The following is a 72,089-nucleotide window of genomic DNA, read 5'->3' as shown; positions in this document are numbered from 1 at the left end:
CTAAGATACAAAGTACAATGAGAAAGAGATACACTAATCACATTAGACCTCCTAGGGCCAACCTAAGTGAGTTCACAAATACGTTTGCGAACTAAACAATATGATCTCCCATAATCCAATAGGTCCAAGAGAGTTGCTATCATATCGTTGTTTGCAATAAGTGTCATCAATATCATCATTGTCAAGTGGCATCATCATGCCATGTATATTAATGTCATATGAGTTGTCATACATCCCTGTCCATATATTGATTGAGATCATTTAGGTTACTTCTGCACCAAGGGTCACTGCCATACTAAGTTCATTGTTACTGACCTTCATGTAACATAAGCAAGGTTACTGACACCAATGTCATGCATTAAGATCATTGTTATTTCAAGGTCACTCTTAAACAAGAGTATAAAAGAAACACTCCACAAAGAACATGTAAGCAATGCCACACATAGAAATGATGCCATGCATAGAGTGTATTTTTCATGCACTGCCATTATGTATATTTGCCAAGTGAAGCCACTTTGTATTTTCCATGTGAGCCAACATGTGCATTTACCAAGAGAAACCATTGTGTATATTTACCATGTGAATCCATTATGTATTTTCCACAGGTAGTGATGTGATGCCACTGTGCGAGCTAGAAAGCGATCCATTGTATAATGTTGAGCGATGCCAATGCCACTGTGTAATGATGTCAATGCCATTGAAGAATATGAGCCAATAGAAGAGCAGTGTCATATGAGCCAATAGAAAGCGAGCCTCTGAGATTTCATATGAGCCAATAGAAAGCGAGCCTCTAAGATTTCATACGAGCCAATAGAAACAAAGAGCCACTATAGTTATAAATGCAAGCAACAAAGCATTGCGTGAGCCACTGTAATAATTTATAGGCACAACAAGAAACATAGGAATATAAATGAACCACAAAGTATGTAAATCAAGCCACACTACCTATGTATCAAGCCACAAAGATTTGTGAGGGCCGCAAGTAATCGACAAGCCACCAAACAAATGTGAGCTACTCAAAACTTAGTGAATGTGAGGATCGATGAGCCTCGAATGAGATCCAATATTTTCCTTTTACACAATTTGATGAGGATCCAAGGGGGCGTGGTGACCTTTCATATTGAAGAAGTTGACTTGATATATTTGGAGGGAAAACTACAAGTTTAAACTTTCCCATGATATATAATTTTCTCAATTATTGCTTGCCCATATTTTTTGCCATATTAATAATGAGAAGAGTGACCCAAACACATTAACACCAATATTTTCATTTAACCAATTCAAATTCTTCCTCGGTGCAAGATGGAGTTTCCTTGGAGTAGGAGGGTTTACTATGGGGAAATTTGTCCCATAGTTGTCCCGATTTTCAACACTTTGTATATAGGCCATATATACAAGTAATAATATCTTGGTAATCAAACCCAATTACATCATAACCTTCATTTTATTCTAATATCTATATTTAAAAGCACAACACAACATTATTCATATAATAATGCCAAATAGCAAGTTATTAAATAATATAGGAATATGTGTACACTTATCTAAATTGTTATTAATATTTTCCAAAACTTGAATAAGGGAGAGCCATTCTCCACCCAAATTTATGCATAACTACACTACAATATTTCTTGTAGTTGGCCACTCCCAAGCCATATATGACGCCTAAGGGAAAGCTTCACTCAATTTTCAACTTAATTTAAGTTAGGGAAAAGTACATGAAGGCCACTATCCTTCATATGTAAAAACTCAATGATCAACCTTAGAGTTGTTGAGCCTACGCCTATTCACATTCACAATATGGCCACACTAGGCCTGCACTACACAAAGGGAGTCCTTTTCGAAATTAATTGTACCTTGTTGCTTCCCTCTTTGTGCCTTATGTGTTAATTCAAGACCAATTAACTAGACAATATTCTAGCCCCTAGCTAAACCAAATGGCCTCCCCACCGACTTCCTTATTGAATTCTAATTTGATTGAATTAAAATCCCAATTTATTGTTGTGTCTTAGAGAATTCATACTTTGTCTCTCTCTCTCTCTCTCTCTCTCTCTCTCTCTCTCTCTCTCTCACACACACACACACACACACACACATCTCTTCTCTAGCTTGCTACCCTCTCCCATTATGTTTTCTTTGTTTTTCCTTATTCCACCCATGCACTACCCAGCACAAGAACTCTAGGTTCCTCGTTAAAACCTCCAAAGTGGGTATGTATCCATTCTCTAGGGTAGGTTTGTTGATTTAGTTGCTAGATCATAAATCTTGCTAACTAATTTAGGTAGATAGGAAACCTCCCAAGTTCCCCCTTATAGCTTTACCCTCAAGCATCAAGATCTGTGTTTGGTGCTCTCTTCTTTAGCGTTGGCATAGATTAAAATTGAAATGAGTATTTATATCAAATAAAGTTTGTCAAATTATCTAGGTTATTCAAACCAACATTATCAATCTTAATTACATATTACAAAATTTGGGGTATTAAAAAGGGGTGTTACAATACCCTCTCCCATAAAGGAACACCATCCTAATGTTTTACTATCCATAGAACAGGTTTTATACAATAAAGAAAATGGATATGTGATTTTCATGGAATCTTATAGTTCCCATATTGCCTCATCTACTCTAAAGTGTGTCTATTTCACCTTGACATGCATAATGACTTGGTTCGAAAGAACGTTCTATTAGTTTTTGTAGCATAAGATGGTGTTCTAGTCTCGACAATTATGAGAGAAGCTAAGGAACACTAGGACTCCATAACCTAGAAAAGGTTTTAGGAAAATCCACCTAGAGATGCCTTAATTAAGTTAACTAATTAAGAATTAAATTTTTCCCAGTCTAACTTAGGGAAAATGATTATTTAACAATAATTAATTGAGGAAGGTGAGATTTCTCAAGAAACTCACACAGATCGACTAAGAAATAATCTCATCCATTGATTAAGTTTTAGTATTGATCGTTGGAGTCCCATAGTGATATTATAAGAATAATTTGATGGGTAGATGGAGGAACACACTTGCGATTGATTTCCTTGGGCAACTCGATATTTCCAAAGAGATTTTTTTTTTGGAAGAGTTCGAGCTAGAGAAGGGAAGTAGAGACAGAGAGGGGTTGAGACAATGAGTCTGGAAGAAGTCTTTCAGTTTTGGACAGTCAACAACAAAAGGGTCATATCTCCCAGAGAAGCTGCATAGAGCCAATGTAGATAGCTTCAAAGGGATATAGATTTTGCTGAAGCGAAAGGCCATTCAAGTGTAGTTGGTCCATAAATTCTCGAAGAGGCCAAGCAAATTCCTTCTAGAGTTAGAGTCAACTAGGACTTCATTTTTCCAGCAATTTCTGGGCTTAGCGAGATAGAACCTGCAAAAACACTACATAGAGGCTCATGTAGAGATTGTACAACTAACTAGTTTTGCCAGTTCTTAGAGTTAGACCAGGCGTGGTGTTGATGCATTTTCCTCACAAATATTTTGGCTAGTTTATTTTGCTAATTGGATTTTCAGTTGGGAATCCATAGATTGTACTTACAATTTCTCATTGTTGCTTAATAATAAAAATCCTCAGCTACTGCACCATTTTTCCCAAGTTGGGATTTTCTAGGGACTTTTGTTCAAAAATAATGGTGTTATATTTTTGTGTGTGTGCATGTATTTTCTCAGTTTCTAGTTTACCTTCCACAATATTTTTATTGTGAATATTGTAGTGTGATTAATTCATTGTTGTCATAGCAATAAAATGTTAAATTAATTTATAGTTAGAAGAATTAATTCTAGTTGTTGCAATAGAATTTCAGTAGTGAAATTTTTACATGGTATCAAAGCCATTTTGATCAAATGAGAAAGCTCAAAAGAGGAAGAATAAATTCACTATTTAGAGGGAGAAACAAGCCAAATTTTCTGAGGGCTACATAGTGCCTATCCAGGTCGTACGAATTGGTGGGTAGTTCTATTTTTCAATGTATGGTTGCAAAAAAATTCGGCTTTCTAGATTGAGTGATTCCAACAGGTAGAGGGGGCAATAGTAGCTTAGATTTTTGCTGAGCAGATTCCTTTTTTGGGTGTTTTGCACCTATTTTTTCAACTTTTCACAAGGAAGCAGGATCCAAAGTCTTGAAGAAGTTTTTTCAAAGTCAGAGTCATCAACCAACTATTTATTATGTCATTGTAAACTAAATTTGCAAATTTGTAATGTAAATGATGATAGTAAGTGTGTATATTTATGTAACAACCTAGGTACGCCTATTATTTTGGTGAAAAATTTCATCTTAGAAGGTTTTTCATCTCACTAATTATTTGTGTTTCTAAACACGGATGATTGATAGAGTTTTTCCCTTCAGTCTCACCCCAAAGCTAGGGTGGAATTTATCGTCGAAGTCTTAGGTGAGTCCTAGCATTTTAGTTGTGTCTATTGTAAAAGTGATTTAGGAATAATTTAAGCTAATTGGCTAAATTATTTTATTACAAATCACTTGGTTTAGTAGATCATATTGTGTTGTAGAATTGGGTATGTTTTATGAGCATCTATAATGAACAGGTATTCCCCCTTTCAGGGTTAAATTTATAAAATATTATGTAACAAATATTTTAGTGCTTGGTCCATCATACTTGGATACCATGGCTAAAATATTTGAGGGTGGAAAAATAATTAATCCCCTCGTGTCAATTAATTAATTTTTTTGGCGAAAATAAAATTAAACCCAAAGCCAGAAAATTAATTAATTAGAGTAAACAATTAAAATGTTAGAGAAATTAAATTCTCCAAGTGGAAAAATTCATTGGTCTAAAGAAGTTAAAATTTTGAAGTCACCCACCAAAGGAATATTGGAAATTTCAACAAAAATTTGGATCCTTGGACCTTGGTGGTTAAGTCAAAGTCAAAATTTTGAGGAAATGAGCTCAAAATAATTATTTTTTAGCTGTTAAATAATGATCCATACAGGTGAGGAAAGTTTTAGAAGAGGAGGAATGACCTGTTATAGAGTTTTGTGAAATCAACATTTCGAACTACCAAGTGAGTCCATCATCAGGGGATGTGTCAATAGATATTCTCTAGATCTTAATGATGTATCCAAGAGTTATATTTAGGTTATATATGTATATAAATGAGTTTAGCTCTGGATAATCTTAATTTCTCGAATTCTGATGCGCTGTCCATCACATCCCTTCCATGGTAGGACTTGATGTTGATAAATAATGAATCCATAAAAAATGGATTTAGTGAGAAATTTGAAAATTCCTCAACAATAAATATTTTTGATGCTAGAGATTAAAAGTTGATCAAGGATTTATCAACAATCGGGATTATTTTGATGGGGATCAAGCCAACTAGTCATTATTTTCCACTTGGAGGAATTTCTCTATAAATAGAAGGAATTTTGCTTCTATTAAACATCTTATGATGATTTGGGTTCTAATGTAATTCTGTAAATGCTAGTGTGAAGCCACTATTTTGTTGGGGATGTTTGAATATCATAATAAAAGACTTTGGGGTACAGTTCATGGTGCCTTTGTCTCATTGATTTGTGGTATGTACTGGGTATGTGCATTCCTATATTGTGGTTTAATATTATCTTAATCATTATTTCATTTGTAGATGATAGGAACATTCTATTGGTGAGATTTGGGCTTATCTTAGGTGATCCAATTCATTGTGTGTTCTAACGATTTTTCTTGAGAAAATATATACAGTTTGTAGGTTCCTCGACCCTTGGGATCCAAGCTCACAAACTGTGGGCAAAGGCTAACCTTGTTTGGAATTCAAATATTTTGTGTGATGTTGTTACTTCGCTAAAGTTGTGGTTAATATTTATTTTTCAAAATACATCTAGCCATCATCAAAAATTTATTTAAAAAATTATTCCTCAAAAAATGTTTTCAAACATTGTACATATGTATAATTTGTAATTTTTTTTTGTAAATAATTTTATTTTCTAACCCTTGTTTTGTAGCTAGGGTTTGGGGTTTTGATCTTTTGAATTTGTGTATATATTTTGGTTTTGGGGATTTGTAAATTTATTTATGCAGGTGAGATCCAAGAATATTTGTTGGATTAGAGCTAGATCTAGGCCCTTGAGGGTAAGACCTAGTCTCTAGAAATTTTGCAAGGCCAACATCAAGGATTTTTGGGCAAATTTTGAAGATATGAAGCAAGTTTAATTAATTGTGGCAAGGGTTTGTATATTGTTTTAGGGCTTCTAGGCCCAGCGTTACCCTCATTAGCTCCAACAATTTCCCTTAGCCCTAACTGTAGACCTGTTGAAGACTCGAAAATCGTTGCCTCAACAAGGGGGATAACCATCCAGTTTGGACCTTGGGACAACTCCTCCGTTTCGAATAGTGGCTCTGACTGGGGATGATGGGACCATTTTCCCAGTCTATTTTTATGCTTGTGCTAACAAGATGATGTTTTGATATTTTTTGAGTAATACTTAGCCTCAAACTAATCTAATTTAACTAATAATCATGTGTAGTTTGTCCTAATCAAAAATATCTATCTAACTATAACTATCCCGAGAGTAACATGATATATTCGATCTAAAATGATGTCTGAAAGCAATTGATAATAAAGATCATTTAATTGTGATAAGAAGTGAATCCATTTAACAATGATCGTTTCGTATAAAAAAGTAGGCCAAAACGATATGAGAGATATATCGCATAAAAATCATTCATGTATTTAGCATAAACTATAAAGCATCATTATACAATAGTGCAATAATGGCAATAAAAAATTCAAACTTTCATACATAAATAACTTGAAGATAATGTATTGCTTGACGCATAAGAAAAAATAATTAAGAGATAAAAGTACCATTTATAATACGTTCTACTCATGTGCTCCAGCAATATTGATCTACTTTCAAATCATCCAACATCATCTAAAAGTACAGAAGTGAAATTTTAGTAGAAGATGTCAAATTCAAGTAGAAAATAAATCTTGTTACATTAATTTCACCAGAACTTCCTCGAATGGATAGAAGTGCATGTTCTGAAGAAGGTTTCTGATAAAATTTCTGGTCCCCTCTCTAAATGCATGAGAGGGGTTTAAATACTAACTTATGAAACTAAAAATAGATTATTACAAAAAAATTTGAGGAGGTTTAAATGACTTGCCTCAATTTAAGCAAAATAAAACAAAAATAGAAATGTGCATAATAACTAATCCTGTATTCGATCTTTCAGATCGCCAATATCTAGCATGGTCTTGAGGAGTGTAGGTTGGCAAACTTCGGCTTTCAGTTGTTCTGTAAACATGACATTGATGAGCACTGGCAGCATTTTCTCATTAGAAACAATTAGGCATTTCAAGGTCATTCACTGGCTGTGCGGTTTTACTAGATGTTACCAATATGCCTCCCAATTTAACCTAGTCACTTGCCTAATTGCTTCTGTTCTTTCTTCTGCTACACGTTTCCATTGTAATTCAAGTTGTTTTGCATTCAGAAGGAAACCAGGGGTGGTTTCTGCCACAAGATTAGCAATATGAAAATTTTCATTTACACTTTCAATGACGTTGTTTATCACTGTTGCCACATCCTGTGTTGCCTATTTTGCCTCTTTGAGCCGAGAACCCCAACTTGCAAATAAGATCTCCTTATGTGATTCATCTAGTTTGGGCATGTCGACTCTTCTCCCATTTTCAGAATTTTGCCAAGTTATGAAATATGAAACCTTTTTAAGAATTTCATCATATTCAAGTCGCATTTCCATAACTTGGCTTGTTAATTTGTCGCTTGTTTCGCAGTGAGAGTTCCATTGCGAAATTTTTTGGCATATCAATTCGTTTTGGTGTGTGAGCTGGGAGTTGAGGCTAAGTGCTTCGGTGACAAACTGATCGATCTTTGGGTCGTCCTTATGCAGATATGTTATTCTTTGTATCTGTGCCTCCTTACCTACCAAGCTACTTTAATGTTCTATTTGCTTTTGTTAGAACTCCTGTTGTAGCTTAGCCAATTGTATTTCTGCTTGTTGGTTGGTTTTGGCCTGCTTTAACTATTGTTCTAGTGATTTTTTTTTTCTTATTTTTCTTTAAGCAACAGTTGTACCTCTGTTGCTTTGTCAATAGTTGTCATGGCATATACACCTGTGAACTGCGAGAGCCTGGTGAAGTTGGCTGATGGGTCGGTGGATGAGTCTTTCCAGAGGACATCCATCAGCTCATTATCTGGACTGGTAGTAGTTGTGGATTCCAATTTTATTTTTTTTCTCTATCTCTTAACAACGGCCTTGTACTGTGGGTTGTAAAATACATCAAGAGGGGGAATTTCTTCTATTCTTAAAACAATCTCAGAGGTGGGGTTAACAGGAATGTGTTCTATTTCTTGAGTATTCATAGTTCCCCCTGTTATAATATCTAGAGTTGTTTCCTGATGTGTTATTTGCATCTCTGATACTTGTTCCTCTGTGTTGAGTTTTTTGTTGAAATTATCCCATTCCCCTTCCAAATTAATTACCAGAGGCTTTATTAGCTATATAGAGGGAGTATGGGTTTCAGTCCACTTGATGGTCGAAGCCTGTTCATCTGTCTTTGCTGCAGACTGGGCTGTATCCTTGATCGATTCCTTGCTCCTGTTTTTCCAATTTTTTGATGACTTCTCGGATCCCTTGGCAAATTTCTCTCATGATTCCTCTTCAGAATTAGTTTTAGATTTTTCCTTAGAGTCACCTTGTATGCTTACACTGGGAGTGGGCACCGTTATTGGTTCAATTAACAATTGGTCCAATGGGGCTGTTGATAATCTCTTTTCTCTATAGCTATAAAATGCTTCAAGACCCTATTAATAAAGAAGTATCTGTGCCATATGCTTCACTTCTTTGAAGGTATTCTTTTGTAAGAAAACATCAACAAATGGGTCCTTCTCATTGCTGAACATGTTTATTTTGACCACAGTAGTAAAATCTTTGACAATACCGAATGGGTCATATATTCTTCCGGGGAACTTAGGTAATCGTAGAGACAACATATTATCTACTTTCCTGAACGCATGTCCAAGGTCATGTAATGAAAACACTCCGCATGACACAGGAAATTGAGGCCAAATGGCCTTCTTTGACTCCTTCAATGTTTTTTTCATCCGTCCTTCACTGCATGTCTAATAGGCTATCTCTCTAGCCATTAATTTATCTGGGACATAGAAAGGGAGAATATGGGGAGAGGCGATGCTGCCAAATAATCTGATATATGTAAATGTCTCTTCCCCGAACCATCAGGCTACTGGGAGGATGTCTATCTCGGCTTCTTGGGAGAATCTGGGGGCATCTCGATTATAAATTTGTTTATGGATAGGAAGCATAACCCCATGACAAATCTTGAAAAAATGTGGTTCAAAATTGGATTCCCACATGTCTTTGTGGTGGATGTAAATAGGAAGTGGATCTTGAATAGTCCACTTCCATCCCATAAGAGGGAATTTAGAACCAAAACAAAGAGCGTCCATTACATTAGCACACATGAAAAATGGAGGGTAAACCCTCGATGTAATACTTATTTTCCTTCTATACTCTATAATTTCTTAAGCTAAATTATCAAACAGGATTTGTGCCCAATCTATTATTGTTGCATTAACAGCTACATTTATTAAGGGCAACCATTCTGAGGAGAATTTGTTATTGTCAGGTTTGCCAAATAGTCTACAGAGCATAGCCACAACAAAATAGAAAGGGGAACAAATAGATGCGGTGGCGTGCATAACGTTTTTGTCATTCTTGATTCTTTCATCATTATTTGACCAATTATTCGTGTAGTCTGCCCGGTCCTCATTCGGTCCTCATTTTCTTTGATGAATTTCTCAACGAATTTCCTGTTGTAGGGAACATGTGGCTCTGGTAGGTGGTACATAAGCCTTAGGTTATCTGGAGTGAAAGATCATATAATTTCTTGGCCTCTTGTTTTGAATTCTCTGTCAGATATATCAGTGTCATCAATGATCCACTTAACCATGTCGGTATAGGGGATTATTTTTAGTTGTGTGGCTATTTGGTGCATAAATGAGCATGCAAGCTTAGTTATGGAAGCATCAGAGGAATCGCGCCCGTCAACTGTAATCGTTGTCTCAAGAATCCTCAGTTGTTCTTCCTCCAGTAACTGATACATAGCCTCCCATGTAGACATCCATGCTTCCCTATTACATGTAGTATCTGTGAATAGAGGAGTCATTTCTGACTTCTCAGAGGCGACTACTTTCCCTTTCTTCACCATTTCTTTCGACGTCCTATTCTGCGGCTTTTTCTTGAAAGTTTCAAGAGGAACAATTTATCGGATAAAAATGATACTGAACATAGGAATGAATCAATGAAGAAAACCAGTAAAGGTGATAAAGTTGTTTTATTTGAAATCACATAAGAAGATGTCAAATCACTCTGAATGGCCTTTCACACATAAATGCAGTTACTTCTTCATAAATTCCCACTAATGAACCGTTATCTTTTAACTTGAATGTCCATAAATATTCACATCGTAAATCAGGAAACAATCTCCTAGGGTGGTGAGCCTTTAAATTGCAATAATAGTGATTTTGCTATTTGCAAAGCAATATCGCAGATCGCTATATCGCATAATTCATTTTTGTTTAACTTACCATTTTTTGAGTTTGTTCGAAATGCGAGATGCGAGAAATGAGCGTCATCACTTGTCGGGATTATTTTTAACGAATAATGGACCTCCGCATGTGTTGGTGGAAATATTAAGAGGTGGGTCCAAGTTGAGATCGCATTTCACAATATTGACATATAATAGGTTGAGGCTTGTGTTGTATGATTGAAATGCGATGCGAGAAGGCTATTATACCCTCGCAATTTCACATATCGAAATCCTTCGGGGTAGCCTCTTAAGAGAAGTCTTTTATAAACAATGATGTTGCAATGCGAGACTTTTAGCTTTTTAAAGAAGCTTTAAGGAATTTCTAACATTATGACCATTTTTTGAATATAGATTTGCTTTTTTGATTGTTTCATCGTAGATCGTGGTGGGTTAGAAAGGTATCATTTGTGATGCATTTCATGCTAAATAAGAAAAAGTATCATTTTAATGGTTTTATAGGTTTTGTTTGATATCTTGACTTATTCTAAAAAATATAAGAAATACCTACATGCTCGGATTGATTTTTTTGTTATATACATTTTTTGAAAGGGTCCCCATTTATTAAAGTAATATTTTACTACTAACGTTAATAAATGGGAGGGTTGTTGATAAGCACAACAATTGGCGATTCACTTGGAAGAACCAGTTATCTCTGAGAGTTTTTTGAAATTTCTAAAACTTATAAAATAAAGATAGTTTTGAAAATAAAACTAAATTGCATGGAATACAAGGTAAGTAGTATTGCTCTTTTATCAACAAACAACATTTTCTCTAACTATCTTTCTTCTGATTTCCCTTTTCTCGCAGATAGTCATTTTACCTACATCAATCATTATTTGGTTATAAAGATAAAAGCAAAAGAATCTCGGTAGACCAGTTTTGGTATACTCATTTGTCGTAGGTAGAGCCTTTGCTGCCAGCGGGCATTCATAGCCTCGATAGGGTTACATGTTACCCAACAATGATTCAATATCCCACTTAAGTAAGAATAAAATTTTAAAGATAAATTCTTTTGTATACTTGATTCTTTCTATATTGTATTGAAGTAATTCTTTCTTCTTTTATTTCTTAAAGGACAATGTCTTGGTTTGGTGGCCAAAATTGACAATGCCATTCACTTGATTTGTAACCGAACTGAACAAGCTGGCTCTTGATGAGACCCCTTGTCTTTTGATTGATTAATCTCAAGCCATTACCCTGTTTTGATATTTAGTATTGGTAATGTCAGTTAGTTATAATCTTATGATCATGGTAAGCCGACTCTTGATGAGACCTCTTATCCTTTAAGTTTAAAGTATTTTTCAGAATTACACTCTAAAATTGAAAGCTACTTAAGTGGGGGGAATCATTGGCTCCTTAAGAGTTTCTGGATGACAATCGTAGAGTTTAAAGATGCTTTTCCATAGATAAACTTTGCTTTGTTAGTGAAACTTTTCTTGACTAATGTGAAGAAAATTTCTTTCTGAAGCTAAGTTTTATCAAATATCAAATAATTTAACAGAAAAACATGCAGTTTTGGAGTTGTAGCATTCAACTGTTTATTTCATGAATGAAGATTAATTTTCATAACCATTTCTACTTATACAAGCGAAAAACAAAATTAAAAAGAGAAACTATCCTTCAGTAAAACCAAATGTAAATGTTTTCAACTTGTATTATTATTTCAAAAGAAAATTAACTAAAGAGTATACTATACAGCGATCAAAAGAGATCATCTTCTATGGAAAATATTTCTTTAGGACCTGCCCATTAACAGGTAAAGGTTCTTTCTTACATGATAAATCTTGTAAAAGAAAAGTTGATGGGCCTATTAGCTCGATAATATGGAATGGGCCAAGCCACATTCGTTGGAGCTTAGTATGCTTGCCTTTCTCTTCGTGGGCTTTATCCCATTTTAACACTAAGTCTCTGAGTTGGAAATTTTTTGAAGATACAGAATTTGAATCAGAGGATGCTTTGACTAACTGTTGATGATGTGCATGGGTAATTGTAGCCTTTTTTCGTTCCTCTTCAAGTTTAAGGATTTGTAATTGTCTAAGTTTCATAGACGAGGAGGGAGTTTCTTCGATGAATTGAACTAAGGCAAATGAGGGAATAGTTATGTTTTTTGGTAAGACAACTTCTTTCCCATAAACGAGATTAAAAGAAGAAGTGCCAATGGAGGTTTTATGAGTTATTCGATCTGCCCACAGAGCAAACACTAAATATTTATGCCAGTTCTTTTGACTTTGATCAAAAGTTCGTTTAATAATCCTGATAAGGTTCTTATTTGTGGATTCAGCAAACCCATTTCCTTGTGGATAATAATTAGCAGAATATTTAAGTTTAAAACCTCTTTTAAGAGCAAAATTTGCTATAGCATTTCTTGAAAAGTAAGATGCATTACCAAAATTAAGGCAGAAGGTAAACCAAACTTGGTGATGATAAATTGATCTATAAATTCAATAATGTTCTCAGATTTGGCTACCTTGAGTGGAATTGCTTCAACCCATTTGGTGAAGTAATCAGTGGCTATAAGGATATATTTATGTTGCTTAGAAGAATGAGGAAAAATCTCACCTATTATGTCCAATCCCCATTGTTCAAATGGTTGATCAATGTTGACTGGTTGTAACAGTAATGTTGATTTCTTCTATCTTCTGGAAACTGTTTGACATATCTTACATTTCCTTACATAACTATGTGCATCTTTGAATAGGGTTGGCCAGTAATAGCCTGCACATAGGATTTATGTGCTGTAGCATCTCCTCCAAAGTGTCCTCCATCCAGTCCATCATGAAGTTCCTGCAATACTTTCTCTGCTTCAGATTTCTCAAGACATCTAAGCAAAACAAAATCATAATTCATTCTAAATAGCACATTGTTGACAATTTGATACTGTTTAAATTTCAACCTCAAGGATCTTTTCTTTGTGTAATTCAAATGTGGAGGTCCATATCCATTTTTTAAATAGAATATTATATCAGCATGTGTTGATTCAGTGTCGTTAAGGCTTACTTCATAGATTTGTACCTTGTCACCTGAATTTTGTGATTTTGACATATTCGATGCTCCTGCCAACATCATGCAAAAACCTTGACCTTTCACAATGTTTGCTAGTTTGATTTCAATGTCATATTCTTACAGAGCCGTAACCCAATTTGCTCTTTTTTCACCCACATCCCTTTGTACTAGAATATTTCTTACTGTTGGGAATGGTACTATCACCTTGGTGTGGGTTTTGAGAAGAAAAGGTTTGAAGTGTTTTATTGATTTGAAAACAACGTAAGCTTGTTTTTCAACATCTGAGTAATTCAATTCAGCTCCCTGTAAATTAGAGCTAAAGAAAGAAATCGGGGCTTTGGCTTTGTCTTGATTTTCTTATGTCAATATGGTTGCATATGATTTCTCAGAATCGAAAGTGTACAAAGTGAAATGATTAGAAAAATTTGACGTTGCTAAAGACGGGGCATTTATGATTGCTTGTTTTATCAAGTTAAAAGCTTCATGTTCCAACTGACCCCATTTAAATAGAGAATTTTTCTTTATCATGGCTTGAAGGGGTAATACAATTCTTGAGAAGTCAGGGACAAATCGTTTGACAAAATTTATTTGACCAAGGAAAGATTGCATCGATTTTTTGTTATGGGGTAAAGGTATTTCAGAAATTTCTTTAATCTTGTTTGGGTCAATATGAATCCCTATTTTGGACACAATAAATCCAAGGAGTTTTCCTTCACTTAACGTGAAAAAAGACTTCTTGGGGTTAAGGGAAATCCCATACTTTTGACAACGTTCAAATATTTGTTTTAGATCTCTCAGATGATTACTATGTTTTTTGGAATATACAGTTATATCATCTAAGTATATTACCACTGACCTGTTTACTAAACCCTTGAAGGCAATGTCCATGGCTCTTTGGAAAGTGGCACCAGCATTAATTAGTCTGAACGACATCTTTTGATAGGCGTAAGTGCCCCATTTTGTTCTGAATGTAGTTTTCAGTTGATCATCTGGATGGACTAAGATTTGATTGTAACCTGAGAAACCATCTAGAAAGGACATTAGTTTTGAGCCTGCAACTGATTGTAATATCTATTCCATAGGAGGTAACGGAAAATTTTCCTTTTGGCAAGATTTATTGAGATTGCAAAAGTCTATACAAATCCAAATATCACCATTTTTCTTTCTGACTGGGATGAGATTGGAGACCCACCTGGAATGCCTGACAGGAAAAATAATTTTGGCTTTTAGTAGTTTATTTAACTCAGATTTAATCTAGCTTTCTAAATTAGGATGAATTTTCCTTAATTTCTGCTGAATAGGTTTTTCATCAAAGATCATAGGAATAGTATGTTGAATAATAGAAGTGTCATATGTTTTAAGATCTTCGTAATTCAAAGAAAAGACATTCTTATATTGTTTCAACAGACGTATAAAAGCTGATTTTTCTTCTGATGTGAGTCTGAGACCTAGATTGATGTTTTGTGGTTTCGTGTCAATTCCAAGATTTATCAATTCATATCTTAGAGTTGAACTCTGAAGTTTTGAATTAGTAGATCGTTTGAACCTATCTTTGAGGTCGTATGAATCTTCCAATTTAACTATAAATTTTGGTATAGCGTTGTTGTTGGTTTCTTGCTTCAGTTGGTTGTCATGCTGGTCTTCATCAACTATCTGGTCATCATAAGAGCCTTCTGAAGTGAGGAAGCTTACGATATTGGGATCGTTGTTAAAGACTCCCCATTTGGTGATATTATCAGGAATAAATGGCTTAAAAGTTAATTCAATGGAGAATCGATCTGGGTTGTAATCTTGTGGTAGAATAAGCTTGGAAGCTACATTAGCTAGGAGATCGGTGCTAGCATTTTGGAGTCTTGGGATAGAGGAAATATTAAACGCTGTAAAATGTGAGGTCGGGTCTTGGAATAACTATTGATAGTGTTTCAAATGTCTTGACAGACAGTGTATAGTATTTCTTACTTGTCTAACGACAATTTCGGAATCTCCAAACACTTGGAGGTATTTGATATTAAGACCAATTGCTTTGTACAAACCTTGAACCAATGCTTCATATTCAACAATATTGTTTGTGCAATCAAATTCAAGTCTACATGCTAGCATAGTCTTTTCCCCTTCTGGGCTAACTAATATGCATCCTGCCCTTGCTCCATCATTGGATCTAGATCCATCAAAAAACAATTTCCAAAATAAATATTTATGTATAGGTTTATCTACAAAATTCACACATTTAGAGGTGTCTGTTTGGGAATAATTTTCGATATGAGATACAACAGAGTTTTCTAAGAAAGGTGAAGTATGAACATTGAAATTCCCTAGGAATGACTCAATAGAAAAGTTTCTGATTATATTATTGCTATATGTTACCAGGCCATTTTATCCTTCTAGTTCTGTCACTATATTGATGTTTCTCTCGATCAACCCTTATCTTATTTGGCTTACCGTTATAGGGAAGCCACATGTGAGACCATTCGATTGCGAAGTAGCCATGGAGCTTTTCTGACCAGTCCCTACTGAGGATTAAGCCATAGAATTCAGGAATATTAGCTACAAGTATATCAATGACTTGACAAACTTTTGGGTTTGATGAAAGTCTAATGGTTACTTGATTAAGTTCTTCGACAACTTTGACTTGAGACCAATCTAATTGTACTATTTGTACTGCAGATTTCTGAGGCTGGACATTTAACTTAGCACAGACTATTCTAGGCAAAATGTTAGATGAAGCACCAAAATCAACTAAACAGTTGTGCAAGTTTTATTAAAGACTTCAAAAGTAAGGAGAAATGGTGGAGTACGAGATTTAGATCTTCCGCCAATTAGAGCGATGCCGGTTGGATCAATTTTGTTTGCAGAAATACTAGGAGGTCTTCCCATTTCTTGAGCAGCCTGTGATATTACTGCGGTAGGAAGTGGGGTAGTGGGAGCTGCTTTTAGTTCTTTAAAAAGTAGCTTCTGTTGTTGTTTTAATTTACTAAGCTCATGAAAGGTGATGTTTACCGTAGTTTTCTTCATATCCTCAATAATATTGTATTCCATTTTGTCGGAAATTATCAGAGTTTTGGATGAAGGTGAAGAATCTAATTGGGTAGGGTTTGTTTGAGTAGATTTTGGTGAAGATTTCTTACCTATGACTTTATCTCTTGGAGGTGGCATTGAAGTTTTCTGTTTTGAACTTGATTGAGGTGGATCAAGCTGATTTCTACTTCTAGTGGCAACAGGTAGTGCTTCCTGATCCTCTTCATTTGGAAGGATAAAATCCCACATTCCTTGTAATTCCACTATTTCTTCATCGTCGGTTTGTTCTTCACTTGAGGCATCTTCCTCATGTCCATTCGATTCCGGGTTCGATATAGAATTTGGAGGTTTAGGATCGGTTGGGGCATTCCTTTTATATGGTCTAAAAGGTTTCTTGGAAGAAGATTCTGCTACTTGTTTTTTTATGTCAACCATTTCGTTAGACATGGTCTTGAGGACTTTTTGTAACCCTTCCAGATCAAAAGGATCCTTTGGTGGTTTTTTCCTAGAATTGTCTCTAAAGGTTACTTTCTTGGATTTTCTTTCCTCTAATGCATTTTTCTTTTCTATTGCCAAGATACGTTTTTCAACAGCTATTGCTTCTTTCATATTTTCTGCTAACGTTGGTTTGGCAACTCTATCAACAAAGATGGCTATGTTTGAAGGTAGAGTAGAAATGTACCATTCATTTTAGACCTCCTCGCTAGGCTTGGACATCATAGGTATTTTATTCAATAACTTATTGAAATGTGAGTTGAAGTCTTAATGGGTTCTTTTGGTTCGGCTTTCAAATTGGAGAGGTCATTGATCAAAGTTGATGTAGACCTATCATCTCCAAATTTAGTTAAAAATTGCTCTTGAAAAGCATCCCAGCTAATAATAGAGCTTGATGGTAACGAAAAGTACCATGATCCTGCTACTCATTGTAGAGTATATGGGAATAATCTTACAACTGTGTCTTCTTCTACTACTCCATTCAAATTAATGGACAACATGAAATTATTTATATGTTCTTCAGCTAACAGGCCATTATCAGGTTTAAATTTAGGTAACCATTTTTCTGGATGTGCTGGAAATTGGGACAAAGGTGCAGCCATTCTAATAACTCCTAGGTTAGTCCATGGCCTTGGTTGAGGTTGATTCTGTGCCATTGCTGGGATATTAGTAGAAGAGGGTGAAGTAGTGGTTGAAGGTGATTGGGTAGAGGATGGTGCAACTCTTGTACCTGTGTGAATCACGATCTGGAGTTGGGAAGTAGGTGTGTGACCTTGCAATGGTATGGATGGAATGGACAATGATGATGAAAGAACCTTGCTGTGAGATTCTTATGTTGTCTTCTTAGCCCTTTTATGACTTGGTAGAGGGAATTCAAATGGTGGGATTCCAATTTTTTCACTCTGTTCTCTAGTTAGCGGTTACAATGGGGTATTTTGAGAAGTGACACTGCCTTGGATAAATCAGATTCATCTTGAGATATTGAAATCCCCTACAATTTGTGGATCAAAGATTGTACTTTAGGGGGTTCAGAAGAAGAATTGCCTAGCTTGTTTAGGATTTCAGCAGTAGGCTCTGTATTTTTCTTTTCAACTTCTCACTTGGGAATAGCAGATTTGGAATGCAAACGAGAAGTTGGAGGTGATGGTGAGGGAGTTTTACTCTTAGGATGGCTTGTAGATTTAGATTTACTTGCCATTCATAGTTATTGCCCTCCTTCTAGCGCAAAATATGTTGAAGGCTCGAAAATCGTTGCCTCAACAAGGGGGATAACTACCCGGTCCAGACCTTGTGACAACTCCTTTTCCATTTGGAATAGTGGCTCCGATTGGGGATGATGGGACCAATTTCCCAATATATTTTTATGCTTGTGCTAATGAGATGATGTTTTGAGATTTTTGGAGTAATTCTTAGCCTCAAAATAATCTAGTTGAACTAATAATCATGTGCAGTTTGTCCTAATCAAAAATATTTATCTAACTATAACTATCCCGGGAGTAACATCATATATGCGATCTAAAATTATGTCTAAAATTAATTGATAATAAAGATAATTCAATTGCGATAAGAAGTGAATCCATTTAATAATGATCGTTTCGTATAAAAAGTTAGCTAAAACGATATGAGAGATATATCACATAAAAATCATTCATGTATTTAGCATAAACTATAAATCATCATTATACAATAGTGCAATAATGGGAATAAAAAATTCAAACTTTCATATATAAATTACTTGAATATAATGTATTGCTTGACGCATAAGTAAAAAGAATTAAGAGATAAAAGTACCATTTATAATATGTTTTACTCATGTGCTCCAGAAATATTGATCTACTTTCAAATCATCCAACATCATCTAAGAGTACAGAAGTGTAATTTCAGTAGAAGATGTCAAATTCAAGTAGAAAATAAATCTAGTTCCATTAATTTCACCAAAACTTCCTCAAAGGGACAGAAGTGAATGTTCTAAAGAATGTTTCTGATAAAATTTTCATACCCCTCTCTCAATGCATGAGAGGGGTTTAAATACTAACTTATGAAACTAAAAATAGATTATTACAAAAAAAGTTGAGGAGGTTTAAACAACCTGCCTCAATTTAAGCAAAAAAAAAAAAAAATAGAAATGTGATATAATGACTAATCCTGCATTCGATCTTTCAGATCACAAATATCTATCACAGTCTTGAGGAGTGTAGGCTGGCTGACTTCGGCTTTTAGTTGTCCTGTAAACATGGCATTGATGAGCGTTGGCACCATTTTCTCGATAGAAACAATTAAGCATTTCAGGGTCATCCAATGGCTATGCGGTTTTACTAGATATTGCCAATATGCCTCCTAGTTTAACTTGGTCACTTGCCTAATTGCTTTTGTTCTTCCTTCTGTTGCCTGTTTCCACTATAATTCAAGTTGTTTTGCATTCGGAAGGAAACCAGGGGTGGTTTCTGCCACAAGATTTGAACTGTGAAAATTTTCATTTACACTTTCAATGACGTTGTTTGATGCTGCTGTCGCATCCTCTATTGCCTGTTTTGCCTCTTTGAGCTGAGAACCCCAACTTGTAAATAAGATCTCCTTATGTGATTCATCCAGTTTAGGCATGTCGGCTCTTCTCCCATTTTCAGAATTTTTCCAAGTTATGAAATCTGAAACCTTTTTAAGAATTTCATCATATTCAAGTCGCATTTCCACAAATTGGCTTGTTAATTTGTTGCTTGTTTCACAGTGAGAGTTCCACTACGAGATTTTTTGGCATAGCAATTCTTTTTGTTGTGTGAGCTGGGAGTTGATGCTGAGTGCTTCAGTGAAAAACTAATCGATATTTGGGTCGTCCTTATGAAGATCTGTTATGCTCTGTATCTGTGACTCCTTACCTGCCAAGTTGCTTTGATGTTATATTTGCATTTGTTGGAACTCCTGTTGTAGCTTAGCCAATTGTATTTCTGCTTGTTGGTTGGTTTTGGTTTACTGTAACTGTTGTTCCAGTGACAAAATTTTGTCTTATTTTTCTTTAAGCAATAGTTGTACCTCTATTGTTTTTTCAATTGTAGCCATAGCGTATGCACCTGCAAAATGCGAGAACCGGGTGAGGTTGCCTATGGGTCGGTGGATGAGTCTTTCCAGAGGAAATCCATCACCTCATTGTCTGGAGTGGTAGCAGTTGTGGATTCCAATTTTCTTTTCTTTCTTTGTCTCTTAACAACAACCTTGTGTTGTGGGCTGTAAAATACATCAAGAGGGGGAATTTCTTCTATTCTTAGAACAATCTCAGAGGTAGGGCTAACATGAATCTTTTCTATTTCTTGAGTATTCACAGTTCCCCCTGTTATAATTTCCGGAGTTGTTTCCCGATGTGTCATTTGTGTCTCTGTTGCTTGTTCCTCTGTGTTGATTTTTTTGTTGAAATTATCCCACTCCTCTTCCAAATTAATTACCATAGGCTTTATTAGATGTATAGAGGGAGTATGGGTTTCAGTTTACTTGATGGTCGAAGTCTGTTCATCTATCATTGCTACAGACTAGGTTGTATCCTTGATTGATTCCTTCTTCCTGCTTTTCCTATTTTACGATGTCTTCTCGGATCCCTTGGTAGATTTCTCTCGAGATTCCTCTTCAAAATTAGTTTTAGATTTTTCTTTAGAGTCACCTTCTATGCTTACACTGGGAGTGAGCTCCCTTATTGGTTCAATTAACAATTGGTCCAATGGGACCTGTGATAATCTCTTTTCTCTATAGCTATAAAATGCTTCAAGACCCTCTTGATAAAAAAGTATCTGTGCCATATGCTTCACTTCTTTGAAGGTATTCTTCTATAAGAAAACATCATCAAATGGGTCCTTCTCATTACTAAATATCTTTATTTTGACCATAGTAGTAAAATCATTGACAATACCAAATGGGTCGTATTTTCTTCCGAGGAACTTAGGTAATCATAGACACAACATATTATCTACTTCCCTCAACGCATGTCCAAGGTCATGTAATGAAAACACTCCACATGACACATGAAATTGAGGCCAAATGGCCTTCTTTGACTCCTTCAATGTTTTTCTCATCCCTCCTTCACTGCATGTCTGATAGGCTATCTCTCTAGCCATTAATTTATCTGGGAAATAGAAAGGGAGAACATGGGGAGAGGTGATGCTGCCAAATACTCTAATATATGTAAATGTCTCTTCCCCGAACCATTGGGCCACTTTGAGGATGTCTATCTCGGCTTCTTGGGAGAATCTGGGGGCATCTCCGTTATAAATTTTTTTATGGATAGGAAGCATAACCCCATGACAAATCTTGAAAAAATGTGGTTCAAAATTGGATTCCCACATGTCTTTGTGGTGGATGTGAATAGGAAGTGGATCTTGAATAGTCCACTTCCATCGCATAAGAGGGAATTTAGAACCAAAACAAATAGTCTCCATTACATAAGCACACATGAAAAAGGGAGGGTAAACCCTCGAAGCAATACTTCTTTTCCTTCTATACTCTATAATTTATTTAGCTAAATTATCAGACATGATTTGTGCCCAATATATTATTGTTGCATTAAAGGTTGCATCTATTAAGGGCAACCATTCTGAGGAGACTTTGTTACTGTCAGGTTTGCCAAATAGTCTACAGAACATAGCCGCAGCAAAATAGAAAGGGGAACAAACAAATGCGGTGGCGTACATACCGTTTTTGTCTTTCTTGATTCTTTCATCATTATTTTACCAATTCTTTCTGTAGTTTGCTGGGTCATCATTTCCTTTGATGAATTTCTTAACAAATTTCCTATTGTAGGTAACCTGTGCCTCCGGTAGGTGGTAAATAAGCCTTAGGTTATCTGGAGTGAAAGATCCTATAACTTCTTGGCCTCTTGTTTTGAATTCTTTGTCAGATATATCAGTGTCATCAATGATCCACTTAACCATGTCGGTATAGGGGAATATTTTTGGTCATGTGGCTATTCGGTGCATAAATGAGCATGCAAGCTCAGTTATGGAAGCATCAGAGGAATCACACCCATCAACTATAATCATTGTCTTAAGAATCCTTGGTTGTTCTTCCTCGAGTAACTGATACATATCCTCCCATGTAGACGTCCCTGCTTCCCTATTACATGTAGTATCCTTGAACAGAGGAGTCCTTTCTGACTTCTCAGAGGCAACTGCTTTCCCTTTCTTCACCAATTCTTTCGGCATCCTGTTCTGTGGATTTTTCCTGAAAGTTTCAAGAGGAACAGTTTATCGGATAAAAATGATACTGAATGTAAGAATGAATCGATGAAAAAAACCAGTAAAGGTGATAAAGGTGTTTTATTTGAAATCATGTAAGAAGATATCAAATCACTCTAAATGGCCTTTCACACATAAATTCAATTCTTCATAAATGCCCACTAATGATCCGTTATCTTTTAACTTGATTGTCCATAAATATTCACATCGTAAATCGGGAAACAATCTCCTAGGGTGGTGAGCCTTTAAACTGCGATAATAGTGATTTTGTGATTTGCAAAGCAATATCGCAGATCGCTATATCTCATAATTCGTTTTTGTTTAACTTACAATTTTTTGAGTTTGTGTGAAATGCAAGATGCGAGAAACGAGTGTCATCACTTGTCGGGATTCTTTTTAACGAATAATGGACCTATGCATGTGTTGGTGGAAATATTAAGAGGTGGGTCCAAGTTGTGATTGCATTCCACAATATCAGCATATAATAGGTTCAGGCTTGTGTTGTATGACTAAAATGTAATGCGAGAAGGCTATTATACCATCACAATTTCACATATCACAATCCTTCAAGGTAGCCTCTTAAGAGAAGTCTTTTAGAAATAGTGATGTTGTGATGTGAGACTTTTAGCTTTTTAAAGATGCTTTAAGGACTTTCTAACATTATGACCGTTTTTCGAATATAGATTTACATTTTTGATTGTTTCGTTGTAGATCGTGGTGGGTTAGAAAGGTATCATTTGTGATGCATTTCATGATAAATAAGAAAAAATATCATTCTAATGGTTTTATAGGTTTTGTTTGATATCTTGATTTATTCTAAAAATGAAAGAAATACTTACATGCTAGGATTCATTTTTTGGGTATATACATATTTTGAAAGGGTCCCCATTTATTAAAGTAATATTTTACTACTAACGTTAATAAATGGGGGGGTTGTTGACAAGCACAACAAGACCATATTTTCCTTTTTCCCTAAGGTCATAGGCCTCTAGGGCTCCTTTCCTAAGCCAGCATCCCTCTTGAGCTTCTCATCTACTCTGTATAAGCCTCTTGGTCTTATTCGCAGACCTCTAAAGTCTCAACTTTCCCTCCCTTGCATGGGCGTAGGCCTTAGAGGCTCCCTTAAGCCATATTCTAGCCCTTTCTCCCCTTGTTTTGGCTTTCAAATCCCTTCCCTACCCTCCGTTCAACTCTTCCTCCTCTCCATCCTGCCTCCTTCCTCATCCCCTTCCTTTCTTTCCCTTTCCTAGCCCCTGTCATGAGCCTTTAAGCCCATCTTCCTACCTGTCGTTACCTCCCTCCTTCCTGGGCATCCCTCCTCATTCAGATGCAGGACCTAAGGCCTCTTTCTATAAGGCTATAGGCCTCCCTTGCCCTGAGCGATAGTCCTCAAGGCCTCTGCAGTCCTTACCATGGGCCTAGCTTGGCCTTGTTGACCTCTTTTCCTAACTATTTGGCAATGAATTGATTTAGGGGCTAAAGTTTGTTGGGTTTTGTAGAGAATTTAGGCCATAATCTTGTTCTTACAGGCAACCATCTTAATGGAATGATTGTTGGAAAACAAGAGGCTAAAAGGCATATAGGTTTGCACCATCTCACCCTCAATATCTTTATTGTCTTTGCTACAAATAGTTAATCATTTCACAACAGTGACATAAAATATCCATAAAAGCTCCCTAATCATTTCAAAAATTTCTTTACATACTAAGGAAGTAATTTCACATGTTGGGAAAATTTTGTTCGAGCAAATTTTACATATTCCACTTATTGTCATTTATGATTGAACTGAATACTAAGGTCTGAAATGAATCAATGAAATAAATATTTTTCTTTCTATTTATTGTCTGTAATATAAATTAAAAACAAAACAGGATAATTTTGGGTTTGTTTGGCATATGTTACCTCACTGTGGTCATATTTACTCACTGTTGTTATAAGAATTCATTTTTGCTCATAATATAAGGCACATAAGGACTTTTGACATAGCTAGTATTGGCTACATTTCTTTTGTGGTTTTAAGAGATCTAACATTGTTGTTTCTTGTGAGTTACTCAAGATTCATAATTTCCATCTTCACATATAATAAAGCACGTAGTCTAATGTTTTGGTTGCCTAAGCGAAGAATCTAAGTGTTCATTGAATATTGGTATTGTGTTGAATACATCACATCACTTTGATATCTAATCATGTTTATTATTCTAATTGGAATTGAAACTTTGGTGAATAAGCGCTCTCATATTGTCAGTCTTGTTTCATTGCTAATATCCATTTGTGAATGATAAATCTACATTGGTACTGAAGTTCTAAGTGTTCTAATCTAATTGAATATATCTTGGACAATTGAATAATATTGGCACTTATCTTGTTTAAATATCCCTGAAGCTTCTAATTGAAGTAAGAGTATTGATAATCTTGTGGTAATAATCATTGGTATCTGGTTAATCATTGGTTAAATAATTCTAAGTGCTTCAATTATCACTAAATAATATCTTATGGGATTTTGGCACATCCCATAACTGTTGAATAATTGTATATTATGGGTATCTATTGTTTCTTATTGGAACTTGGTAACTTGACACATTTCCTGGTTGTTAAGATTGTATCATATTGATAAGTACTTATTGGTGTAATTTAAAATCAAGTCATAATTAATTACTTAAGCAACTTGAACAATCTCACATCAAGAAGCACTCATTCACCTTGCATATCATTCTAAGTTATTCTTACATTAATAACTTACCTCCAAGCATAAACTTGGTTGATAGAGAATAGGAAAACCTTTCTAATGTAGCTTGAGGATCTTAGCACCTCTTTAGTGGTTAACACATTGATCTTGCAGTCATCAAAGCCACAGTCTCTACAATGTCGGAGGCACCATGTGTTTAATACATGAGAGGAGGTATCGTTAATATAGTCTCTTCTTGCTTCCCCTTGGCCTCTTTCTCACAAGCTACTCTAGAGACTAGTTCTAAAACAATTAAGAGAAAGGATACACCTAGAATAGGAATTTAATTAAAAGTAACCAAAATTCTTGCATCACACCTAGGTCTTAGGATTTTCATCGCATATAAGATAGTTAAGCATTAAAGCAATAGTTTTTCATCCAATCACTTGGTTTTTAATTGATAAAAATCAAATAATTTTACTCCATAAGGCACTTGCCTCATTAAGAATTTAATCTAATCTTTAATAACTTGATAAATCAACCAATTGGCTAGGCCATTCAACTATGTCTCCCGGATTTGTTGGTTTCCAATGAGTCTTGCATTTATATATTCCATAGGGACTACCCCCCATATCCTGTTGTTGGGAGACAACTAGAATGGGGAGGTTGGGGATCCAAGTGACAACCCCTAAATTGATTTGTTGTCACAGTGCATGTACAATTTGAGCGACAAAGTATCAGAGTGACAATCCCTGACATGAGTTTATATTTGCAGGAAAGTGTTGAACTTATTTATATGAGCTTTGGCATTGACTGCATTGTTACCATGGAATGTTGGAAGCTTTTTCATAGAAAAATCATTCGGAAGATCATGAGGATACCCTTGGATGTTGGAAAAGCTACAAGGCCTATAGTAATCCATGACTTCTTGATCATGATTAATGAAAAGAAAATGGATATTAGAGAGAGCTTCATATCTGAGAAATTGAATGCCTACTAGTACATGGAGTTGCCACCCAAATAGGAAACCAACCAAAATGTCCAGGTGCTAAAGGTGCGAATAGACAAGATGAAAGGATTAGTGAGAAGAAAAAGGACAAGGTGATGAAAATATGAAGAAATATAATGGTAACATTATTATCACAACCCAATAGGGAGAAGAAGAGAAGAAGAAGGAAGAGGTTTGATGCATATGATTGCCGAGAGTAGCTCGATATTCAGATAAGTAAAAGCCCCAACATTTTTAGAATTCATCATGGCACATCCAAGAAGCAACCCACAGGCCTACCAAAAAGTTGGTAGATGCTCAGTATGAACTATGTTGAATACATCTAATGCCATGGGGAATATTTGTATATTAACTTTAACCCTACTCCTTTTCATTTATGTCATTATTTAGTTTCCAATTATACTCTTATGTTTTATGTCTTTATATTTCAGTTTATTAGAGTAGCTTTTTTCTATTCTGGTAGATATTCTATGTATGCATGAGGATTTCGATTTTGAATGGATATATATTTGATGGATTTCTATTTTCTTGGTTATAGGATTCTGGATTCTCACATTTCTCCATTGAAGCAATGTGCCCCCATATGGAGCCAAATGTTGTACACGTTTTTTCAGATTTTCACAAGGAAGCAGGATCCAAATTCTTGAAGCAATTGTTTCAAAGTCAGAGTCATCAACCAACTATTTATTATGTCATTGTAAACCCATTCTGAAAATTTGTAATGTAAATGATGCTAGTAAGGTCATGTATTTATGTAACAACCTAGGTAATCCTATTATTTTGGCAATGAACTTCATCCTAGGAGGTTTTTCATCTTACTGATTATTTGTGAATGATCGACATAGCATTTCCCTCCATCCTCACCAATATCCTCTTGTGAGTCCTAGTGTTATAGTCGAGTCTATTGTAAAAGTGTTTTGGGAATAGTTTAAGCTAATTGGCTAAATTGTTTTATTACAAATAATTTGGTATACTAGATCATATTGTGTCGCAAAATTGGGTATGTTTTATGAGGGTCTATAATGAACGAGTATTCTCTCTTTGAGGGTTGAATTTGTGAAATTTTATGTAAAAAACAGTTTAGTGAATGGTCCCTTATACTTAGACACCATGGCTAAAATATTTAAGAGTGGAAAATTAATTAATCCCCTCATATGTCAATTAATTAAATTTTCTAGCAAAAAAAAAATTAAACCCTAAGCCAGAAAATTAATTAATTAGAGTAAAAAATTAAAATGTTAGAGAAATTAAATTCTCCAAGTGAAAAAATTTGTGGGTCTAAAAGAAGTTAAATTTTGGAAGTCCCCCACCGATGAATTTTGCTTTTATTAGACATCTTATGATGATATTTGTTTTGATGTAATTATGCAAATGCTGGTGTGAAGCCACTTTTATGTTGGGAATGTTCAAATATCATAATAAAAGAATTTGAGGTACAGTTCATGGTGTCTTTATCTTATTGATTTGTGTTATATGTTGGGTATGTGCATTCTATATTGTGCTTCAATATTATTTGAATCATTATTTCATTTGTAGATGGTAGGAACATTTTGTTGGTAAGTTTTGGGCTTATCTTAGGTGATCTGTTTCATTGTGTGTTCTAACAAATTTTTTGAGAAAATATATAGAGTTTGCAAGTTCCCTGACCCTTGGGCTCCAAGTTAACAAACTATGGGGACATGCTGACCTTGTTTGGACTTCGAATATTTTATGTGATGTTCTTACTTCACTAAGGCTGTGGTCAACATTTATTTTTTGAAATGCATCTAGCCATCATCAAAATTTTATTTAAAAAATTATTCCTCAAAAAATTGTTTCAAGCATTGTACATTTGGATAATTTGTAAAGCATTTTTTTTGTAAGATAATTATATTTTCTAACCCTTATTTTGCAGCTGGGATTTGGGGTTTTTGGATTTTGAATTTGTGTATATATTGGGGATTTGGGTATTTGTAAATTCATTTCTGCAAGTCAGATCCAAGTGATTCAAAGATATTTGTTGGGATTTTGAGCTAAATCTAGGCCCCTGAGGGTAAAATCTAGTCTTTATAAATTTTTGCAAGGCCAACAATTGAAGAATTTTGCAGTAAAATTGAAGATCTGAAGTAAATTCCAGCTTTTGAGCGAGGGTTTCAATTTTTTGAGGCATCTAGGCCGAGCAACCTTCTCTACCTTACCTGTTTTCCCTCCAAGCCCCTGCGCTAACCCTTTTTATCCTTCTAAGGCCAAGGGTAGGCCTCTAAGGGCCTCAAACTGCCCTATTTTACCCCTATCGTGGCATTTTTGGACCTTTTAGGGCATGTCTATAAGGCTTAAGGCCCTCAACCTTCCCTTTTCCCCTTTCAACCCCCTCCTTTAGGCCTGTCTCAAGCCTGTTAGGGTCTTTCCAACCCCCCGCTCACCCTTTGCTCTTCTCCATCCTCCACCATCTTCCCTTCCTCCCTCTTATCTTCCTCCTCTACCCAAGTCGTAACCTTATAGGGCTTACGATAACCCCTTGTGGGCCTCCATCACCCTAAAGTGGGCCTAGTTCAGGCCTCTACTTTAGCCACAACCCCTAATTAGGCTTTCTACCCCATCTTTCTAGCCATTCCCTTGACCCTTAATGCCCTCATTCATCTTTGGCTAAGTATTTGATTTCAAGATTGAAGATTGGTGTATTTTCCAGAGGTATTGGTGTTTTTCAGGTGGCATAATCATTGGATAAAATTTTGGCAAGTGGACTAGTTCTTCCAAGGCCCCAAGGCTTAAGGGTTTGACCTATAAGCCCTTTATTTCTCACTATTTACCTACAATAGTCATATCTACATCATTTCAGTGATATAATCCTTATGAAAGTGCTCTAAAAATCACTCATAATTTTCCTAATACACTAAAGAATTAATTGAACACATTGGGCATTTTGTTTTAATTTAAATTGCATATCTTGATGACTTTCATCTCTGATTGCAAATACATCTGAAGTCTGATATAACAGTGGTAACTTCATCATAATAAGGCTAGTCAACTCATAATTTCATGTGGGAAATATTTGTTTGACATTTGGATCCTTATTTCTCATATTTGGCTAAGTATATGTTTCTCATTTTGCACTTAAAAGATCTCGAAATTAAAAGTTACATATCATTGTCCTAAAGGGTTTAATAATTTCTCATTTGAATATGATTGTGACATAAGTAACCTAAGAAATTTCCTTTCTCATGATCTATAATTCATAATTTTCTTGTTTCATGGTTTTATAGCAAGTTGGTTTCTAATTGTTTCAAGTGCACTAACACATCTGTGGTTGCGAGTTTAATACAGGTTTCATAACATCACATCTAAATCACTCTCTAAAGCACATGATGTAATGACCTTGTTTCCCTAAGTGAAATAATCTAAGAGTTCATTAAATCTTGGAATCTTTTCAATTGATATAAGTCACATTGCTTCTCTTGATATCTAATTTTTATCTAATTGGAAACTTGGTGAATAAGTGCTCTCATATTTTCATTGATAAATCTACATTGGCATTGATTCTAAGTGTTCTTTGTTTAAAGGCCTATAATCTATTTGAATTGGTGTTAAGTAATTGAGCATGTTGCGAATAATATTGGAATTTATTTCATTGAAGTGTCGTGTAACATTGATAGCCTTGTGATAATACTCATTGCATCTTGTATTGATAAGCATCAAATAATTTTTTTAAATGCTCTAATCATCATTGGATAAGTGTATCTATTGTGGATCTTTGACATACTAGAAATATTTCCTTTTGAGAGCATATATCTTGTGTTGATACATTGTATCATCGTGGTTATCTCTTTTTATTGTTGGCATTTATAAATTGGCACTTGTCTTGTGGATGATATTACCTTGTTATAAGCATTATTAAGTATTTAATGTCCCAATTTGAAGTAAATTATAACTAGGTACTTAAGGAAACACTCAATTAATCACACCTTAAGAATCACTCATAGTTCTTGCATTGCATTCTAAGTCTAGTTGCATTAATAATTTGCCTCAAAACATAAGCTTGGTCGATAGATATTTAGGGCCACCCTTTCTTAATTTAGCTTAAGGAATTTAGCCCCTCTTTGGTGGCTAATAGGGTGGCATTGCAGTCATCAGAGCCACAATCTCTGCAACGCTGGGGGCATCGGGTGGTTGGAACATAGAGGGAGGTATCGTTGATCAAGGCATGGATTAGACATAACATCATTAGAGGATGTTGTGAACATCTATTGCAAGTTTCTCTGTAAGTGTAGCTATCGAGGAGTCATGGCAAGGTTGTTTGACCACTTCATCACCCCGTTGTATAGGATGATATTTGAATAGGATCCACCTTGCATGTCCCAAGAAGAGATGCAGGCATTGCTTCACATTGCAGATTGGTATGCCTGATGTAGTGGCACCTTCATCAGGATGTTTGGTGCGAAGAATCCTCTACATGAGCTACCGAGGTTTTCCATGGACAAGTTGGTCATGCAAGAGGTTGCATACCACATCTCCATAGGGTTATCAACAAGGATGCACAGGAGGAAGAAGCCACCATGGCCCACTCTTCCTTTGCGGATTGGGTTGTATGAGATCTGTACCTTGAAGGATGCAGGAGCTGAGGCTGAGGACTTGAAGAATTCTGGGTTCGGCACCAAGAGTTTCAATCCATATGATCCCCATTGCATATGCAAGAACCACTGTGTGAAGGTGTATTACCCATGGATCCACAGGGCATGGCATTGACCAGAGGAATATCCTTGGAGTTATTACTACAACTCCTCTAGGCTTAATGAACCAGTCAACATGGTTGAAGAATGGAAAGCAGCACTGCAGGAAGAAGCACCATAGGAAGTAACAACAACAATAGAAGTGAGCAGCAAGTTGACGCAAGACAAAGGCAAGAGGAAGATTGCTGAGAGCGTCAAGGCTGAGAAAAGCTACAAGTTTAGAGAAGGTCCTTTTTTTGAGAAAGTAGGTTTGTTGATAGAGGCAATGAGGTGACAACGTGAAAGGAAAGTAGAACAGAGGAAGAGATAGAATCAAAGGTTGGAAGATGTAGAGAGGAATTTACAGGAAATATAGATGAAGTTGATAGCAGAGCAAAAGCTCAGGAGGAGAGAAAGGGAAGAAAAGAAGAAATAAGAATAGGAGGAAAGGAAATGTGCAATGATAGAGAAAAGTCACCTATATAGGTTGACGCAATAGAGTAGCCAATAGATGAAGAATAGGGTGAGTAGATGTAGGTTCAGGAATTTTCTTGACAGGTTGAGTAGATATTTGAGACAAAAGACATGGAGATGAATAGGAGCGAGAGGACCAAGACACCGATCTCATTCAAAGAGCATCTAAGGTCACACCATAGTCCCCGCCACCTTCATAATCACAACCGGTACTGAGCGAGAAAGGAGAGTTTTCTCTCCTTAATGATGATCTGGAGATGGATGTGTATAATATGTTATTTGACAAGTCATAACACATGATTGTACAGGAACGAAGAAAGAAACTCTTGGATGATCACACATCACCTATGAACATAGAGCAAAGGGTGATTATGTCAGATGTGAGAAGACATCTAACTGCCATGGTTGAGGCTTCTTAGGCTTATGCAAAAGCCACGAGTTTGATGGCAAATGACTTGTAAGAGGTAAGGCAGAGAACATAGTAGTCTGTGAGATTTGCTATGGAAGAAATGAAGAAAGCAATACTTGCTGAGATATCAACTTTGGAGACCGCCATGCAGACGTTTTATAACATATTTTTCACCATGAACAATGTGGTTGTCCATCTATACAGTTTTCAACAACAGTGCACGAAGATTGTCCAAACTATTAAAGACATCCACGGTACTATTATGCATGTATAGGAATGGACAATGAGGCACAAGGGGGTCCCACTTTACTTGCACAAGATGATGAAGCCGAAGGCAGAGCTAGACAAAACACGGATTCAAATGTGGATCCAGAACTATGAGAAACTCTCTTTGCTCATTATCAACATTGAGGCTTCCTATGCATGGTTGTATAAGATTTTGGATGTCATAGTAAGGACACACATGGTCCCTTCGATCAGAACCCTCACTCAAGACATGAGGAAGAACCAAGTCATGCTAGAGGTTAATGGGTACATAGAGCAGTTGATGCATGAAGCCACTAGTGATGACTGGCAGCTCAATACATAGAACATGTAGAAGTACATTGGTGGTCCAGCCACACTTAGGATAGTGCTGCGCATGTTTTAGGATGAGTTGGGCATAGGTTTCAGAACCATATACCTAGAAGCCATGGAGGCAAGAGTCCTCTTTGATAAAGACATCACTACACATTATGGGGATACGATAGTGCAGTATCAAACTAGGTATCAGTTCATTACCGAAGACCACCACGAGGAGGTTACCGTGTTGGTCTTTCCCCAAGACCCCGAGCAATGTTGTTTATCTTGTTATGCCGACTCGAGCCTATTTTGTCCCACATGGATATATGTGGAAATTGTATTTATTGTAAATATGTTGTAAGCGAAATTCCAAGTGTCATTAGTGAAATGTGAACAGTCACTATGTAAAGTGAAGAGTCATGAGGTAGTCCAAGAGTCAAAGGGGAATATCAAGGGTCACCCCACCCTTTGCTATATATAGAACCTCATAACTAATATTACAAGCTTTTAGGAGCCAAGCTTTTGGTTAGGCATTGCTTAGAGAAGGCTTGGAGAGTATTGTGACAAGCCTTAGCTTCTCCAGAACGTAGAGTGAATACATCTCTGGAGGAGCAGGTGGTATTGACTGTAATGTTCCACTATTGGGGCTAGTGACTGTAAATGGTGTACGTATGGATGGAACTTTCACTTAATATATATAACAAAGCCAACAAGTTTTCATGGATATGTTGTTATTGTAGTTCGACTATTCTGGTCACATTAGCAATGAATGTTATTTAACTTATGCATTTGTGTATGTTCAATTTTGTATGCAATTGTATGAATCTTGTTGCAGTTGTGTTGTTGGTTTAACCGATTGTTGTAGGGAAAACCCAACACCCCTCCATTACATAAAATAATGGGGACCCTTTCCATTAATGTTTTGTTAAGCATGTTTTATGATTTTCATTTAAGTTAATTGTCTTACAATTTTTTTATGTTTTCGTTTTCATAAGATTTCCATTTTGATTGTTTCATTGAATTCGACTTTTCACTAGATTTCTATCGATATTTGTTTCACCTCATTTGGTTAACCGGTTTGTAAATAACACTCCTTTCAAGTTTCATCATTTTTCTCGCCTGGACTAAAAAATTGTAAATAAATGTATGATATTTCAATTTTTGCAATTAAAATAGTCATTCATTGTGAATATTAACTATCATTTATTTTTTACTAGTTCTTTCATTTTTCACTAACGGTCCTACAAAATGAACTAACTAAATTGTATATCAGTTGAAAAACGTTTCAGGATCTTGGTAATTTACTCCAATTTGTATTTTAAAACAAATTACCAAACCCAAACCCCAAAATTGTAAAGTGGTTGAAGTCCAATTTGTAGGATTGTTAATTCACATTGCTCCACTTCGCATCACTTCTCTTCCTTCCAAAAAATGCAATCTAAAAAAAAGAATGATACAAAATTGCGATTGCGACATTGCGATATCGCATATCGCATATCACAAATTCATTTGGCACTCGTTTTAAATTTTTTGATCGAATAATTTAGATTTTATGCGATAAGTTAAAAAATTATAACATAAGATTTTAATTTTCTTTTTATACCTCTCGACTCCACTGACCTCACCCTACCTCACCCTCATCCCTTATCACTCCACCTCACCCACCTTATCTCTCTGTTGACTCCCCACTTACCTCCACCATACTCCTCCTCATGTAATCTTTGGTTTGTTTTAGGTTTGAATTAATATGAATTGGTTTAAGTTTTTTAATAAAATATTATACTTTTATTATAATGATTATATTTTAATTATAATAATAATATTTTAAATTAATTATTAAATCAATATTTTTTAAAATTAATTTAATTATGTTAATAATTGATTTAAAATTAGTTGAGTTTAATAATATATCTTCAAATAATTAGCATTAATTAATTAATAACTATAGTTTAATTTAGAATTATATTTTAATAATAAAAAAATTGATTTTTTAGCCTAGGCAACAAAATTTTCAGAAATTTTTTCTGAAAAAAAAAAAAAACAAAATTTTCAGAATTCTGGCAATTTTCATTCTCCAACTTTGGAAGCTCATAAATTGAGTTTTACTTGGCCAAATGAGGCCCAAGATGACTCATTGGAAAGATAAAATTATGGAGAATATTTATGAAGTAGTTTCATTTCCAGATTTGATCATTTAATAGGTCTAAAATTCAGCAGAAAATCAAGCTCCGAATTTTTAAACAAAACTAATTTTCTAAGTTTAATTTTCTACATTCTCATTTGCCCACAATTTCTTCTGAGTGCATATCCATTCATCTATGTTCCCCTTGACCAATTAAATCTTCACAGACATCAATAGAAAGCTCATATTTCTTTTATTTTAATTATGTAATTAAGTTTTGATTGGATTTGTTTGAATTTCAGATTTGGTATTTTGATTTTATTTTTTCATTTTAATTTAGTTTTGATTTTTTTTTTTTTTTGCAGGAAAACAATTGAAAAGATGAAGAAAACAATATCTCAATCAATGAGAGTGCTCCAACAATAGAAAAATGAAATTTTGAGCCAATGAAAATTGATGGAGTGAATTTATTCTTCAACAAACTTTCTTGTTGAGAATTCTTTTGTAAATATTACAAATAACAAATTGTAGAATGTATTACGGGGCTTCTCTGCTATGCAATTCTAAAATTCTTAAAACACTATTGTAATAGGGATTTAGAGTTGTAGGTGAGAGGAGAGAAAATTTCAGATTTGGGGATTATTGAGGATTTTTCTTTTGCATTATGAATTATGTTTGATGGATAAAGCTTCCACTACTGAAGCTCTTGTTGTAACAACAAAAGTTTAAATATTGTAGAGGACTGTTGGAGACAAGAGCCAAAGAAATTAATTCAATAAATTGGTATTTCTAATACTATTATTTCAACTACTAGTTGCATTTTATAATGACAAGAATGTGTCATTTTATTCATATTTGTGCACTATTTTTGATATGAGTAATTTGTTTCAATTATATGTTATTATTTATCTCTACTCTTATGGGTTGAATTCTGATTTCTGAGTAATTATTTACTCAAAAATATGTATTTTAATATTAATTTAACAAATAGTGATATGTTGTGAACTATTTCCTCATATTATTGTTTAATTATTCGAATTACAGATTGAACAATCAATATCATTTTGTGAACTACTTCCTAAATGTTGTTGGTTAATTATATCAGTTAAGAGGTCTCTGAATAGAATGTGTTTTGGTATTCATAATGTCATTTAATTGAACTATTTCGTTAGCTTGATATTTATTATAAGCTAGACATATTTAAATCCCAATCATTTGAATATCTTGCTCTCGGTTGGGTTAAATTTATATCTGCCTAATTGAGATAGGATTAGGATAATTTCCTTTTGCTTCTATTTTAGGATAATTTAGCATTAGATTTAATTATACATTCCTATAAGTCCTCTTTCCAATGAGGCAAAATTTAGTTGTGGCTTTGCTGAGCCCCAGATCAGCTTAAGGATCATTTTCTTGCCTGATCAACAAGAAGGTTGATTTGATGTCTCTTATCTATTAATAGTAGATGAAAGTCACATTTTAGGCCATTTCGAGATAGCTAAAAGGTAACTGGACCTAGTCAAACCAGTCGGAACCACCATCTTAACAGAAAAGACACTACTTCAAGGTTTGGACCGAGTGGTCTCCCTTATAGTGTTGTAGGTTTGAGAATTTTGAGCCTTTAACACTTTTGGTGCTAGAAGGAGGGGATAAAACTTGTTGTACATTAGAGTCTTTATATTATAACATTTTATTTATATTACAATGGCTCATCTTAAACTTCCAAATTGGAGTTGTATTTATCAACGTGCATCTGCCAATACTCCACCAGAAGTGGTAAGACTCTTGTATCAGATAAAGTTCAATGGTAAGAGAAATACTTTTACATTTAATCATGCTTTACAATTCATTAAAAAAAATTCAAATCCTACTTTTCATGATATTGATGAAGAAATTTTCTGCAGGATTTTTACTCTTACATTCTTGGAAAAAAGCCATAAGCTGGTGTCAATTTATTTCAAATGCCTCAATTCACAACTGGGATCAATTTATTACAATATTTCTTTGTAAATTTGATGGTTATAATTACGAACAGATATGTGACGATTTTGAATATTTACGAAGATTCGAAAATGAATTTTTTTATTGATTTTTCCTTTCCGTTTCGTTTAAATTGCTTGAGATTTAAAATTAAAGATAAACCTTCGAAAGAGTAATTATTATATTGGTTGGAATATATTTACTCTCTTCCTTCCATTCAGAATCCATGTGGAGTTATTACAAGCTTTGATCGATCCTCTTCAAATTCTCTTAACATAATTGAGAATTCCAATATAGAGGTGCATACCAATCATGATGAAGTGGTTTTGGCCATGTATGATAAATTCTTAAATTTAGTACACACCTCTTACGGTATTAATGATAATCATGTTAATGAACCAGTATCACAAAGCTTGAAAATTTTTGCTAATCAACAACAAGAAGGTACTAGTAATAATTTTAGAGAAAAGGCTGCCTTGAAATCTAAAAATTATTGTGCAGAAAATTCAGAAAATCAGAGTGTAAATCAGCAAGTACAAGTAGTAATCAAAGTTTCCAATAATGTGCAATATACTGTACAAATTTATGAATTCTTTCATGATGAGAAAATACCAAATTTAGAACAACAAAGTAACATTCTTCAAGAAAGCATTGATAGACAAGTAAATGATCTTAAATCTGAAATTTTCAATGAAGAAAATGTACAAGAGTTCTCAAATAGAGATGATCTAATAATCACCCTATGAGTGACCCCAGTTCAAGAATTAATGAATGAAGGTATTACAGACTCATGTGCTGGTGTGTGTCTATGTTATTTAGGCAAAGAATCGATCAGATTACAAATACACGGACACTGGAAATGGAAAACAACAGAGAAATACAGTAAGCAAATACAAGAACACAACAATTAATAAGGAATTCACCCTATCCTCCAAGGCTACGTCTTCGATCCAGCTTTCAATGGTGGCCTTCTTTAATTGTGTCTTAAAGCAGAGAATTACAATGAAGGAGCTCAATATGAGTCTCCTGAAATAGAATTTGCTTGGCAGGGTGGTTCTTGGATTCCCCAAGCCACTAGAGTGCACAGACTATTGGCCTTACCAACTCTTTGACCTCTTTGGTCTACAATGGAAGGAGCCCAATGTGGTACTCAGTCCTGACAGATCCCCCTCAGGGATGGCTTGAATCTTTAAAGCTCTCTGGTGCTCGACGCTGCCTTTGGTCAGCTCGACCCTCTGTCTCTTCTGCTTTTTGCTTCACTGTCTTCTTCACTTCTCTGGCTTTGTTTCCTTCTTTTCTCTGTTCTTCCTCTTGGTGTTCTGTGTCTTTTGCTTTGTATATTCATGGCTTTAAATCCATTCAACCTCATGGCTATTCGATTCCCCTTCCACCTCCATCAGATCACCTGCTGCAGCTTCGCTTGGAGTTCGTTGTCTTGGCGTCATCATCTGGCACACAGGGAGTGGCCACTTGTCCTCCTACGAATTGTCCAACTCTTCCCCGTTGGTTCAATTCTTTGATGATGTCATGGAATGAGTCATCTGCCACCTTGGAAGTCAAATCGGACCTCAAATTCTTATAGATTGTGGCTCAATCCCTTGTCAATTCCGATTTCTCCATCGAGCGCATTCTCAGTCATTAGATCTGGAGCCCCTAGATCCGACGCCATTCGCTCATTTTGAACGGTTGACTTTCTAAACTGTTAGTGCGCGATGAGCGGTGGTTTTCTCTCTCCTCCGCTTGCCACGCATTAGGCGCTGAGTGGAATCGCTCCTTTTTCGCCAATTCTTCTTACCGCCCAAGGGTGCCCCCGATGAATACCGCCGGTTTTTGGAGTGTGGGTCTTGCCTTTAGCCTCTAGCCTTTTGCCCATGGTTTTCCCAGCTCCCATGCAACCGAGTGCTTGGGGCCTCTCCTTTTCGAGGGGTTTTGCCTGGCAATGCGCGATTAGCACTAATCACACATCAAAAACTAACTCCTTTTCTTGATTCAGGCTTCCCGGGGCTAGTTTCGCCTCCTGTGTAGTCTCCATGGGCCTTGGTCAGCGCGCTTTAACCGAGGTCCTCATCATTCCATGCTAGTTGCCAACTGCCACTATTCAGAGGTGTTTCTGATCGCTTCATGCTCTTTGAATTCGAAGTTTTGTCCTGATCTGATACAATCATGGTTCTCTAATTTTTCTTCATGGATCCAATTCGGATCAAGAGACATTTTTAAATCCATTGCTTCTAATTCTCATTTTTCCCTTTATCCTGATATTTTTTCTGATAGAAATTTATCCCCTCTTAACATTAATGTTATTTCAGAAAACAAAGAGACTGATCTAAATGAATTTCCATTTAGTTTTTATCAAGATAGAGAATCAATCATCGATCATTCTTCCACCATTAATGAACATGTGCACCATATTTCTTCTTGTTTTTATACATTAAATGAGATCGAATGGAATTCTAATGAATATCGCAAGGTCATTTATGATAATTGCTTTGACATTGAGGATGTTGATTTGTCTTCTTCTCAATTAAACCCTCATGATCAAAGTCAAATCATATGTGAAAATGAAGAACATTTTAACTCAAAAATTGTTTCAAATAGTTCTCATTTTCAAACAATTAATCATACTCACGATTTCAGCATTCAAGAAACCATTCCAATTTATGATTTATATGACGAATACGCTCTCATTCCTATTCATAGTTACAATTCTTTCTCTCATTCACAAGTTGGTATTGGCAATCATTCATATTCTATTATTCTGGCCAAGTCTTGTGAAGAGGAAATTGTTTTAAAAGAGTCCCAATTTTGTTGTTACAACAATTGTAACACTAGTGTAAACTACACTTCAATTTTATTATTTTTTCGTACTTTATTTTGTTTAACTTTAGATTTATTTTCTATTTTCAGTGTTCGATTTTTAGATACTTTGTGCTGGCATATTGAGCAACTCAATATTGAACACTCAATTGATGCATTGCCTCAAAGGAAAAATGAAGATTCACATCATAATCATGAACATCAAGAGCTATTAATCTTCCAATTTCAATTGATGTTCATTTCTTATTGATTACTTCTATCTTGTCAAAGGAAGTATCAACAAGAGAGTGTATTTTCACAACATGACTAGAAATCGAATTCAATTAATAATCTTCCATTGTGTCTAACAAATTTTCATCCATTTTTTATTGACTCATCTCAAAAACATTTGGAAAATTTTCCTACACGTAAATTTTTTAATAATTTGATACTTGCACATAAGACTGACATATTCATGCAAGAAATTGTATCTAAAAGATCATTTCCACAATCTAGCATGTTACCTTCTCTTTTGAATCCCTTCCAATCATTAATAAAAATCCATCAATATTTATATGATTTAATTGAAATTCTATTGGAAATGATATTTCAAGAGAAGGTGATTGTAAATAAATTCATTCCTGTAAATATATTAGCAATAACTGTACATTCTGCATTCATATTTAATTTTATTAGCTTAATTATATTTATATTCTTGTTACTAATGTCTGACATATACATACATGCATGAACACAAAATGCTTGCATGGTTACATTGGAAGTATGACTATACCTAGTCATGTTTTCTTAATTAAGTTAGAAATAGGAATAGATTAATTTATATTAGATTTCTTTTATGTTTGCACTTATTTCATTATTTCAGATTTTTAATAAGCAAGTAATGAATCCAAGATCTTTTGGACATCCCCTTTCATTTTTAGAAAAGAAGCTTAGAACATTTTAGAAGCTCTTAGTCAGATTACACACTTGTGAAAGCACTTGATTGTCTTGTTTTCGCAAAACTTCAATACATTAATCAGGTATGAAGAAATTCCAAAGTATTGTTATGGCTTGACAATCTTTGATTCACAAGTACTTCTGATAAGATCATAAGTCACCACTCTTGTCTTCCGATGTAAACTTCAAGTGGATGTAATCTGAAAGTTCATTACTTAGAATTTTAAACTGAATAAAAAGATGGTCTTGAACATATAAATATTTTTAAAAATGAACTGGAGAACTTGAAGATTCATAAGGTAAACTTACCATCAATATTCTTCCAGGGATGCATTTTACAAGTTCATCTTTATCTGTTGCTTGATTTTCTTTTTCATAATTTATTTCTTATTTATGTTTTATTTCTGTTGCAGGTCTTCATTGACTTGATTGTGGAGACCTGAGATAAGAAAACAACCAACCCTTTTCAAATTTTCAATATATTCAGGGAAGTATTATTTGTTGGTCATAATCCTCATCATTCGAACACTCTCATAAAATTATTCCTCGATCCAATATGTTCAATAATTGATAAAGGGGTTTTTTGTTAAAAGGTGAAATTGAACTAAGCATTTTTTTTAATATGATAATGAAATAATTTGACCTCACACAATTTCCATTTCGAATATCAAAACATTTCAATATGAACTTCATTTCGCCGATATTGCAATATCTATACATCTGTGATATTTCCTTCCCACCCATTCTCTAAAAATTACTTCGCCAATATTACGATATCCATACAACCCTCGGACCTGATATGATATTTGAATTCAGTTTTAAAAGATATCGCATCTGCTCATAAATCACAATTTTGGTAGGGGCGTAAGATTAAAAATTTCCGATGTCCCAGATCCAATATGAAATTAAATCCACATAATAAATCTATTGGGCTTTTTCTTCATTGCACATCGGTGTATCAATAAGGCTACATTCCATACTCAAATCTTTCGATCACAGATACCTTATAAAATCAAAAGCCTTTCCCACTAATGAGGCACATCATCTATCACATTTCTTCTATCACAATAATAATATCAACGTTTCCTTTTATTAATAGTTCCAATCTCCCGATGTGATTATTCTCTGATATCGCAATCATTCCATCACAGTTTCCCATCACATATGCTCATATAGCAACATTGCTATCACAACACTTATTTCACATCACGAAACTCAAATGAAGCCTTGCTTTAAGATTCTTTGATGTGATAAACTCCGATATATGCCTCCTTGTCATTATCTTTTAACTATTGTATAATACTCAATCACATATCGGCAAAGGTGAGTCTTGCAGCTTGAAAATTATGCATGGCAAAGAAACTTGTGATGCAAAACATTCGATGAGGCGCTATCGTGTATAAAAGAATTTAAAGCATTCTTGGGCAACCATTATGGTAATGAAGCAATTGATAAAAAAATTTCAACATGGTTAAATCATTTTTGATTTCTCTTATATTTGAGTTTTGATATATCACTCTATTTAATATACGAAATTCAAGACCTCTTCGTCTACACATCTGTATTACATTGTGTTGGATTTGGTCTTGATTCTGAACAATTTATGAAGAACATGGAGTCAATATGAAACTTGTAATATTGTGAGAACAATACTCACTACAATCCATAAAGAAATATCCTTTCATTCACTTTTATGTGAATTTGTTTTATTTTATATTCCTTGGACATAAAGCAATGCATTATTCTAGTTTATTGCTCGCTTTGGATTAAAGTTAATAAACAATGATTTTGGGGTCAATAAAACTTCTTCATGATTTTAATTCTAACTAGAGGAATAAGTTATGTTTTGTTGGAGAAAATTATACCTCTTAGGTGAGATTAAATGCAATTCTCCAATGGTAAGTTTCATGTGTCCACTTTAATTTATTTTCATTACTTTACTTTTGATTTCAGATTTATTTTTTAGTTTTTGTTGGTCTTAAACCTTGCTTTTACAGGTCTTCATGAACCTTACAAACCTCTACTAGATCGGTTTTGAAGTTCATTCTCTTTCGTTCATTTTGCTTTGAGATTCTTAAAGGAAGCAGTAATGATCCTCATCAAATCAGTTAAACTGGGAAGTTTTTGGACCTCTAGTCTGTTTTTTTAAGCATTACTTTTATCATAGAATGGTTAAAATGATTTTTTGTAGGTTTTTTGCTTCAAAACAAAAACTTTGTAGTAGAGAGAAACTTTTCATTTAGCATATTATCTATCATGGCTGCTATTTACCCTTTATATTTTGAGAGCCTCATTTCTTATAACTCTGCAAGATAATTTTTTTATTTTTTAATATATATATATATATATATATATTATCTTTATCTCAGCTTTGGAAGGAACATACATATGCTTATTCTCTTTTATCTCTTTTGTTGAGACATTTGTATAAGTAGTCTTCTTGCATTTTATCTCTTAAATTTGGATTTTTCTTTCACCTTTCACCTTCTTCATTTTTATTTTTGTTTGCTAATTTCTTTTCTTACTTTAGTTTAAGAATTCTTTTTCCTTTTTCTTTAGGTGGTAACTCTACTATGATTTATGTGAAAGGCCTTTTTCCTCACCCAACAACAATTAGCATACATGGGAAATCTCTTAACTCTATCTATTTCAATGAATTTCATTTATCATTAAAGACATATCTTTATGGAACCATAAGAGCATATTGCTTTAAATCTTTTTCATAGAGGAATGCACAACCTTTCTAAGTGATTGAGATTACTTTTTCAAGGAAATAACTAATTTGGGTTTAATATAATGAATCCCTCTCACCCCTCCACATAAAAGCCTCTGATTGATATTTAGGGGGAAATAATTTGGAGTAAAACATTATGAAAGTATTATTTCCATTAAATATAAATCTATATTACCATCCCACCTTTTTCATTCAAATACATCATAAACTAAAAGCTTGCAAAATACGCTTATCAAAAGGGTGATTAAAAGAGGAAGCATGGGAAATACAAGTAAAGCCATCGGGGCTATGGACACTTGCTGGAAGTGAGACTAGGCTTGTATGACATAAAAGACAACTTCGTTGAGGTACAGCTCAGGCTCACTGGCAGCGAAGCGATGTCAGAGACCAATCATAAAATGTATATATGCTTTATCAAAAACTCCTATCTCTACCTTCTTCTATTTTTCATGTAAGGTAATTTTAAAACAAATTTTCCCAAATTTGGATTCATGACTTTTACTCGATTTTTTAGTACTTATATTTACAAACTCATATTTCTTAATTTATTTATGTGGGACCTATGGAAATGTTTTACTATTAGACAGTTTCATGAACTCCATTATTTTTAACCTTTGGGTAAATTAAAGTTCATTATCCTTAACCAAAGATAACTAGTTCTTCCCAGTGTGTCATCATTATTGTAGAGAAAACCCAACACCCCCCCATTACTTAAAATAATGTGGATCTTTTCCATTAATTTTTGGTTAAGAATCTTTTATGATTTTCATTTAAGTTAGTTGTCTTACAATTTTGTAATTTATTTTTTTTCATCAGATTTCTATTTTTATTGTTTCATCGAATTCAACGTTTCACTAGATTTCCATCGATACTTGTTTCGTCTCATTTGGTTAACCGTTTTGTAAATAACACTCTTTTGTAAATAAATGTATGATATTTCAAATTTTGCAATTAAAATAGTCATTCATTTTGAATATTAAATCTCAGTTAATTTTTACTATTTCTTTCATTTTTCTCTAACGATCCTACAAAATGACCGAGCTAAATTGTACATCAGTTGAAAAACGTTTCAAGATCTTGGTAATTTACTCTAATTTGTTATTTTAAAACAAATTACCAAACCCAACATCCTAAAATTGCAAACTGGCTGAAGTCCAATTTGTAGGATTGCTAATTCACGTGGGCCCCATTTCGCATCCCCTCTCTTCCTTACAAAAAATGTGATCTAAACAAAAGAGCGATAAAAATTTGAAATTGTGATATTGCAATATCGTGATATCACATATCACATATTGCAATTCATTTGACACTCCTTTTAAATTTCACGTTCAACCGATTTAGATTTTATGCGATGAGTTAAAAAATTATAACATAAGGTTTTCATTTTCTCCTTATACCTCGCAAATCCACTGACCTTGCCCTACCTCACCCTTATCCCTTATCACTCTACCTCACCCACCTTATCCCTCCATTGACTCCCCACTTACCTCCACTATACTTATACCTCCATCATACTCCTCCTCTTGTAATCTTTGGTTTGTTTTAGGTTTGAATTAATATTTTTTTGTGTAAGCGTGGTAGATTCTTTTTCTATTAATATTTTCCGAACATAAGTATGTCTTTAACAAAATTTACAGGTGGCCTCAACCTACCCGCAAGAAATCAGGTCTATTGGCCACCTGTCTGCATTGAATTCTATCCAAAATTTAAATAAAGTTTTCATGACCACCCAGGCTACATTTACAGTTTTATCTACTATAAGCTTCAAATTAAAACAGTAAAAGCTAACCGACATATAAACAAAATTTTGTTTGAAGACCTATTTCACTCATCAGATGGGTCCACCAGGGCTGGGGCTTTCGCACTAGACCCCAGGATTTTGCTCCTCTTCATGTCCTGTATGCTCTGCTTGATCCTGTTCACTGTGAGATTATTTAGGTACACTTGTATCTGGACTGCAACAATTTCTCTGTGTAGATCCTTCATGCTAGTCTCCATTGGTCTAGCCTCCTCTTGTTCCTCTTGCTCCTTATATAATGTCATTACTCGGGCCAAGATATTCTTCATAACCCAATACTATTGAATTGTTTTCCGAAATAGCATGTGACGACCTCCGGTGTTCCCCGGATCGTTTACCATAGTTTCCTATTCTTCTGCCTCTATTTCCTTATTGGTTATACTATCGTTGAGCTCCCTCTCCCACTCTGATATTTGATCTTTCACCTTTGGCGGAGTGCTAGCCATGTATGTGTTTATGAGGGTCTGAATGTTTTCTTTCCCAGTATTTCTTCCTCTTTTGTTTAGACCTTTGCTGGAGGTTGCTTCCACCCCTTTTGTCCCTTTTCCTGCCTTACCTATTCCTCTAGTTCCTCTCTTGCCCGCTTCTTTTCCCTCCTTTGCCATCCTGCCCTCTTTCCTGCTTAATATTTCTTTTCCCGGGTGGCTCACCAATTCTGGGCTACTTCCCTGTTCCTGGGCTAGAGCACTATATGGGTTCCAGAACACCGAGCATTGCTGCACACTAGTATTTATATTACCTAGAACATAAACCAATGAAAATTATTTATAAGTCAGAATTATTTTAAACAGAGTGAACTTGAGGTTCTTCGGCTTGAGCTTATCCACCCTCTCCTGGCTTGGAGAATTGTGGTTGCCCTCTTTATTCCCCGAATTCCCCCCTTCCTTCTCAAAGACAAACATGCTTCTACCCTTCACTTTGGGCTAGTGATTCTCTGTATTTTGTATATCCTAGTTTCCCAATGTCTATGGGGTCTCTCTGTTTCCCCTTCCTCCTTTAGTTTCATCCCATCCCTGCTTACCCCCACCCCAAAAAATAGGATAATGCGTTGCATAATTAGCAGTTTTTCATGTGTCTGTATCCTGAGTCTCGTTATAGCTATTCTGGGTCACGGTTGAGGAGTTAGACCAAGATTTTCTCCTCGTTGTTTCCCTCTCCCAGTTGCTACCGTTGATTTTTCCTTTTGACCCACGGTCTTCAGCCAGGTTTGGGCTCGGTTTGAGCCAGAAAAACCTTAGCCTTGCTGCATGGTCCATGACAGTTACAAGCTCCCCTCCCGTGACAATAATTTCTTCCCTCGCATGCCACAGGCTCCACCTTATTAGAGCTATACGTTTCATACTCTCACCATTATAGAAGCCCCATTGGGCATCCCAGTGGGCCACATTCCCTCGATCCCTATATAACCAGGGATGCATTACAGTTTTCCCGAGCCGCCTCACCCCAACGACATTCCAAGTGAAAATAATCTAGACAACCGGGCTAGTTTCCGAGGAAAAATAAGTCTCAACTCGTTTTGTGTCTTGACTTCCCTCAACCATCAACCCATATTCCTATATAAAATTCATTTTTACTATGAAATCAAGAATGGGGACTGAGGTAACATACCAATTCTTGCCAACGAAACCCATTTTCCACTTGACGTCCTCCAACCTGCTTCCACCACCTTCCGCAACACGTTCTTCATCCTTCTCCCTCTACATGCAAATGGCTTCTCTCCTGGCTACCTTAGCTTCTTGTTTCTCTGTCTAGCTACCCCGCCTAGCGTCCAAATGGTCCACCATGTGCCCTCTCCTCTTATCGTCACCTATTCCCTCATTCAATTTACTCGGGATGAAGTTTCCCTGACCCTTCCATTATTTCTTTCCATCACTCCGCCCGTGACACTGGCTGCTTCTTGTGGGTTTCCTTCTTTCACCTTGCCACTTGCCATCGCTTGTCTTCTCGCCCTCATGCTTGACCCCGTAGCTCCGCCTCTCTCTTCCACCCTCGTCCACAACTTCATTAACCATGTACTATCCGCTGCCCTGTCCTATCCTGCATGTTCCCCACCTGCATTTGTGCTCTCACTCCTTCCAATACCCCCTTTGTCCTTTGGTCTAGCTGGATGGCTTCTATCACCTCGACGCCCCATACCCTCTGGCCCACCTTGTCTTCCATCACCACTTCACACCTACCACACCCCGATCAGGGGAGGTTTGAATTAATATGAATTGGTTTAAGCTTTTTAATAAAACATTATATTTTTATTATAATGATTATATTTTAATTATAACATTATAATTATAATTTAATTTTAATAATAATCTAATATAATATAATAATATTTTAAATTAATTATTAAATCATTTTTTAAAATAATTTAATTTTGTTAATAATTGATTTATAATCAATTAAATTTAATAATGTAGTTTCAATTAACTAGCATTAATTAATTAATAATTGTGGTTTAATTTAGAGTTAGATTTTAATTTAAAAAATTCTGGTTTTTTAGTCAGGGAACATAATTTCCAGAATTTTGGCAATTTTAATTCTCCAACTTTGGAAGCTCATAGATTGAGTTTTACTTGGCCAAATGAGACCCATGTCGACTCATTGGAAAGATAAAATTATGGAGAATATTTATGAAGTAGCTTCATTTCTATATTTGATCATTTAATGGGTCTAAAATTTAGTAGAAGATCAAGCTCCGAATTTTTAAACAAATCTAATTTTCTGAGTTTAATTTTCTACATGCTCATTTGCCCACAACTTCTTCTGAGTGCAGATCCATTCATCTATGTTTCCCTTGACCAATTAAATATTCACAAAAATCAATAGAAAGCTCATATTTATTTTATTTTAATTATGTAATTATGTTTTGATTGGATTTGTTTGAATTCTAGATTTGGTATTTTGATTTGATTTTTCCATTTTAATTTAGTTTTGATTTGTTTCTTTTGCATGAAAACAATTGAAGAGATGAAGAAAACAAGATCTCAATCAATGAGAATGCTCCAGCAATAGAAAAATGGAATTTTGAGCCAATGGAAATTGATGGAGCAGATTTAGTCTTCAACAAACTTTCATGTTGAGAATTTTTTTGTAAATATTATAAATAACAAATTGTAGAATGTATTAAGGGGCTTCTCTTCTCTACAATTCTGAAATTCTTAAAAGCACTAATGTAATAGGGATTTAGAGTTGTAGGTGAAAGGAGAGAAAATCTCAGATCTGAGGATTATTGAGAATTTTTCTTTTGCATTTTGAATTATGTATGATAGGCAGAGCTTGCACTACTGCAACTCTTGTTATAACAACAGAAGTTCAAAGATTGTATAGGAATGTTGGAGACTAGATCCAGAGAAATGGATTCATTAAATTGGTATTTCTAATACTATTGTTTTAAATACTGGTTTCATTTTATGATGCTGGGAATGTGTCATTTTATTCATATTTGTGCACTATTGTCGATATGAATAATTTGTCTCAATTATATGTTATTATTTATCTCTCCTCTTATGGGTTGAATTCTGATTTTTGAGTAACTATTTACTCATAAATATGTCTTTTAATTTTGATTTAACAAATAGTGATATGTTGTGAACTATTTCCTCATATTATCGTTCAATTATTCGAATTACTGATTTAATAATCAATATCATTTTGTGAACTACTTCCTAAATGTTTTTGGTTAATTATTTCAGTTAAGAGGTCTCTAAATAGAATGTGTTTTGGTATTCATAATACCAGTTAATTGAATTACTTCGTTAACTTGATATTCATTATAAGCCAGACATGTTTAAATCATATTTAAATCCTAATCATTTAAATATCTTTCTCTCGGTTAGGTTAGATTTATATCTGCCTAATTGAGATAGGACTAGGATAATTTTCTTTTTCTTGTATTTTAGGATAATTTAGAACATAGATTTAATTCTACAGTCCTAAAAGTCCTCTTCCCAAAGGGAAAAACTTCAGTTGTGGCTTGGCTAAGCTCAAGATCAACTTAAGGATCACTTTCTTCCCTGATCAACAAGAAGGCTGATTTGATGTCTCTTCTCTATTGGTAGACGAAAGTCATATTTTAAGCCATTTCGAGATATAGAAAAGGTGATTGGACCTAGTTAAACCAATCAAAACCACCATATTAACTTAAAAGGAACTACTTTAAGGTCTGGACTGGATGGTCACCCTTATAGTGTTGTAAATTTGAGAATTTCGAGTCTTCAACATCCGTTACTTTGGTTGGTAGACTATTCTGCTTTCCAGGTTGTGATGTCATTCCCCTCGTGTGTTCCTTTCATGTGGCATACTATTACAGGCTTCTAAGGGACACACTTCCTCTTCCCCTTCGTGTTTTAGAACCCCCATGCATCTCACTTGACTCGTTTCAAGGTCACAAACTTGCTTCCGACAAAGTTATCATACTTACCTTTGTGCGCTACTGCAGTGAAGGCACTAATGTACTACCCACTACTAGGACTCCTACTCCAAACGGCCTGAGGTCTAGCTGATACTTCTTACCTGGGAGATCTCTTAACACATTGGCAAGTCCAACACCATCAACATTTCTGGCACTAGAAGGAGGGCCAAATGACAAGCTGAGTCCTCAAAGTCAGTTTTGAATCTCTGCACACCATTCATGGCTTACATTACAATCTCAGCTCCAACATGTTTTTATCATGCACATGATTGTGAATCGTCAGAGGATGTCATTGATGACTTGTCACAAATTAAGTATGATGGTGAAGATAGAGCAGCCCTGCTAAGGCATGAAGTTTCCTTTATAGGCTTTTTTCACAAGAATTAATTCCCTCGGACGACATTGTTTGTGGGTTGTTCACTTACACGCTTGATGAGCATGCTGACTAATGGTGTTTCACATTTCCTGTAGCATCCATTCACTCATATGATCACATGATCACAAAGTTAATCTGTGTTTTCTATCATTATGATCGCAAATCACTAAAAAAAAATCATAAATTATGGAAAACACCTGATGAATCTCTTGCATAATTTTGGGTGCGCTTCTTGAATATTTCTTTTCAAATCCCTTAAGATGAAATTGATTGGAAATTTCTCAAAGAATGGTTTCAGTATCTTTTGTACATATCTGAAAATACTCACGAGTTAGTATCATTCGAACCCTTCCCAGCATACCTCAGTTTTAGAGATGCCAAATCTATGACGTACAACGTTGCTGTCACAGGTGACCCATTGTCTGCTCCTCATCAAATAGCTATAGCTCCACAGGACAAGGTGGGAGAAGTTACGAACCCAACTATTGAACTATCACATCCTCCCACCCCACCTGATCTGGATATCTGCATAGATGTGGACTGCAAGCCTATTGGTTGTCACATGAAATCATTTTCTCAACCTCCGTCCTCTCATTTCTTTGATCCTCAGGATCGTACTGTGTTGTGTTCATCCATTCCAAACTTTGCATGTGATGTTCACAAGGATCAAGTTGTCGATGGAGTTGGTGTTGAGCAGCCAACCTGCATTGTCCTTTTTGATGAGTATGTGTGGGAATCTGAAGAAGAACATGTAGTGAAGGATTACCCCCTTCCATCCACACCTCATCCGCTTTTTCTTGAAATCCTTTGTGATTCTGCCATTTCTAATTTGTCTTGTGAGAATTCATTCCTGGATGTTCACACTTCTGATCATTCACATGAAACACGAGATGTCAGTCCATCATTTTATTGCGGAGATGACACATCTTTCTTTTTTAATCCACCCAATCTGTCGTCTTTTCTTTTTGGAAATTCAGAGGGTGAAAATTTTTGTTTCTCATCTACCCCTCTATATGATTCGTCAGACTATGAGGATGTCAATGTACATCTTGGATTTTCTAATCGTGGCTGTCGTGATCTCTTCACTAACTCATTTTATCATGATGTTGATTCAATTTCTATTGATCTTTCCAAGCCATCGATCTTTGATGAGCTACCCGCTAATGAAGTGGAAACCCCTCAAGTTGTCGAGGCACTTCAGCTCGAGCTGATGGTTACGTCAAGTTCTCGCAGTCTTGAGGTCAATTCCACTCCCGATCAGAAATCTGTTAAAATACCCCAGGATCCTCATCACTCTCCTGTTTGCATTGAATATTAGTCAAATCCATAGATCTCGCATCCTCCACCAGAATCACATGTTAAAATCGCTCATGCATTGGAGGAGTCATATGTAGCAAGTCATGTTGCGAAGTGTAAGTTTTCTTCTTTATGCGTGTTTGCTCGTTTTTCCAGATCAAAAAAGTGTGCATGTTTTTCATCTGTGTATAGTGTGATGGTTAACCATGGTACGTTTATAGAGTGTTTGTCTTTCTCGTTACTCTTTTATTTTCTATGGACACATTTAAACTTCGAGCATGTTGGTCTTCATTGTTTTATCTTTCTTGTGCACTAGTTTACCTAAATATCTTTCTTGTCAACCATGCATTTACCAACATGGGCCAACCAATGCATTGGTGGCTGCATTGGCCCAATGCATCGGTGGCTGCATTGGCCCAATGCGTCGGTGGCTGCATTGGAAGTATCACTTCACATGAGTAGGCCCATGCACTATTTAGCTTAGGAGTAGGAGTAGTTTTTTCTTTCTTGTTTTATTTTCTCTCATATTTTCCTTTGCTTACTTGTTTCACTTTTGTTTTATTGCCATCCTTTTCTTTGTTTGTTTGTTTTTTTTGCACCCCTAGGTTTAGCTTCCCATGAAACCGTGTTTGGTTTCTTGAGACAAGATGGGTGAAACTCAAGAGGACTTGTACAACTATCAATATTTGGTTATTTGTCTATTTCGTCTCTTTGTGAAGAGCTTGCGTTCTTTAGTCGATGATAACCTTATGGAAAATACGTTCTATTCAGAGTGAGTCTTGGTGAAAGCACAACACTTCCACTTTAAAATAGTACCGCCTACTCTATTCGGTTTTTCTATATTCAGTTAACCCTTGTCAACTTAGTCAAGTAGAGTAAGATGAGGGGGAAAACCTTAACAAGGATGTTAGAGGTATATATAGCATACTTCTCTGAAGGGACAACCTCTTCTGCTCTCAATAAGTTTGGATCCCTCTTCCACCTCATAAAATAAATAAGTGCCTATGAAAAGTTCTCTGAAAAATGAAAATTGAAAAAAAAGAGAAAGGCTTCCTACACAAAGAGGTGAAACAGGTAACTTTACCGGGGTACTATCCAGGCTCGCTGGCAGTGGATAAATGCTTGTGTTCCTAAAGTTACTCCGTCGGGGTATTGTCCAGGCATGCTGGAAGCAGAACAACACCAAAGATGCAACTTAAACTCTGACAGTCTACATTACTTGTACATCAATATAACCCTCATCACCAATCAAAACAACTCAGTTGACTTGGCTTGGTATTTTTGCCAGCCAATCAAGAGAATGGTAGGGACTATATCTTTACCTCAAGCTAGTGAGGAAGCCACGGGGATCAAATAATTTAACAATACTTCCAAAAGAGTTAGACTCGCTTTACATGAGACAAGGTCCATACATAGAGCTAGAGTTCTACCAGTGTGTCACTAATGTTGTAGCGGCTACAACCACCCTCCAAAATTTTGCCTTCGCGTCATTTTGGAGCCTCCCTCCTAAATTCCTAGCAGTTTGTTTTAAATTGATTAGGTACTCATGCTTTCATTTGAATTCATACTTCCCTTTACAACTTGTGTCGCTTACTTTCTTTGTTTTCCAACCACAAGCTGACCCCCATGACTTGGTTGCATCCAGTTCTTGCACTGCCTTGGAAAACTGCATAGTCCTAGAGGACAACCAACCTTGTTCTCAGGAATTGCGTAGTGCAGCCTAATGGTGAGCCTTGCTCTCAAGAATTGTGCAGATCAACCTAGTAGTCAGCTTCGCGCTCTAGAACTTCGCAGACCTAGATGACAGCCTATCTTCAGCTGGGAAATTGCGTACAGCATCAGAGGTAGCCAGAGCCACTCAACCCAGAAATTGAATAGAAGCATTCCCTCGGTTACTGTCCCATGCATGTGCTGGTAAGTTGCTTCGTTCCCTCCAGAACTGTGCAATTTCTCCATGCATGCATGACATCCCTTCCCCCAAAAAAAACATCCTTGAAAAATAGGGATATATTTTTAGCGCTGGGAGTTACACTTGAGTTAATTTTAGAAAATTGTCACCACTTGTCACTTTTTCCTAGATTTTTGGCATGCACGTCATAAACCCTAAATCGATCAAATCTATTTAATGGATGCCACCAGAGCTCATTTTCACATTCAATATTGGAGCTCTGGCATTCCTGAGGCATCTAGGAACCTTCGGCACGATCGACACAACTTTTTCGGGTAATTTTTGCTTTTCAAGTCTTTGCATATTTTTCTGTCACCTTTATTTCCTTGGTTTGTGTGAGTGTTTTTTTGCATGTTTTATTGAACTACCACTGGGGTTTTAGTTTTTTTTAACTTGTAGAAGTGTTGTTTCAACTTTTTCATTGCCTTTCTTAAGCATCACATGCATAACCCAGTTTATGCACTAACGGTTGTTGTTGTGGTGACTCACCCCACAAGCCTCGTTATTCATCCATTTGACTGATTTATGCACTTTTTAATTGCATGCACAACCATTCACGCATATCTTCACCATACTTTTCTCATGCATTCATATCTACTCGTTTTCAAGTTTCCCATGGGTAGATCTAGGCTCCCTTGGCTTAGATCTAGCTCTTCTCGGCATGCACTGCAGATTTCTGGAACTCAAGGCTTTGCCTTGGCTCCAGGAATTATGTAGAGGATATCAATCATTGGCTCCATATGCGCTATGCATAGTTCCGGGAGTCAGTACCGAGTCTTGCACACTGGGATTGCACAATGTGCAGTCCCAACCAGCATCAAGCCAGACTGAACTATGCATTATGCAGTTCCAGTCCACAACAAGCCACACAGGATTGCGCTCTGCATAGTTCCAGTCATCAATACCTCTCACTGGCAGCTGGGACTGTGCAATGTGCATATCCAGCTAATAGTCTCTCACCTATGAGAGTCACAATTGCACAATATTTCCCAACAATTTCCAGGTTTTTTGCATGATCGATCCTTGAAGTGCTTTGTGTTTTTAAGATGACATTTGCTTTCCATGAGTGTTTGCTCTGTCTCTAGGTACATCAGTTGTTAACCAGTACAGGTAGCATGTTTTCCAAAGAGAGCTGGATCAAAGGATACTGTAGAGAGAAGCACTGGAGATGTAGTTGAACATGTGCCAATGAACTTGCCCATCTATGCAAACATGCAGTTGTTCGTAGAGAAGGACATGAAGATTACATGGTAAGAAATAAAGGACATATTTGCAGGTGGTTTCAAGGAAGATCTAGAAGATCGACATGTCTATGTCAACAATCACAAGTTAGGCTTTTACAAGGTTGCATGAAGGTACCCTGCCTTCCGGTGTGCAGATATCATTCATTGGATTGTCTCACATACCGATCTTGAGATGATGACACCGAGAAGTACCAGTGGAACACATCTTGCCACCTTCAGGGAAAAAAACTAACATTAGATGTATCACTTGCTGCAGCTAATGAAATACATGGATGCACTATTCTACACTTCCAATGTAATGTGAACACTAGAGACATCATGAAGCGTTGGGTAAAAGAGCCATTGAATTTCAGAGCGACACCCAACCAAGTCTACAAGACGAAGTCACTCAGGAAGGCTTACCAACTTTTGGTCATATTTGCATGCTGCTTTTATGGTCAAGAGAGCACATAGATCTTCTTGCAGAGTTGGATGGTTATGTTGGATTAGTGGGTGAATGAAGGAAGGCCATTCAAATGGTCGGACATGTTGGCTCTTCAGTTGAAAGTGCATGTGTCTAATTCCCCAAGTCCACCTAAGGATGAGAAAGCAAGACTCTTTAAGTCTGTGTACTCGCTTGATGCAATCCGTGCCCAACAACCATTCCTTAGCATGGGTTGGACATGGACATTATCAGAGGATATTGTGAACATCTATTGCAATTTTCACTCTGAGTGTTGATACTGAGGAGTCATGGCAAGGTTGTTTGAACACTTCATCACCCTGTTGTATAGGATGATGTTCGAACAAGATCCACTTTGCATGTCCCAAGAAGCGATGGAAGCATTTCTTAACATTGCAAATTGGTATGACTCACCTAGTTGCACCTTCATCAATATGTTTAGTGTGGAGAAGCCTCCCCATGAGCTACCAAGCTTTGCCACAGACAAGCTGGTAATGCAATAGGTTGCATACCACATCTCCACAGGTTTATCTGCACGACTGCACAAGAGGAAGAAGGCACCATGGCCCACTTTTCCTTTGCGGATTAGGTTGTACAAGATCCATACCTTGAAGGATGTAGGTGTCGAGGCCGAGGACTTGAAGAATTTTGGGTTCAACACCAAGAGTTTCAATCCATATGATCCCCATTGCATATGCAAGAACCACTGTGGGAAGGTGTAATACCATGGATCCACGAGGCATATCATTGGCCAGAGGAAGATACTTGGAGGTATTTATACAAATCCTCTAAGCTTCGTGAACTAGTCAACATGGCTGTAGAATGGAAAGTAGCACTATAGACAGAAGCACAACAGGAAGCAAAAATAGTGAGTAGTAAACTAGCATAAGGCAAAGGCAAGAGGAAGATTGACGAGAGCGCAAAGGCTGAGCAAAGCTGTAAGTTCAGAGAAGATCCTGTTGTTGAGAAAGCAGCTTTGGAGATAGAGGAAAAGATGTGACAACACGAACGGAATGTAGAAGGGAGGAAGAGAGAGAGTAAAAGGTTGGAAGATGCAAAGAGGAAGTTGCATGAAACAAAAAAGAAGTTGAAAGCAGAGCAAGAGCTCAGGAGGAGAGAAGGGGAAGACAAGAAAAAACAGGACCAAGAGGAAAGGCAAGGTGCATTGACATAGAAAATTGCACCTATACAGGTTGAGGTAGCAGAGCAACCAACAGAGGAAGGGAATTTTCTCAGTAGGTTGAGGGGACGGTTGACGCAACGGACATGGAGACGGAACAAGAGCCACATGACCAATACACCGATCTCATGCCAAGAGCATCTGAGGTCGCACCACAGTCCCTTCCACCTCCATAATCACAACCAATACTGAGTGAGAAAGGAGAGGTTGTTCTCCTCAATGATGATCGAGAGATGGATGTGTACAATCTATCATTTGACAAGTCACAACACAAGATTGTACAGGCATAGATAAAGAAACTCTTGGATGATCACACATCACCTGCACATATAGAAGAAAGGGTGATTGTGTCAGATGTTAGAAGACATTAAGCTTCCATGGTTGAGGCTTTTTAGGCTTATGCAGAAGCCACGTGTTTGACGGTCAAGTTTTTGATAGTAGATAATGATCGGATGGCGAAGGACTTGCAAGAGGCCATGCAAAACACATAGTAGTCCGTGGGATCCATTATGGCAGAAATGAAAAAAGAAATTCTTGTGGAGATATCAACTTTGGAGACCACCATGTGGATGTTGTATAGCATATTTGTCACCATGCACGAAGTGGTTGTCCATTTATATGGTTTTCAACAGCAGTGCACGAAGACAACCCAAACTCTCAAAGACATCTAGCATTGACGATTCCTATGCACAGTTGTAAAGGAGTCTAGATGTCATAGTGAGGACACACATGATCCCTTTGATCAGAACCCTCACTCAAGACATGAGGAAGAGCCAAGTCATGCTAGAGGTCAATGGGTATATATTGTAGTTGATGCACGAAGCCACCAATGATGACTTGCAACTGAGCGTAGAGAACATGCAGAAGTACATCAGTGGTCCAACCACACTTAGGACAGTGTTGCACATGCTTCAAGATGAGCTAGACAAAGGTTTCAGAACCATATACCCAAAATCTATAGAGGCAAGGGTCCGCTTCGACAAAGACATCACCAAACAATACGAGGATACGATAGTATAGTACTAAGCTTGGTATGAGTTTGTCACTGAAGACCACCATAAGGAGGTTAATGAGTTGGTCTTTCCCCAAGACCTCAAGTGATTTTTTTTATCTTGTTAGACTGACTCAAGCCTATTTTGTCCCACATAGGTATATGTGGAAATTGTATTATTGTAAATATATTGTAAGTGAAATTCCAAGTGTCACTAGTGGAATGTGAACAATCACTATGTAATGTGAAGAGTCATGGGGGTAGTCCGAGAGTCAAAGTGGAATTTCAAGGGTCACCCCACCCTTTTTTATATATAGAACCGCATAACTCATTGTACATGCTTTTGGGAGCCAAGATTTTGGTTAGGCATTTCTTAAAAAAGGCTTGGAGAGTATTGTGACAAGCCTTGGCTCCTCCATAGCATAGAGCGAGTACATCTCTATGGATGGGTAGGCGGTTTTGACTGTAATGTGCCACTATTGGGGCTAGTGGTTGTTAATGGTTTATGTATGGATGAAACTTTCACTTGATATATATAATAGAGCCAACACGTTTTCATGCATATGTTGTTATTATAGTTTGACTATTCTGGTTACTTTAGCAATGTATCTTATTTAACTTACTCATTTGTGACTATTTTGTATGCAATTGTATGAATCTTGTTGCACATGTGTTGTTGGTTTAACCCGTCACTTTGGTTTGTCGACTATCTCGCTTCCCCGCTTGTGATGTCATTATGCTCGTGTGCTCCTTTCAGCCTGCGTACTATTACAGGTTTCTAAGGGACACACTTCATCTTCCCCTTCGTTTGTTAGAACCCCCATGCATCTTACTTGACTTGATCCAAGGTCACACATTTGCTTCTGACAAACTAATCATACTTACCCATGGGTGCTACCGCAGTCAAGGCATTACTGTACTATCCACTGCTGGGACTCCTACTCCAAACGGTTTGAGGTCTAGTTGGGACTTCTTACCGGGGAGATCCACTGACATGTTGGCGGGTCCAACACCATCAACAATTACAAATGGAAAAGCATATATCTTTTGATGGATATGATGAATCATCTCTCAAAGATCTTGTAGAAAATATTGACTAGTTAAGCATGCAATGTTTAGGGGGAGCAAGTCCATTGAAGAACAGGATCATTTGTCCCCAATGCACATGCATCGTTGAAGATGCCTTCCACTTGATCACAAGGAAGTAATCTTTCTTGTCTTAAGTTCCATAAAGAAAAAATAAGACCAAGAGGAGTTTATGCGGGAAGGGGGAGCTAGTTTATCATGAAGAAATGCAAAGATATCTCTTGTAACATATTGCCGAAAAGAAGGAATGTAGGATGACATGGGGAGCAACATAACAATAAGAAGCATGATAGGGGAACCACTTGATGGATAAAGTTGTTGTCGGACACCCCATTTTCCGTTGATGTCAAAGGGGGAGGGAGATTGTTAAATAAAATTGTCATTGATGTCAATATGGAATAGTTGAATATAGATAAACCCTAATAATTCCCTAAATCTAAACCCTAGCCAATCCCTAACTCTAAACCCTAATCCTAATTTAAAAAAAACTTAGCGAAACCCTAACCCTAACCCTAATTCCTAAATTCCAAAAAACTAACCCTAAATCTATCCTAAAAAATCTCAAAACCCTTAACTTTACACTATAATAAATTTATTAATTTAACATTTAACTTTATATTAAAGTAAATAATTTAATGAAAAGCTTTAAATTAATAAAAGTTTTTAATTAAAAAAATCATACCATTACCTCATATAGAAGAAGAAAGAAAGAAATAATAATGAAGAAAAAAAAAGAAATAAATTATTTTAACTTCCACTCATATATATGCATTATAAAATTTATGAGAGACATAAATTTTATATATGCGTTCGCGTTGGCTTCAACTCTTTGATGTCGGCTTCTTCATATAACGGCCATAAACTTTATATATATATGAGACTCGGTTCTTTGGGATTTGGGTATCGAAGTTTGAAGTAAAAGATCTAGTTCACAAGAAATTGAATCTTCTGGGGCAAATTCGAACCCACTTGAAGAGAAACGGACCACCTGTTGAATTACCTCTTCATTGATTTTGGGATCAAATTGACATCGGTCTTACACAAAATATTCGTAAACTTAAAATACAAAGATTTCACTGCGACTTTTGAAGCAAGAATAGATTTGTGAATGTTTTAAGGTTTGATGAGGGTTCAGATTTAAGGAGAGTAACAAGCCAGCGAAATCCAGTGATATATCTTTGTAGAAGAAATCAGAAGTCTGAGGTTCATCTCTCTATGGAACATTGCGAAACTCTGAGGTCATATGTCTATGGAGAAGTGTGAACATTCTTTGATATGGTGCACATTGTATAGTTGAGACAAAGGATGTATTTTGGCCCTCTTGAATACCATGTCTCTATGGGATAGTACTAATTCTAAGACTGGTCTCGTCCATAAGGAAGAGTTCGCACCTATGGAAAGTTTGTAGCAGAATTTTTCAGCCCTTGGAGCAAATCTTTTTGTGTAGTATCTTCAGCTTTTTAGAGCCATTTCTCGTCCTTACTTGGAACAGAACCTTCAGTATTTTGAAGCAGAGAAGTCACTCTATTTCTCAATACTTGTGAAGCTCAAAACTAAGACACTTAGAGCAGTGTTATAGTCACCCTTTGGAGTTGGTGTAAAAGCAATTTTTCGGCAAATGTTTGGATTTATTTACAAGCCTCTCAAAGAAGAAAAGAAGAAGAAGGTTCAAACCATCTTTGATGTAGACTTTGAATTAGTTCTCGAAGCACTAAAGACACCTTATCATCATAGGGACATTCTTGACATTTAAAGACCTCATGGAGTAGTTTTGGAGGAAATTGTCCGGTATCATGAAGAGTTATGGAGACTGGTATTGAGAATCATAAAGCTATCATTGATGAATGAAGGGGTACTGAATGAAGTGTTACTGAAGATTGATTGAGAGCATTCCTGAATACATTAGCAAGGCTTGTTGTAGGAATATTTGGGAAGCCTTAAAGAATAACTTATACAAGTTATTGATGAATTGAAGAAGTGTGTTGGAGCCCTAGAGGATAGGATTTCTCAAGAAGATCAGGTTGGAGCTTGTGCCAATAGAGAGGGTTGAAGCCTTAGAGGTTGGGGCCTCAAAAACAAGGTTGGAGCCTCATAGAAGATAGAGTTGGAGCCCTAGAGATTGAAGCCTCATGAACTGCAAATTGGAGCTTGGCAAAGTACAAGTTGGCCCCTAGTTGATTGAAGATTTGTGTCTTCATCTAGGGTTGGAGTTCTAAAAATTATTGTACTCAATTTATTATAAAAAGAGGATTGGAGTCCTCAATATATCTGATTAATAAATTATTTAATTTGTATTGTTGATTTTGTGTTCAACTTATAAGTGATCAAAAATAATAAAGTAACTATTGTAAACGAAATACTGATTTACCCTTCAAAGTATTTCCAACATTTAGTTAACTTCTTTGTTAGTTTTAGAGTTTATCCACACAACTCTCATTTTAAATACACCTAAGATTATATTTATTATCCCAATCTAGTACTTAAAATATATTTTATAACATTTTTAATCGAGTGAAACCCTTCTCTGTCAAACCATATTGCATCGAACAGAGGCTCATTTTTCAGATATTTTATTAAACTGAATATGACATTTAACTATGCATGAGGTTTGACTCCACAGGTGTGAATGTCGTCGGGTTGGAGGAGAAGGCTTGTACACCCTCCAACTCTCCACTGATATAAAATGAGAGCCATTCCCAAAAATAATATCAACCATTGGATTCCATCAGGTCAGATGATTGTCGTTAACCCACCTCCAAGTCTCCACTCGATATGAGATAAGAAACATTGATTAAAAGCAGTTTCAAGCTCCATATTTCATCGAGCCTGCACCTTGGCTAGAAATTTTAGAGCCTTCCATGCCTGATGGCTATCACCATGCTCCTTTTATTTCATTTATAGCATATTTACATTCACAACAAAATTATTGAATCATGTTAAAACTTTCGGTGAAAAATTCAACAAAGAATTATGCATAACACTAATTTGAGGAGGAAACCATTGAGTCCATGGCAAAGAAAAATCAAAGTTTTCAAGCTATTTGCAAGAAACAAAACCACTCTTCGAAGATGTCTTTCAAAAATAGTTTTTATTTTCATTTAATTAAGTATTTAAGGGACAGTTATACGCATGGTTATTAAACCTTTTGTAATAAGAATCCTCATTTGTCTTTTTAAGGTGGATGGCGAGACTTTGTAAGTGAAATCTTGTTGTTTTAAAAGACACAGAGCACGTGATGCATTCACCTGCATCATTATGACAATGAGATTCTAATATATGATATTAGAAATAAATTTTTATTTGTTTTGTGTGTTTTGTTTGTTTATGTTCATATTTATTACTAAATGTGTATGATTTTTGATGCATGCATGTTATTTTTTATGAGATTCTCGTAAATGCATGCTATTGAAGAGGGTTAAATTAGATTTGGATGACATGTTGTAAGTAGGAGTTATGTAGATACATGATATCCATGATTTTCTAATTATAGGTAGGAATCATATTGATATAAGATATCTATGATTTTCTTACATGTTTCATTTAAATATTAGTATATACTAGTCATATATTTTTTTCCTTTTCTTTTGTTTTCCCCTCACTTTACCTTCTTTTATTGCATATATGAATAATTAACAATGAAAGGACATGATCAAATTGTTATTCCTTCATAAGTTCATTTGATTTAGTGATTTCGCAAACATATACTATGTAGGAATACTTAAGTCAATATTTTAATTGACTTGTTGCAGGATTGAAATGATATAGGTACATGATACCATATAATTTTACTTCACATTCAAATTAGATGTCTAATAGCCAACATGTTTTATATTTTCTTTTTGTTTTATTGTTATTTTAATTTTAACTTCATTACTAATCATCCTCGATCATGATACATGATTGGAAACTTCATTTTGAGTCATCAAGGATGTAATTTATTTAACAAGTTTAACGTACTATAAGCCTTGCCACCTATATTTTCTTAAAATATTATTTTAACACTACAAGAAAAAAGACCATTGGTGAGGGTCGTGCTTGTGACAGACCTTTAAGGTCCGTCACCAATGTCACATATGGTGATGGTCTTTAAAAGTGTTGGTGTAAGTGTATATAGTGATGGTCCTTTAAGGTTTGTCACCAAATCCATTTTCAATGACACTTTTGGTGAGGGTCGTTAAAGGCCCATCACTAATTCTTTCTTTGGTGACACTTCTAGTGACGATCTTTCATTGACCGTCGCTAATGATCTTTTTGGTTACTTTTGGTGATAGTCAATAAATGTTCGTCATTATTGATCATTCCAATGAATTTTTGATGATGCACCTGTGACAGATCTTTAAGGTCCGTAACTAATATCACATATGGTGATGGTCTTTAAAAACTCGTTGTTGTAAGTGTATATAGTGATGGTCTTTTAAGGTTTGTCACCAAAGCCATTTTCAATGAAACTTTTGGTGAGGGTCGTTAAAGGTCCATCACTAATTCTCTCTTCAGTGATACTTTTGGTAAGGGTTGTTAAAAGCCCATCACTAATTCTCTTTTTGGTGACACTTCTAGTGACGATCTTTTATTGACCCTCACCAATGCTCTTTTTCGTTACTTTTGGTGATGATAAAAAAATGTTCGTCATCATTGATCATTCCAATGAGTTTTTGATGACGCTACATACTTGTTACTATATTTTTTTGTCAAAAGATAACGATTTAAGACCATTGTTGTGGAGTCTTTTTCATTATGTGTCCAAGTTCATAGTGGTTATAATAGTCAGTCAATTTTTTAAGAAGTAATTAGTGTGAATCATTTCCCTCAAGTCATAAGAATATAGTTTTTCTGTGAGTCAACACATGATTCATTTCTATTAGGTTTATTATCTAGCAAATTTTCTTTAAATAAAATTCTACTAGTGTGTGTAGAAACTATATTATTTAATACGTAATCAAACTTTGTCAATTCTATTAATGAGAGAGACCCAACACTCCTCAACACTCATGGCACACCTTAACATGCTTTGGAACAATACACTAACATTCCTTGGCACCTCGCATGTCTTGGAACATATTTGTACTTGAAACATCTTTGTACCTAGAACATTTTGCCATGAGTAGGATGCCCAAGCACATGTTGGCATGCCCTAGAATAGCATAGCACTCCCCTATTATGTGTTGGCATGCCCTGTAGTCCCTAGCATGCCCTGGAACACCTTGGCATAATATTGCATTGACAAATATTAGCACTAGTCACACAATGGCACTTGGGATGTATTGGAACATATTATTGGTGTGCCTAACATGCCCCTTTGAAAAATATAGAGTCCCAACCTATTAACCCTCTTATGTGTTCATTTCCTTGCATTTTAGCTTGGTTATTCCTTTTGTTGCCTTGAAACTCCTTGATGCATATTGGCATACTTTGGCACCATGCACATCCTAGCATGTCTTAGCAGTTGGCATGCCTTGGCACTATTTGGAACATGTTAGCACATTCCATAACTACCTAGCACACTCTAGAAATTCTTGACATTCCGTGATATTCCCTAGAATTCCTTACCCGTGCTTAGCATACCTTGTCACTCCCTCCTTGGCATGACAGTTAGCACTCATTGACACTCCCTGACACACCCCCATACTCATTCACTTCCATGTATTTTGACCTAGTGCTCCCTTGTGTTGTCCTAGTACTCCCTAACACTCCTAAACATGCATTGGAACTCTATAGGACACTGATCTAGATTTACACAGGAATGCAAAAATTTACAAAGATAACCATAAATACAGATATGCAGCAGAAATAATACTTCATTTCATTACTGTAAAACATTGAGAATATGCTTACAAACAGAAATGGAAATAAACCAACTAGGGCGATGGTAGCTTATCTTTGAGAAGAGATGTGGCAGCTACATGCCTCTGAAATGTGTTACAATGAGGCTCGAAGGCCTATTTATTGTTGAGAAACAATGGAAAACCATAAACATCCAAAAACCTAACCCTAGACGATGAAACGCTAAATTGTGGGCCCTGTTTTGGGTAAATTGGTACATCAAGTTTCCAGGGTCGTAACTTTGGAACCCGATCTCTGTTTGACGCGTACAATAGCTCGTTAGAAAGACTATCTGAGAACTATAACTTTGGGAAGAGAAACATGGGTCCATGTTTCTCCCAGATTTCCCAAAAAATGTTGTTTAGGGCTTCAAAATGGCTCTGGAAGTTCAGGACCTGAAAAACAGCTAAAAATAATAAATTTTGCTACAAATACGGAAACTGAAAAACTGAAAGAGATAGTTGTGGGGGTCCAAGTGGGATAGGTGGGTGGCCACCAACATCCCCCTGGATCATTCCTCCCCCCTTAGGAAGCAATGGTCCCCATTGCATTGAGTTCCTCCATCTGCTGAACTTGGTCCCTAGTGAGTTGTTCTGCAATCTCGGATGTGTCCAGTAATGGTGGGAAGCATGGTCGAGGGTGGTACACATTGAACACTTGGTGCAGGTGAAGGAATGAGGGAATGCTGTGCTCCAAAGCATTGTTTCCCACAAACTTAGTAATGGTGTAAGGACCATGTCGGAGTGGTCTGAGCTTCTCAAGGGTTCTGGTAAGGTGTTCTTTCTGCCGATGCAACCAGACTTTGTTTCCCACCCAAAACTTGTGTGGTACCCCTGTGGGTGAGAAGAATTTGTTCCTGTGTTCTCTCATGACTGTATCCCTTTGATGCTGCTGCTGCGTGGAGGAACCGTTCGCAGTGGTCATGGATGTGGCTACGATCTTCCCCTTATTTTGGGATCGAACCAGACAGAAAATGAATTTCCTAGTCTGGGAGACGATCTTGCTACATTTCTTAGCAAAGATCAAAGAGGTGGTAGTAGGTGGGGCTACCTTCGGTATCCTATATAATGAATTACCCAAAGTAATAATAACAGTACGAGGTCTTGACTCATACACAGCATGTTGCCTCCACAAGTATGGCTGGCCAAATAGTACATCACAGACATCGAGAGGTGCAAAATCACACAATACCTCGTTTGTGAAGGGCTTGATGCTGTAGGGAAGGTAGCACTGCTGGCAAACTCGGAGATCTCGTCCTTGGTGAAGCCACTCGATACGGTACGGCTGTGGGTGTGGTGTAGTTGGTAGGCCCAACGCTTCACGACCTCTGCTAAAATGAGGTTCTTTGGGCTACCACTATCGATAATGAATTGTAGCGGCGAACCCTTCACCCACATCTGTGAGTGGAAAAGACGTTCCCCCTCCTCTGGATATTAAGGCTCATTCTTCTGGATTTTGGCGGTGGCAACAATGACGCTGGGCTCTGCATCAATGATCTCCTTCCCTTTACCATTCCCCTTGTTGGGTTCTGACTCAGGGTCGGAACATGCATATGATTCTGAAGCCTTCAATTCGGCCACCAGCTACTGCTTGGTCCGACACTCACTTGTGTTGTGAGTGGGGCTCTTGTGGAACTCACACCACTTTCCTGTGTCCTTCTTCGACTTCGTGGTGTTGTTCTTTTCTTTTGGCTTCAACGGGTTGTCTTGGGTCACCCCGCCTTAGCTTTCTCCTTTGGTCTTCCGATTCGCAGATCCAAAGTCTTGCTTCTTCTGTTTGAACTTTTGCTCGATTTTGACAACGTATCGGTACGCCATGCTGAGCAAGGAGATGTTCAGGAACTCCATCTCTTCTTGGATGTATCTGTGGAGGCAGCCACGATATTTGAGTACCAAATTCAGCTTAGAATCCTTGATACCCAACTGTGTGCAAAGGGTATGAAAAATGTTTGTGAACTCTGGCACATCTTAGTCCCTTCCCTGTCGCAGCGTGGCCTACTTTATGTATTTGTCCTTATAGCTTTTGATAGGGTAGTACTACTCCTTGATGGCATCCCAGAATAAATTCCAAGTGGGTGTGGCTGAAAATAGTGAGCCAGTACTTTCATCCTTTTGCTCGCAGTAGGTTTCCCACTAGTCTTTGACGTGGGGGGCTGCTTTGAGAAGAGCGAAAATAATCTTTTCCCGACTGGAAAAATCATGAATAGAAAAATACCCATCTAGTAGATTTAACCATTTATCTATGGCATCTTTGTCTATTTGACCCTCGAATATGGGGATTTCAAAATTAACTTGTACCTTAAAGGGTGTGGCATTTCCAGAGTAGTTGCTGGAAGCTGATGCATCAGCTTTGGGTAGCCGTTGAAGGATTTGGGCGAAGTTTTCAATCATCGTGTTCCTTTGTCGCTCGAGGGCTTCTTCGAGCAAGATTTTGATAGGATCTCCTGCCCCGTCGTCTTTCATTTTCACCCACCATGGGAGTTCATCGGGATTTGTGAGGCTGGTCTTGCAAAGGTTCGATCAGTTCAAGCCCTAACTCCTTATATCCCGACCTCATTGGGGACATGCAAAGAAAAACAAAGAAAAAGTAGACCGCTCTGATACCACTGATCTGGATTTACACAGGAATGCAACAAATTACAAAGATAACCATAAATATAAATATGCAATGGACATAATACTTCATTTCATTACTGTAAAATACTGATAATATGCTTATAAACAAAAATGGAAGTAAACCAGCTAGGGCGATGATAGCTTATCTCTGAGAAGAGATGTGGTAGCTACATGCTTCTGAACTATGTTACAATGAGGCTCGAAGGCCTATTTATTGTTGAGAAACAATTGAAAAATCTAAACATCCAAAAACCTAACCCTAGAAGATGAAACGCCAAACTGTGGGCCCCGTTTTGGGTAAATTGGTACATCAACTTCCCAGGGTCGTAACTTTGGCACCCAATCTCTGTTTGACGCATACAATAGCTCGTTAGAAAGATCTATCCGAGAAATATAACTTTGTGAAGAGAAACATTGGTCCATGAACCCATGTTGCTCCCATATTTCCCAAAAGACATCGTTTAGGGCCTCAAAATGGCTCTGGAAGTTCAGGACCTGAAAAACTGCTAAAAATAGTAAAGTGTGCTACAAATACGAAAACTAAAAAACTGAAAGAGATAGTTGTGGGGGTCCAAGTGGGATAGGTGGGTGGCCACCAAAATCCACCTAGATCAAACACCTTAGAACTCTTCGGTATGCTCTGCCACTTCATAGCATGCATCACACTCCTTGATGCACATTGGCACTTGGCACGTGTTGGCACTTGGCAAACCTTAGCATGTTTGGCATGCATTGAGATGAATTGGTATGCTTTTGCATGGTTTAATATTAAATTTATTTGAGATCAATTATTAGAAACTAAATGAGAAGAAACAGAGGAATATTTGGCACTTAGAATGCATTGACACTTGGCACTTGGCACCTAGTGTTGGTGTGCCTAGCATGCCCCTCATGGAAAAGGTAAATTGATGACTTATTAACCCTATTATGTGGTAATTTCCTTGTATTTTAACTTGTTCTTCCCTTTTGTTGCCTTGACAGTCCCTAGAATGCATTGTCACACCCTTGTACACCTTGGCATGCCTTAACACTTGGCACACCTTATCTTGTTTGACATGTCTTTGTACTATCTAACACATGTTCGAATGCCCTAGCATTCCCTAAGAAACCTTGGTAGTCATGACCTCACAAATAGAATTACATTTTTCCATGACTTGGGAACCTTACATTCACTAGAACACCTTGGCACTCCTTAGTTGTCATGCCCTCTGTTATCCTCCACAATGTCCCAGGCTGATGAGGAGATCGACGGAGGTAACCACAGACAAAGCTTTTATTTTGGTAGCTAGCCCTACCAAACTAGAGAGGTCTCTCTCTATGAAATCATAGCCAAGATAGCTAGATATATAGGATCATGTGGGTTTTGGAAAATTTAGGGTTTTGTTGCTAGATAAGGGAAAAAACCAGGTAGCTAGGTCAAAGGATCAAAGGGTTACATCGGAAAAGATATAAAGGAGCAAGGTAGCATTACTTTCTGATGGATCTTAGGGTTTTTAGGTGTAGTGTAGTGTTTAGAAGAAGTAAAAGGTCTTAATGAGCATGAAACATGAATTCATTAAGCAAGAAAGAAAGTAACACATAATGATTTTTCCATCAAAACAGAACCTTATGCAAATAATTTAGTTTATAAACTGCAAGGAAAACCATTAAAGAATTGATCAATGGAAATAGAAGATGAATATATTTCATATAAATCTATAATGGAGAAAAAAATAGTAGCACAAACTTACTGCACATGAATTCCTAGATAATAGTTACAAACTGTGTCCTTTGATTTCCAGAAAATGTCCAAGTACAAGCTACAATAGTTATCTCCTCTGAAATCCAACCCATTCTATCACTAAGAAACTGATACATAAATACCAAAACAACATCTCCCCACTCTTAAGGGTCGAATCCATGACTCTAGGAACTATTTCATGAGGTGTTATAACCAAACCCTAATGTCTAGGGAAGTTAAAAAACAACTTCTACAATTAACTTTGACTCCAACCTCTCTCATAAATGAGGTCAAATTTACATCAAATCAACTTAAAAATACTAACTGCTCATTATTTACATTTACTTTTACCCCTCACATTCATCTACTTCACCCCTTTGAATTTTACCAAAGTCAAACTAGGAATTACAAAACATTACGCAGTGAACATTTTACAAAAATCTCAGATATTTCTAGGTGTGCAACGAGCTATTGGAGGCCATTTGTGAGTGCCTTTATGAAGTCAAAATCAATATCTGAAACCTTTTCTAGAAATATAGGAGAGTGTAGATGTCTTTAGAGTATTTTTGTACTCAAAATGACCAAATTTTGGCTGAGATATGGCCATTCTCCCAAGGTGTCTCCAAAGGAGATTTTTGGCCTCTTTTTTGCAAATTTCTCAAAAACTAAGCCCGAGACCAGGAAAGTGGGAAAATGGGTTTTGAGAGGGGGTCATAATATTTCCAAAAGTTCTGATTTTCCATCATTTGGAGCCCCGAGGAAGAAGCACAACGTGAGCTCGCTGCGCTCCTAGATAGAAAATTGGCAAACAATTGCAAGTCTGCACCAGTCTGCACAAAACACAATTTTTTCTCCAAATCCTCCCAAAATTTGTCCAGAGATGCTTGATGACGTATGTTATGCAATCATGGATGCATCAACAAGAAAATATAACTTACCCTTATCCTCTTGGCTAATTAGGTTTTCCTTGAGTTTTTCCTTCAACTGCTTGATTTTGACCTTGGCAACCCGATTCCTTGTGTAATAATGAATGTCCATTTTCTTTTGCAACTTGTTATCCCTGTTGGCCTTGTCAAGGTGGAAATTGACTTTGTCAAGCCAAAACTCCATGTCCTCATTTATTTCCATGGAAATCCTCTCTTCAAAGGTCAATTCTTCCATTGGTGGCTTTTGTTCTCTTTCCCTCTGAAGTGCCTTCCTAAGACCCATTGTCCTTGGTATTTTCCTTGCCAAATGTCCTTCATGCTGCTCAGTGTCCTCATGGTCCACCACTGCCTTGCCTTTCATCTCTTGTTTCTTGGCTTTGAATTTCTCTTTCTCCATGACTAGTTGTTTTGCCTTAAGTTGATTGTTTTCTTGCTCAAGGAATGAAATGATGAATTTGGCCCTTTCCAAATTGTCCTTGAGCTCCATGATCTGAGAATCCTTCTCTTTGATGACTTGTTGCAGGGTTTGATGCTCATCATGTGCCTCCAAGTCAACTAGGTCAAATTCATGCTCAATGGGCTCCTCATCATGCAAAGAAGCCTCATGATGTGATGGTGATCCTTGTTCTACTGATGTAGTAGGCTTGGTCCCTTCCTCAATTTGAGGAGCAAACACAAGGCTTCTACCTCTCTGATATGTCTTGGTCACCTTTGGCCTAGGTGCCTTTGAAACCTCATCATGTTTGCTTGATGACCCCACCTCCATGGGTTGTACTGACATGGTTTGGTGCTGGCTTGGTGAAGTGGTTATATGCGTTTTCAAGGCTGCCTCAATGAAGGTGTCCCATGTCATGTTCTTCTCTTTCAATTGATGGAGTACTATAACCTTTATCAGGCTATGGTGAAAGAGGTTGGGATAATGCACTTTTCCTTTCAATTGCACCCTTTCAGACATTTTGGTTAGGCTCTTATACAAGTAGTTGGACAAATTTAGAGACTTGGCAGCTGTAAAGTGCATGAGTAGTCTTATGTGGTATTGATATAGCCTAGAAAATCTGCACTCACATGTGAAGAACTTCATAAAAGACTTCATCAATGGTGCATATCTATCCAAGAAGTACCTGAATGGGAAAACATGTGAGTGAGCTCTTTTGTATTGTGATTTCAAGTAGGGTTTGTACTCTTTTAGGTCTAGGTTCATGCCTTTGAACCCATTTTCACCATGGTTTGGTATGTTTGTAGCTTCAGAGATGGCATCCACTGAAAACATGAAATCATTCCTTGCAATGGTGACCTTGTCTTCCTTCAAGGTGAGGGAAAATATACTTGTGAGATGCTCATGGTAAACTACTTCTTGCACTTTTTAACAAAACCATAAACAATTGACATCTTTAAAGCATTTCATGAAAAATAGGGAGGAGGGGATTTCATTGCAATTGGAGGGCTCAAACCTTAGTATCTTTCCCCCCTTGTTGTACTTCCTCTTCTCTGATGGTGATGAGTTAGGCTCCATACTTCAAACCCTAGGTGAAAGGCAAGCAAAAACAATGAAAGCTATTTTTGTGAGGGAATGAAGTGATATGATAGACTTAGGAGTTGCCTAAATTTGTAAGGAAATTTATGAGGGTAGGGGATGATGTCAATGAGTAGGGGAAAAAGGAATTTTGGGAAATGAGTGAGGGGAGGGGGTGGAAAAGGCCAAAACACGGGCCTATCCTAGAAAGAGATAGGGTAGATTAGGGTTTAGAGTAAAATGATAGAAAATGAGGGGATAAGGCTTTGTGATGGATGGAAATAGTGTATTAGCTACAAACAGAGGTGTAGGGACAAGGAACCTAGGGTTTAGGGCATTAACTCATCATTTGATGATCAAAATGATGAAAATCATGTAAATCCCTTGAAGAAGAAGTATTTGATCATTTTATTGGCGTATGAGGCAAAGGAGGGCATGAAAATGATTAAACTTACTTGTTATAGAGCTCGGAGGATGAAATGACTGAAGAGGAGCTTTGAAAAATTAATTTCGGTTGTCAAACAACAATTTTGTACAACTTTGTCCCATGCGCAGCGAAGGCTTCATGTGCACAGCGTGCTGTCCAGGTGCACAGCGAAGGCTCTTTGTGCGCAGCGAGAGTCAATTTTTTCTAGTGAGGGCTATGGAATCACAATTTTTTGCAAAGGAGAGGGAGGAGCTCGATGCTAGGATGGTATACAAGTAAAAATGAGTGTGAATGAGCTCCTCCATGTGCTTTTATAATTTGATTTTTGTGTCTAAGTGATTAATGAGGTAGGATGGCCCACCTCACCAATTCACTTTCTTTTTTAGTTTCGTAGCCTTAGGACCTCTTCTTGTAACTTGAGAACCTTAGGAACATTATTACATCTAAAAACATAAATTACATTTGAAATCAAGTGTTATTGAAGAAATTTACCTATTGTTACTCCTCATTTGCAAGATTTATACATGAAATGACTAATTTTGTGACCTTAACCCTAATGACCTAATGGTGACACTGAGCTGAATGGAGACCATGATGATGTGACTGAAGTGATATTAATGATTTTTTCATGATGGTAGACTCAACTGAGCGATGAAAGTGACCGACATATTAAATTCTTGAGAGAGTGGAAATAACCCTAGACACACTAGCCAATGACCAAATTTTTATTTGAGGACTCACTAAAATGAAAAAAATTGACTTGACACCCTAAAAATATCTTGTAAGAGCATATTTGATCAGTCGTGATAGACTAAACTGAATGACACTAACACCCTCACAGATAACCTTACTTTTTTGTGACTTGGGAAACCAACCAATTCATTAGAAAAACAGTATTGTGCCCAATGCAAAGTCTCCCTTTCTTTGAAATTTCTTTGTCCATGCCTTATCACAACCATAGGCTTGCCTCCTACAAGTCCTATTATGAACTTCTCCTAAAACACTTCATCCTTGACACCTGAAATTCACTGACACTCCTTGGAACACACTCTTATTTTTTCATTTCCAAGCATTTTGACCTAGTTATCCCTTGTGTTCCCTTGACTCTCCCTAACACTCCTCACCATCCATTAACACTGTTTGCCATGTGTTAGCACACCTTTTCATTCCTTGGCATGCACTGGCACTCCTTAGCTATCATGCCCTCACAACTACCCTTAACGTTTTCTTAGACTTGGCCGAAACCCAACCGAGTCCTACCCCGACTACAAAAACTTAACCAAGTTATAGTTACTACAACTAGACTATGCCTTGTTCACCTAAGAACTGCCTATAATACATCTTAGGCTACTCATGTCCAATCTCAACTCATCCCACTTTACAAGTTACCAATTCAAGGGTCACGTCCAACCATTGCCATAAAACAACTAAGAAACACAGTTTACATCTTGACATGCCGTAGCACATGGCATGTATAACAATCCCTTAGCCCTATGTAGCGTGTGTTAGCATCCCCTACATTTCTTGGCATGCTTTGCACTCCCTAGCACACCCTAGCACTCTCTGACATGCCTTGGAACTCTAGCATGCCTTGGCATTGCCTACCATCTAACCT

Source organism: Pinus tabuliformis, chromosome X (genome assembly GCF_031772625.1).
Source record: "Pinus tabuliformis cultivar Carrire ecotype Pingquan chromosome X, CPIR1, whole genome shotgun sequence".
NCBI classification, from domain to species: Eukaryota; Viridiplantae; Streptophyta; class Pinopsida; order Pinales; family Pinaceae; genus Pinus; species Pinus tabuliformis.
The sequence above is the reverse complement of the archived record's forward strand: the minus strand, read 5'-3'. Positions refer to the sequence as shown.